Source organism: Setaria italica, chromosome III (genome assembly GCF_000263155.2).
Source record: "Setaria italica strain Yugu1 chromosome III, Setaria_italica_v2.0, whole genome shotgun sequence".
NCBI classification, from domain to species: domain Eukaryota; kingdom Viridiplantae; phylum Streptophyta; class Magnoliopsida; order Poales; family Poaceae; genus Setaria; species Setaria italica.
The window spans coordinates 39,867,202-39,939,290 of record NC_028452.1 but is presented as its reverse complement, the minus strand read 5'-3'; the positions used below and the strand labels follow the sequence as shown (position 1 = coordinate 39,939,290).

Sequence of the window (72,089 nt, the reverse complement as noted above, 5' to 3'; positions counted from 1 at the left end):
TAGACACATTGAACCTTTCAGTCCTGGCCTGTGTTTGGAACATGTCTCTAAGCGCCACGATCATATCGTGCGCCTCATGGTTTGTTTCGAACTGCATCTGCAGCTCGGGTTCCATGCAAGCAAGCATAAGGCAGCTTACTTCGAGGTTAGCATCACATGCTTTCTTGTAAGCATTCTTAGCAGCAGCGGGTGCATCATCAGCAGGTTCTTCTGGTAGTGGGTTGTCTAGAACATCTTCCTTTTTCTCAGCCCTGAGAACAATTCTCAGGTTACGGATCCAATCCGAGTAATTTGTTCCATTCAACTTGTCCTTCTCAAGGACCGAACGCAAAGCAAACGGTGTAGTGCTGCTAGGTGCCATTTAATCTACAACAAAGTAATGCAAAATACACTAAGACAAACGTATCCATGATAGAGTAAATCATATTAAACTATTTTAACAGAATCTACTCCCACTAAAATCAATATCCCTCTATTGAAACTTAGTGATTCAAGATCCACAACTAACAAGTCTACTAGTGAGCTTTAGCATCACCGCTAGCAAACGAGGTAGATCGGTAAGCAACTTTTGCTAATCATATCACATATGACTCCTGTTGTTGGGTGACATCTCTATGTCTCGGCGCCCAACCTTTATGCCCCAAGGTCCTTAATCGTTAAGATAACCTTGTTAAGCAAACCAACCCTTATGCGCGTAAGTGTCCGACACAAACCCGTCTAGTCAAGGAAAACTAGTGGCACCCTAATTTCATAGACCCACCACTAATTGTACAAGACATGGGATGGTGCAAGTTTTAGTTGGGAGGGCATACTAACTTAAACTTTGTGAGGGATCGTTCTACTTCTAACATCACAGCATGCAGAAAGTAAAACATAAACAGAATAGCATTCACATAGTTGTGACACAGTATGACCCGTTTTCATATGGCGATCTCCATCTCCATAGAATCTGTTCACCATGGTGATCTCCATCTCCATGTTCCATGTGCGCCATCCTTCTGGTGATGAGTCCTCCAAGAACTAGAACATGCTATTATGCCTAATAGCTAGTAAGGAAGCTAGTAATGAAGATTACATAGTTGCTTGGATCATCACAGATTGGTACGCAGACCATTAAATACATTAATGTGACAACACTTATGGCTCCTGCCGTGTTGCCGTACGCGCGACACGCAGGTCCCGAATGAGTTACACACATGCATCACATACACAGAGGGGCCATACTGATCACAAGATACATACATCTTGCAAAACAGAGTTAGGCGTTCTAACGTTCCAAACTTCAGAGGCCCGAAACTCCATCTTAGAGGCCGAATTTGGGAAATCTAATTTCGCCGAAACCGAGATCGTACCGAAAAGTTACGGCTGTTTTACCGAAGCATACGCATACGGCAAAAATCCTGACCCCGGCAGTAGATCTCATCTACTATTGCACATCTAATGCGTCTGGCATATGACCCTGGATTTCGATTCGACCAATCATATTGATCTTCGCTCACTGCAACTGGATTTACGTGTATCACTTAACTCCGATGGCGGAAACCGATAGGTAGGAGTATGTCGTTACACTACCATTGCATCAAGGGCACGAAACCAGGACATAGATCAAACAGAAAACTCGCATATCTCCATATGCACACATCCCGAATCCAAAACTAAGCAGCTACGGCTCTGATACCACTGTGGGGTTACGAGGTAGGCTACGCTAGCGCAAATCAAAATTTCTACCGCGTAAAACCAGGAATAACTGCCGTATAAGGATCACGGGATTACCACTCGACGCACTACTGGTGCGGAAGATGTAGATATGCGTCGATGCAGTGAAGACGATCACGTAGTCGCACGTAGTCGATCAACGTAGTCGTACGTAGTCGATCACGTCAACGTCCAGCAGCTCCTCAGCAGCTCGTCCACGTGCAGCAAGATCGCCCCCGGTGCCGCGGCTCGTCGTTGGCTCGTCGTGGCTCGTCGGCGGCTCGTCCAAGTGCTGCAGGTGCAACACCTCCAAGATATCCACACGTGCAGGGAGGAAGCGTCGCAAGCCGGACTGCTAGATCCGCGAGTTGCAACAGGCGAGGGCGTCGGAGGCGCGGCAGGTGTGTTTCGCCAAAAAGGTGTAAACCCTAGGGCGCCCCCACCCCTCTATTTATAGAGGTTCCTAACGGGCCTCTGGGTCCGAGGCCCATTAGTACTTCTAAACCTAATCCAACTCGGATCAGATCCGAATTGGGCTTCCAGCCCCTTAAGTGTGTGACCCTATGGGTTCGGATACGTATAGACATGGCCCGAGTACTCCTACTCAGCCCAATAGTCGGTAGCGGCCTCTAGCAAGACGTGCCAACTCCTATACGCACACGAAGATCATATCAGACGAACCATCACAACATAATATACATGCTATTCCCTTTGTCTCACGATATTTGGTCTAGCTTCAAGCCGACCGCTCTTTCTCGATCCTGTGATTCGGAATCCCTTTGTAGGTTAACTCTTAACCGTACGTAGCATGGCCATGCTTTTTCGGATCCGATCACTCGAGGGGCCCAGAGATATCACTCTCAATCAGAGAGGGGCAAATCCCATCTTGATTGACCATGTCTCATAGCATGCTTCTTGACAAACTCGAAAGCTACCTTTATAACTACCCTGTTACGGCGTAGCGTTTGATAGCCCCTAAGTAGGTCGATCCACATCTAGAATACATGCGACAATCTCAGGTCTAAGGACAAAGCGTATATGTTGTTTAAAGAGAGAACTACTTCTCGTGTTGGGTCAGTCCTAGCACATGTCTCCACATGTGTCCACATTATTAGTTCAACATCTCCATGTCCATGACTTGTGAAACATAGTCATCAACTAATACATGTGCTAGTCTAATATTCATGTGTGTCCTCACATGAACTCCGACTAGGGACAACTTTAGAATAACCATACAAGTAAAGAGTTTCACATACAATTCACATAATTGCAAATCAATTCAAGTAGCCTTCAATGGATATTCAATGAACACAACATACAAATCATGGATACAAATGGAATATCGTCATCTCTATGATTGCCTCTAGGGCATACCTCCAACACTTGTTGGGGATAGATGGGTACCCGCAAGGAAGGAATAAGACGGACTCTTACTAGGATTCCCATGTAATCCTACTAGGACTCATACCATGTAATCCTACTAGGACTCCTCCTTGTATCCGACTAGTTATCCCGCCCCCTGGAGTATATAAAGAGGGTGAGGGTACCTAGATCGGCAGAACCCTCACAACCACAAGAGGTTCAACAACAAACAACACCCAAGCACAAGGCGCAATATACAACACCCCAAACAGGACGTAGGGTATTACGCTACTCTGGCAGCCCAAACCTGTATAAATCTATGTCTTGTGTCCGCGCTTTTACCTTCAAGTTCAAGGTCCGGCGATTCCCTACCAACCAATCTACTACCTTGGGTAGCCCCTTGGTAGGTTCCTGGGTACAAAACACCGACACCTCCCAAGGCGAGTTTAACTTGTGCAGCCCCTTGGTGTCTTGAATACGCTTTAGGACCATGTCACCTGTGTTGAATGAACATTCTTTGACATTGCGATCATGATAGCGGTGGATTCCTTCAAGGTATCTTCAGACTGGATGAGTGCTGCGAGCTTCTTTGAGGCTGTCTAAATCTAAACACCTTGTTTCTTCAGCCGCACCCTCCTCGAAGTGCTCGACTAGTAGATATTTCCACATGACGTCGGCGGGGAGGACGTCTTCTGATCCGTAGACACGGAAGTAGGGTGAATACCTTGTAGGCTTGCACGGCTGTGTGTGAAGCCTCCAGAGGACATTAGGTAGCTCCTTGAGCCACTTGCCTCCTTTGGTGTTGCCAATGTTGTGTAGTCTCTTCTTGAGAGCTTTCAATACCATCTCGTTGGCGCGCTCAACTTGGCATTGGCCCTCGGATGAGCGACAGAGATGTACTGAACGTCGATCCCGCTATTCTCGTAATACTCCCAGAACTCATGATTGTTGAAATTTGAGCCTAGGTCCATGATGATGTGATTAGGGAAGCCTTAGCGATAGACGATCTCGTCGAGGAAGTCGAGTACCCTGTCTGCCTTAGGACAGGTCACTGGTTTCACCTCGATCCACTTGGTGAACTTGTTGATCGCCACAAGTACTAGGTTGAAACACCCGGGCACTGTAGGCAGAGGGCCAATCATGTCTAGCCCCAAGCATGCAAAGGCCCAGGAGGGTGGTATGGTGATCAACTTATAGGTAGGGACATGCTGCTACTTGGTGAAGAATTGACAACCTTTGCACCAGCAGACTAGTTCTTCGGCGTCCTTGAGAGTTGTAGGCCAGTAGAAGCCTACTCGGAAAGCTTTGCCCACGATTGTTCTGGATGAAGCGTGGCTGCCACACATGCCCTTGTGAATCTCCTCCAGTATGAATCTCCTCTAATATGTCTTTGCCATCTTCATGTGAGACGCACTTCATGAGTACTCCTAATGATGCGCCTCATCTGTAGAGCTTATCCCCGACTAGAACATAATTCTTGCCACGCCGTGAGACTTGCTTTGCTTCTATTTTGTCAGGAGGCAACTTGTGCTCCTTGATGTAGTCGATGAAGGGGGTTCTCCAATCTATGTCGATCATCATAACCTCCCGTTCTAGCGCATCATTACCGCGATCGGTGGTTTTAGATGGTGTCGGCTCCAGTATGGATGGCTTGTGTAGTTGATGGATGAAGACCCCAGCTTGAACTCGAGAATGAGTAGATCTGAGCTTGGACAGGATGTCTATGACTACATTGTTGTTACGAGCCACGTGATGGAACTCCAGACCAGAGAACTTGTGGTGATCCTACTCATTGTTGACTTGGTTGATGACCACCAGTGAGTCACCGTAGACCAACAACCATTTGATTCCTAGCGAGATTGCCAGGTGGAGCCCGTGTAGCAACGCTTCGTATTCTGCTTCGTTGTTGGAGACCTCCTAGAAGATTTGTAGGGCATACTTGAGTTGTTCGCCTTTGGGAGAGATTAAGAGTACTCCTGCGCTGGTGCCCTTGAGCTTGAGTGATCCATCAACTTACATGACCTAATGCTCTAATCGTTCTGCCAGTGCGGGTACTTGATTTTCCCGCCACTCTGCCATGAAATCGACTAGTGCTTGCAACTTGATGGTAGCCCTTGGTTTGAATTCCAGGGATAAGGGCTCCAAGTTCTACTACCCACTTGGAGATTCTTCCTGTTGCATCCCTGTTGTGGAGTATGTCTCCTAAGAGGAAGTCTGTGACGACAGAGATGTTGTGTTCCTGGAAGTAGTGTCGTAGCTTCCGCGATGTGAGTAGTATTGTGTATAGCAACTTCTGTAATTGCGGGAACCTTGTTTTGGAGTCTGACAACACCTCGCTGATGAAGTAGATGGGCCTCTGTACTTTGTATACATGGCTTGGTTCTGGTCTTTTGACCACGATCGATGTGCTGACGATGTTAGTAGTCACGGCGATGTAGAGTAGCAAGTCTTCATTGGGAGTAGGCGCTATGAGGACCAGTGGCTTTGATAAGAAGTCCTTCAACTGTTGAAGGGCTTGTTCCACCTCCTCGGTCCACTGGAACTTGTCTTGCCACTTGAGTAGTTTGAAGGATAGTCCCTGTTCCCCAAGTCTTGAGATAAATCTGTTGAGGGCCGCCATGCATCCAGTCAGCTTCTGGACGTCCTTGATGCATGATGGAACGTGCAGGCTAGTTATGGCAGCTATCTTCTCGAGATTGGCCTTGATTCCTTGATGGCTGATAATGAACCTGAGTAGTTTTTTGGAGGGTACACCGCACATGCACTTTGTTGGGTTCAGTTTCCACCAGTATGCCGCAGGCTTGCGAAGGTTTCTTCTAGATCCGCAATGAAGTCATCGGGATTTCTGGTCTTTATGACCACGTTGTCCACATACGCCTCCACATTGTGGTCTAGCTGGTTCTTGAAGCACTCCTGGATGGCTCATTGATACGTGGTGACTACGTTCTTCAACCTGGAGGGCATCGTAGTGTAGTAGAAAGCTCTATACGGGGTGGTGAAAGCGGTCTTGATCTAGTCTTCTTCCTTGAGTGCTATCTGGTAATACCTCGAGTAGCAGTCGATGAAATAAAGTAGAACACATCCAGCCATCGAGTCGATGACTTGATCAATCCTAGGGAGCCCGAAGGGATCCTTTGGACAGTGCTTGTTGAGGTCTGTGTAGTCGACACACATCCTCCACTCATTGTTGTTCTTCTTCCGCACCAAGATGGGGTTAGCCAACCACTCTGGATGAAGAACTTCCTTTATGAAGCTAGCCGCAAGTAGTTTGGCCAACTCTTTTTTGATGGCCTCTCTTCTGTCTTGGGCGAACCGGCGTAGTCGTTGTCGCTTGAGCGTAGCTTTGGGATCCACATTGAGTGAGTGTTCCATCAACTCCCTGGGCACCCCCGGCATATCAGATGGCTTCCGTGCGAAGATGTATCGGTTGGCCCAAAGGAAGATGACAAGCGCGTCTTCCTATTATGGATCCAGCCCTAAGCGAATAGGGCTGTCTTGGAGCTGTACCGATCTCGAGGTCAATGGCTTTGAGGTCAACCTCTCCTACTGGCATGACCTTGGCTGCCCCCGACTTCTCTCTGGGATTTTGAGTTCTGTCGGTGACAATTTCTTGGAGGCGGCGACGACCTGCATCATGGAGTTTGGCACCTAAGTAGTCGCTGCTAGCTCCACAGCTCCTATATAGCAGTCGTATGATCTCTTCTAGTCTCCACGTAGGGAAAGTACTCCCTTAGGTCCCAGCATCTTGAGTACTAGGTACACGTAATGTGAGATAGCCATGAACTTGGCTAGTGATGGTCTTTTGAGGATTGTGTGGTATGAAATTTCGAAGTCAGCCACCTCGAACCAGATGTACTCGGTCCGGTAATGATCCTTGGTCCTGAAAGTAACTGACAAAACCACCTGACCAAGGGGTACAACCATGTTACCCGGGACAATCCTAGTCCACTGATCTTTTCTTGAAAAGGTGATTGGCACCTCGGACCATTTAAGGAAAGTAGGCGCTGCTGGCTTAGTGGACATGATTTCCCGGAGGGTTATCTTCTAGGACCGCTTGGTAGTAGTACTCGGAATGCCGCCGAATATGACATTGACGGTGTTGGATGGTTTATGGAATTTCCCATTGTCGTCCTTGTCTCCATCTTCTTTGGCCTTTCCCTTGTCTTTAGCTCCAGAAGATTCTGGTATATCTTTCATGACTCTATGAAGGCTTATGCAGTCCATCGCAGAGTGTTTGGAGTTTAGGTTCCATGGGCACTGCTTTTTCAGGAGCTCCTTGAAAGGAGTCCTCTCTTGGTTTCCACCGCTCTTCTTGAAGGACTGGGATATTTCCATGATAGTATTGTCTGGCTTCCTCTTGTGGTTTTGACCATCCGAGTAGTTGCCTCGGTTGTTGTTGGGGTGATCATTGCGATTCTTGCCGTTACCTTGGCCGTTATTCTGGTTGTTATTATTCTAGCTTCTGTTATGACTAGATTTGAACCACTCGATCTCCTTGTCTTCTTCGTCTGCCCAGGATTGGATCATGGTCTTGAGAGACTTGATATCCTCCGGACGTCTTCTGCCAAAGTCTTGGAACATCTGGCGGTCATAGAAATCGTTCTGGAAGCACTCTATGGTGTCCTTCTCCATGATGTCCACGACAGTAGCCTTCTTGTTAAAAAAACAACGTAGGTAACTACATAGGGTTTCGCTTTGTTGCTGTTTGACTTGTGACAAATCGATCCTATTGCCAGGATGTTGCATCGCCCCCGTGAAGTTGTTTGTGAATGCCGCCTTCAGTTGACTCCATGTATCAATGGAGTTCTTCTTCAGGGACTCGAGCCAAGTGAGTGGCCCTGCCTCCATACAGATGGGGAAGTAGATGACCTTGGTGTCATCATTTCCTCCTGCTGCTTGGACCACTAGCGAGTAGCACCTCAGGCATTGGACTGGGTCGTTCATGTCGTCATATTTGTTGATACCCAGAAGTTTAAACTTGTCGGGTAGAACTGTCTTGCGTACTCGGCTTGAAAAGGCGAGGAACCCATCAGTATCTTCTCCCGAGTAGTCGACTTCTTGATCACGTTCATGGTAGCGCTCTTCAATGATGTCACGTGCATCATGATTCTAGTTGAACTGTTGGTAGAGGTCGCGGGGTTGCTCAAGTTCCGGGTAGCGCCAATGGTGGCTGAGGCCTCCCGAGGGTTCTGCTTGACTTCCTTCTACTCTATGTTGACTTGCCATGGGTTGCTCAATCCTGGGAACCTCATTTCTAGCAACTTCATGGCAACTTGGATGCCTACCACTGCTGCCATGGTGGGAAGAGGTGCATCAGACCGAGTTGATCGGGCTCTGTCGATCGAGTAGTTCGTACACGTGCTCCGCCAAGAAAGCTAGTTGCCTAGTGTACTTTGATCTGGGTACCCTATGTAGTTACCTGGATCGCCCAAGTGAGCAGGTCAATGGAGGCGACGGTGGCGAGAGGAATGTTATGTTGACATGCTGAAACTGCTTCGAACACTTGATCCAGGTTCATGATGGGTAGGTAATTTGCAAGGTGGCATCGACGTTCTGCTCGCTTTGCATTTCTTGCTCACCGGCGTGCCCTTTGATCTTCCATCTCTTCTCCTTGAACATTGGTAGAGAGTTCATCTGCCGACACATCATCTGGATGGCGCTCGCATCATGGAGTTCTTTTTGGTTGCTCTCTGTCGTCATCATTGGCTCTTTGAGGAGGGATAATGGCGAGTAGTTCATGTTCTGGGGAGAAACTACTCGAGCTTGACGTGATGATCTCCGTAGGGCCGTCTTCTTTGTAGATAGGAGACAGAGGTGTTCCATCCTAGTATGGGAGGTTGTCGAGGTACGGGATGAGGTGTGAGTCATCATCCCTGGTGATGGCAGATGGTTTTATGCCGGGCCTGTAGACAAATCTGCCTTCTGGAGTAGATGTGATTACCAGGCCCTGTTGTGGACCTAATAAGGGAATCTCCTCATCCGGATCCAAGTAGTAGTCGAAGTCCTTGATCGAATATGAGTTGGACTTGGATCTGGACAAGGAAGCTTGGTAGACGGTGCCCGCGTTGCGTAGTCTGAATGGGAACCGACTTGTGTTGTAGACCGATTCGCACGATGGCTCGAGTGCTAGCTCGTGGGATCCAATCCAACTAGTGGGAGAAGTTGAGTTGTACTTGGACTCGCCCCTGGGACCTCGGAAGAGGTCAAAAATTTTGTTTAATTTCTCAATGAAGTCCTCCAGAGCTTGGCGATGGAGGTTGATGTCGTAGTGCTTCTCCTCCGGGGCTAGTGCAATGTGGCGGTGGAAGTTCCCAGCGCCATCCACGACGCAGATCCAGGAGCTGAAGATGAATGTCGTGCCTTCTTCAAACGCGACGATGGGTTTGATGATGACTGGAGCCATCAAGTTTGCCAGTGGATCTTTAGCGAGATTCCCTACCTAGCGTGCCAGCTGTCGGTGTTTAGACCCAACAACCTACTGAGGGGGTACCCGAGGTAGTGTTTTGTGCATGGGGCTCGCCGAAGACCAGGAACTTGAAGATGAACTCGAACACATGATTTAGACAGGTTCAGGCCACTTATGTCATGTAATACCCTATATCCCGTGTGTTGGTTGATTGTATTGATTGATCAGATGTTTGGCAGGGGTCCCTGCCTCACCTTATATTGCCGGGGGCAGGGTTACAAGTTGAGTACTAGTCAGATTCGACCAAAGAGTCCTACTCTAGTTGCTACGAGTAGTTTCCTAATCCTTGACTAGTCCTTATCCGCCATGTAGACCACGCCGTCCTGCACCGTAGTCTCCATGTCTGATTCATCTTCATGTACAACCCAGTATTGTAGGACTATCCAAGCCTCCCTGTGGGCCCATAGGTGTATGGCCGACACTACTCGCGGCTAGCTTCATAAAAGAAGTCTATCACCCAGAGTGGCTGGCCAACCCTATCTTGGTAGGAAAGAAGAACAATAACGAGTGGAGGATGTGTGTCGATTACACGGATCTCAGCAAGCACTATCCAAAGGATCCCCTTAGGCTCTGTAGGATTGATCAAGGCATCGGCTCAGTGGTTGGTTGTGCTCTACTTTGTTTTCTTTATTGCTACTTGGGTATCACCAGATAGCTCTCAACGAAGAAGACCAAATCAAGACTGCATTCATCACCTCGTATGGAGCTTTCTGCTATACTACAATGTCCTACGGGTTGAAGAATGCAGGCGCCACATACCACGAGCCATCTAGGAGTGCTTCAAGAACAACTACACCACAACATAGAGGCGTACATGGATGACGTGGTCCTAAAGACCATAAATCTTAACGACTTGATTGTGGATCTGGAAGAAACCTTTTCAAGCTTGTGAAGCTTCCGGTGGAAACTGAACCCAACAAAATTGACAAGTACAACAATTAGTACTTGGGGCTGTAGGCCAAAAGTACTTACTTGGTTCGGTGGGTTGGTGGTGCAGTGTTCTCGCACGATCGTCGGGATCCCCCTGATGTGCTTGAAGAAGCGCTTGAGCTGTGCCACTACCTCATCCGCGGATAAGTCTTATGACATCATCCGCGACGGGTCATTGGGAACTGAGTAGTCATACCCCCATGTGCAACACAGCTGCAAGGGTTGGACTCGGCTCCTCATGAAGCTGAAGGCCACGCCGATGCTGGTGAGACCCTCCCTCTTGAGCGCAGCGATTTTCTCTATCAGCTCTGGCAACTGGAAGCTATCTGCAGTACTCAGCTCGTCCAACCATCGGTTGTTCCAGACTGGACGGTGGCCGGTCACTTTGGAAAGATGGGGCTCGTGATTTCCAATGTAGAACCACCGTGGCTAGAGTAGGAGTCTATAAGTTCATAATCCAAGTATTGGCCTTTGATTTGCTCCCACAGCTGGATTCTTGCCCCCCCCCCTCCCCAACTATCTGAGTACGGTCCATTCTAGGCTGGGGCTTAACTCTGTAAAACTGCCTAAATAACTAGAAGTGTGGCTAAATGCCAAGGAAAGCTTCATAGAGATGCATGAAAATGGTGACATGTAAGATCGAATTGGGATTGAGGTGGACTAATTCCAGATTGTAATATCTCAAGAGCCCACGGAAGAAGTCGGACGAGGGGAGAGCCAGACCTTGCTCGACGAAATGCGTGAAGATGACTATCTCATTGGAGAAGCTCTCCATTGGCCACAGGTTGCTGTAGACCTCCCTCTAGTAGATGAAGTCCTGCTCTTGGAGAAGATCGGCATCCACCAATGCCTGGATGTCTGCCTCCTTCATCACAAATTTCTTCCAAGCGCAGGCCTGATTCAGCGGTGCCGCCTGATCGGTTTTGCCATACTTCAGCGCTGGCAACTGGATCTCTTTTTCCTTATTGACCGCCTTCCACTTCTTGGTCTCCGCTGCCTTGTTGGATGACGCTTTCTTCCCCATTCTCACAAGGGTCTTCTTGCACATGAGCTCGGGGGCTACGCAGTGGGAGAGGATGGCATTCACGCTCAAGAATTGCAAGCGGCGGTGCTAGGGCTATAGTGTGGAAGACGAATAGACAGAATGGTCGGTGAAACGGAAGGAATGAATTCCTCTGTTATTTATAACCGCGGCACAGTTAACCAAGAAGCGAGAATAATGGGGAATATTCTATTTTTAAAAGCCCTCAGTTATCGCTAGACGGTTTCCAATTTTTTCGAAAGGGATAAGATTACTGTTGGCGAATGGTTACGTTAACCAATGGTTGACCCTTATACCCAAACTAGTCATGTAACAGCTCAGGGGCTATGTGCCACGTGCCCGTCCTTACAGAGATTCTTTCACAGCCTCGAAAGGCTAAAAAGTTTTTTCTTTGGGTTTAAAGGTAAAAGAGATGTGAAATTACAAGGTTGACCCTCAGTCTGATTCTTCGATTCAACCTAAGGCTCGAGGGCTACTCTATATGGAGTGCAATTTTCATCGCACTTCCATATAAGATTCAAGATTGAAAATTCAAGACCAAAGTTAAATGAGGCTTGAGCACATTCTAGCCGCATGGCAATACTCGAGTATGTTTGAAGATTGAGATCCGATGGAGTACTCTAAGAGTACCATGAACTAGTCGGAGAAGCCTACAAAACTATTTGGAACTACTACATTTGACTAAATAGTACTCGAGGACTTGTCGGCCATACATCTATGGGCCTACCGGGAGGTTTGGGTAGTCCTAAATATGGGGTTGTACACCGAGACGTGTTAGACATGGAGACTACGGTGCAGGATGGCGTGGTCTACATGGAGGAAAAGAACTAGTCAAGGATTAGGAAACTACTCGTAGCAATTAGAGTAGGACTCTCTAGTCGAATCCGACTAGTATTCTTGTAAACAACCAACCTATAACCCTGCCCATGGCAATATAATGCGAGGCAGGGACCCCCTCCAAATAAGTTCATTCAATACAACACAACCAACACACAGGACGTAGGGTATTACGCGACAACAGTGGCTCAAACCTGTCTAAATCGTGTGTTCGAGTTCACCTTCAAGTTCCTGATCTTAGTGAGCCCCATGCATAAAAACAGTACCTCGTGTACCCCCTCGGTAGGTTGCCGGGTCTAAACACGGATATTATTAGTGTCTACAAACCCCATCGCTTCTGCGGCTGCCCTAAAAGTGTCATATGTAATAGCACGCCATGTTTTCAAGCTATCGTATGAGGTTGCACCCCTAACATGGGTCAGCAGAACTTGAAGGTAGTATCTATCACCTTCATTTGGATTTAGGTACACCAATCTACCAATTTGTAGCCTTTTTTTTTGCAACTCTAGGTTTCTAGTATTTCCCAGAATTGTTCCATGTGAAGTACTCTGGAAACTCTTTGTATAGGTATTTGTGGGCTATAGCACTTCGTTCGTCCATCTTGAAGTACTCAGTTAGTATCGTCCTTTGGAACTTAGCATGGTCCACAACATCTTGAAGATTATCTATTGCCTTGTAGGTGACCATGTGCATACCGGGAAGGTGTACCTGCATCCGCAGGACAGCTGGCCTAATTGAATACAACTTGAAACCAAACATCCTATAAACCGCTTCTATAGCTGTAATCATTCTTGCATCATGGTACTGCTTGATCTCATTTATTACCCTGTGCTCATTTCCTTTTGCATCAACAGAGAATGAAGTTCGATCATGGCCTTTATATATGTATTTGTAAAGATATTTAACTGACTTGATGTTACTGCAAATCTCAACATTGATATGGCAGTTATACCTCATAAGAAGCACTAGAGTATAAGGTACCACCCACCTGTTATCCAATTCCTCTCCTCTAACCTTGACTTTCTGCCCATCTTCCCTTCTTCTATATATTGGGTACGTGTCCTTGCCTTGTTGGGTCGTTTCACTAAACTGCCTAGGATAGTGGAAATGACACTGACCATCAACCATGCAAGGGTAATCTTTATTGAGGGTACCACAAGGACCATGCATCATGTGCTTAACAACAAGCTCATGCAACCACGGGTATTTGTTCGGATCAGGAATCTCCACTTATATATACTTATCATAATCATAAAGGCTCTTTAAGTTGCTTCCAGACTCCATAACCAAAAGAAAGTGCCCGTGTGGAAGACCCCTCTTTTGGAACTCTGTCACGTGTGCCCATGCAGCAACAGTACCAAGATGACCCTTCTTTATCAAGAAATCATGGAGATCCAGGAGCTTGGCATGGTAAACCTGCGCAACAACATCAGGACGGTCCTGTGGCGTCTGTCCAGGCAACAACTCTACCACAATTTCATCCCAATATGGATTGCATGTCATAGTCACAAAATAATCAGGCTTGCCATAGCGTGTTACCAATGTCATAGCATCCATGAACTGGGACTGAACATCACGATCACTCCCCGAAAACTGTTTACTAAGGACAATTCTATGCCCTGCCTTGGAAGCATCAGCCTCCCCAGTGGCGAGAGTGTCAACAAGTACAAGTCCCTGTCCATCATGAATGAGAATATGTTATCTATATGTATATATACAACACAAATCATCATAATGGTGATATTTTATTTGTGGACATTCACATAGCAATTCAAACAAAACAATCAATTCTCATTCTCACCTGATAGAGATCAGCACGAATCAAAGCCTGATGCGCGGGCTTTGAGTACCAGTCTAGACGCATTGACTCCACCTTAACATACCAATCAACCAATAATTGCTGAAAAACAGACGACCTGCATGAAAGAATACGTTGAATTGGCCTTCACGGATCTGAAGCTTGTAACACTTGTATTCCCTCGCACTGACCCAACGGCGTGATCCTCCAGATTCTAAAGCCAGTATACATATTAGACCAACTTAGAAAAAAAATGGACATCACTAATGTAATTAGAAAATAAAATTAAAAGATGGCAATAAAACTGTGTGGAAAGTTCGTACGTAGCCCTTCCATGTCACCATAAATGTTTTCCTCATGATCACTTTCATTACCAGCACCTTCATTAGCCCCATCCTCAGCTCTTGGAAATTCAATGGAAATTCAATATAAATTAAACTGACATGATAACCTTCATCTGATCCGAACAGTCCATATCCACCCTCATGTGCTTCATGGGCTGGCGATTTTATGAATGGGATACATGTAAAAAGTAGATAATTCAATTAATAATTATAATTAATTATTATTTAAGCATGAAAGAACTGTGAAAATAACTTAATACCATGAGTGCTCCGTTTTTACGTCCCTTCATGCCATTGTGATTAAAATTTGCATGCTCACCCAAATCGCCATCAGCTCCATCTATGTTACCATGCATATTATCAAATTAACTCCGTATATTAGCATAATGTGGAAATAAATTTGTATATGATAGAGTTATATATTTTCAGACGCATGTAAAGAAACAAACTTGTCATTTTACTCTTTGTAAACTTCCGCTTTGGTTTTGATGGTGGGGGTATGTGAAACTCTATCTTCTTATCCTCTCAACCAGTCTCACCACTCGAAAAAAACAGTGGATATGCTAATGGGTCGTAGCAGCCGTGGTAGACCCTAATATAGTGTGGGTCATTTTCTTTGCCATGTATGACTATGCTCCTTGAGAATCTATGTTGTGCATCATTTCCATCTACCCAGATAGCTGCAACCTGCTCCATTGCAGGTGCATTGTACCTCTTCTGATCAACTGAAATACTGGTGTTCAGCTCAATTGTGTACTCTTGAATATTAGTTATAATACCCAATCTTATGAACAATTGGACGTACGGGTTATACCTCCGTAGAGCACCTCGATCAAGTGAATCAGATTTTTATCAAGATTAGGTGACCTCTTAACATGATGATCAATACTATCATCCGTGTCGTAAAAGTAGAGCTGCATATGACGTGGCCCTTTACCACTTGGAGTTAGTGGATCTAGCTTATGGTAAATCTGGCCATGCGCCTTAAAACAGTACACACCACTACCTTTTGCGGTTGCTAAACACTGATCAATAGAAACCCCAAAGCTAGTGAAAGATAAATGTGAGTTGAAGTACCAAATGTGCTTTCTGAAGTACTTTGCATCTCTATCCGTTTGACTTGCAAACAAACGACGAAGTTCATATGGCACTTCTAGGATATGTATGTGCACCTTACCACTTTTGCAGCAGAACACAAGACCTTCACCGGTGAACCTCTTAGCATTGCAGAAATAACAATTTTGTACCTTCCTCAACACATGATGGTTCTTAGGTTGGTTACGGTACACTACATCAAAAGGGTCAGTGTGGCGGAACCGCCCAGATTAGCTTATTTAAAGCACAATAAGTCGCCTGACACGCGGATTCGACAGTCCGTCGGATTTCATCCGATGGAACCACTTTACAGGACCGGATTAGCAGAGCTCACACGGAGGTGAGTGGTTCCAGAGAATACAACAGATCATTCAACTTTAAGCAAGTTCCTCAATTTATTACAACACTGGTTCGAAAATCAGAGTTTTTACAGAGTTCTCAAGCAGCGGAAAGATAAACCACGGCAGCTAGCGCCGAGGGTCGGATGTCACTGAGGAGGCCGATCAGGACATCACTGGTCCCTATCCTCGCTGTTCGAGGAGGGATCCCACTCGACCATCCATCCAGGCGGGAGCTGGGGAGGCCAAGTGCCACAAGCAGTAGACTCAGAAGCTTCAACTTCACCTGAAAGATGTGCCACAAGCAAGGCTGAGCTTGTAAGGTCAACAAGACTTAACCGACCGGTGGGATCTACTCCACTAACTTCTAGATGTGCAAGGCTCTTTGGCTGAGGGGTTTGTTTTGCCAAAAGCGACTACAGTAGGTCCTTACTTTCAACATTTTAGCTCAGTTTCTAAGTTCATTAACCAATCTACATAAGCAACTTATGCTAAACAAACATAGTTTCCAAACAATTTAAAGAACAAGCAATCAAAGTTCACATCATCATCATGTTCCATCTTTACTTAGTATAGCATAGTGATCAAGCAGTCTCAATCTGTGAGAGGCAGATGAATCGATTCGAAATTTCTTAACCATGCATGGCGAACCTAATCTCACGACATCTGCACAACACAGAGGGTCACTTAGTGTGTCGGCCGTCCCCATCAATTCCCAGGCGCGTGTCAGGTCCAAACTTCCCTTGGCATGCAATGCTCCACAGTCCTGACCTCTTGCCGTACTGTGACCGCACTTGCACCCACATGATGCACCATGGTAACCTCGTTCCAGGGACAGCAGGGGTATAAGCCACACCCTAGTTCAATCAGGTACTAGGCTTCCCCATCCCATACTAGGTATGAGATTAGTACTTTCAAACACTTGATCACGAACACCAACACTTTCTGACCTTAATCAATTTCATGTAGACAGACGGGGCAATCCACCGACCACCAAAATAGTTCACAAGGCCCTGCCCCGTCCATCGTCCTTATAGTGGTGCCAAAGGACAACAAGCAACTCCTATAACTCGCGAGTGATAGGGAATCACTCAACTTTTACCGAGTCCTGTTAAGCACTGCAACTACTCGGCCTATCATTCTAGTGTTTGGATCAAAGGGAACTGAGTCATGCATCTATGGTTTCAAACAACTCCTGTAACATAAATGCACATACATACAAATGAGGGCGTGCGCAAGATTAGAAAGACTGGGTTATGCTCCGAGACTTGCCTTCAAGCGGGGTGGAAGCGAGTGGGTCTTCAGCGTTCTCGGCTTCAGCTCCTGCAGGCGGCAGCTCGGTTACAACTCCGTCTTCTGGCACCGGGTGTAGCTCGTATGTGCCGTCAGTGAGGTTTAGCTCTACACGAAATGCAGATGCAAGGGTCAAACACTTAGGTGGTTATTTCAACAACACTTGCAAGATTTAGCCCAGAAACTGTAGCAAAACTACAGGAAAAGTGTGAAACCCATTTTATTGGATCCTACTCAAAAAGAGGATTCCAACCCAAGTGATTTCATATTTTTCTGATTTTTCCTCGATTTAAGATAAATTTTCCAAGCTTTTATTGATTTTGAACAAGATAAAAGAGTCGGATCGGGAAAAACTTACGATCTGACCCCTAGACCTAAGGAATAATTGTACTGGGGTCCTCAGACTTAACACTGCGAAGTCCTCAAAATTTACACAGATACCATTGGTCAAAAGAACAGGATACAGCCGAGCCCTCGGGCGAGGCAGACAAGGGTCGGGCGAACTGGAAGGGGTCAGGCTAAACGGAAAGGGGTCGGGCGAAACGGACAGGGGTCGGCAGCTTACCTTTGGGCCTACTGACGAAGACCTGGGGTCGGGAACAAGCAAGGTCAGGTGGAACGACTAAAGGCACTAAGGCTTGGGCGGTGGCGAGGTCCGGCGGTGCTCCGGCGGCGGCGGTGCTTCTTGTGGACAACAAGCCCGCTCTAGCACAGCGCGAAGGAAGGCAAACGGCTGGCGGGGTGTTGGGCAGAAGGGGAGCTCCACAGAGAGCTCAGGCGGCAGCACTTGCACGTGAAGCAAAGGAGTGTGCGGCGGTGAGTGCGAAGAAGAAGAACTAGCAAGCAAGGGCGGCAAGGGCGGTGGTGGCAAAGGGAACTCCGGTAAGAGGCTTCAGTACCCTTTTTATAGCTGCGCGGAAGTGAAGGAGTTCGAGCGGCGCGAGGATAAGATCAAGAGAGAATGGAGTGCTCTGCCATGGCGGCGATTGGTCAGCGTCTCCATTGGCCGGCGAAGCGGAGCTCCGGGGACAGGATATTACGGCATTGGGCACTGAAGACAGCGCTAGGCAGGCAAGGTTTTGCCGGACGGAAGGATTGGCAAGGTCGAGCGCGCGTCTGGTCGCGTCAAGCACCGGATTGGTTGCGGCGGCTTGGTATTTGCGGACAGGAGGGAGAGAGAGGCACTGCAGGCGAGGGTGCTGCAGGCGAGGCGACAGGGCGAGCGGCAACGCTAGCAAACGTGGGACTAGCGGCTTTGCCGTGGCACGCTACTGGCGAGGCGGAGGAAAGGAGTTGTCACTGCCGGCGCAGTGGTTGGCGAAGGCGGTATCGTCGCGGGGCGCGCGCGTGGGCAGCGACTGAGGTACGACGGAAAAGCCGGAAGGCATTGGAGCGCGGCCGGGGATCCGGGTGAGGAGATGCGCGCGGGAGGCGAGGCGGACTGGCGCGGCAGCGGCCAATCTTCGGTCACAGCGGCGGCAAGGCGCCTGGCACGGCTGGCAAGATCTCGGGCGAGACGAGACGGGGCGGAAAAGGTCTGCATGGCGCTTCTACGCGCGATTGGGAAGGAGGCGCGCTGATCCATCTTGTCGTGGCCGACGACTGGGCGAGGCGGCACTCGTCGGCGAGGTTACGCCACGTGGCGGCGGCGTTCTGAAACAGGGCGCACGCACTCTCTGGCGCTTTTGGCCCGAGAGATCCGCGGGATCCTTTTTCTGGGTCCACCTTCCAGTCTCTTGCTCTCCCAATTTCCGAACTACCCCACTTTGCCTCCCTTAACAGGAGTTGTAAAACACCAGCCAGTGTCCCACTGAACAAAGTTGTAGCAAGGACTTCGTTCTCCAACTTCCATAAAGGAATTTCTGGATGTTCAGCTCAACCTACCAAGGATAAGTCCACCCTATGGCGTGAGATTAGACTGATTTTCCAGACTTAGCCATAATGGCTAAAGGAGTTTGAGTTGACCAGATCAGGGAACTTGTCTTAAGATTAAACTCGGCTAATTTAAATCTAGGTCGTTACAGTCAGGTCCCTGCAACATACTCTGGATCTTTGGAATACTCGTACACAAAATCTGTATATGATAAAAAACATAAAAAACCAGTAGTAAGATAACATAAAGCCCAAATATGTATGATGCATTACAGAAACTCACCCTTCTCGTGAAACACCCTTGCTTCGTTATCTAGCAGCATATCAGGTACATTATCGTCTAGAGCCATTTGATCCAGATCATTCTCTGTTGCATGGGAAAATATAATCATTGTATATAGCTAGAAATATTCAACAAAACCATAATGTCTTGAAGACATATAATAAAAATACCTTCTACTCCATGTATTGATCCTCTGGTTCCCATATGTCGCTGTTATACTATTCTCCTCCAACTGTTTTATTAGTAGAACCTCTTGTTCTTGGACCAGTGTCCAGTTGTGTTATTTCAGAATGCAGAGTTCCATTCGGAGGTGTATATAACACTTCCGCTGCAACAATCAAATAGATTGTTGTACATATTGATCAGTATATACGAAAACATATACTCCATGTGGCAAACTACACATTCAATACCTTGGCTAGGAATGTTCACGTGCCTCTGACCCTCCATGACTTTCAATTTCTTCTCTTGTTTAGCCAAACATGGCATTTGAGCATATCTTTTCCTGTCTTTCTCCCTCCTCACTTCTTCTGGAGACCTCTCATCATTCTCTCCCTCTTTATATACATATGTAATACATATATTATTATAAAGAAAAAATGGACTGATCGGGTATCCACAATAGAAAATACCTTTTTCAAGAGGTGTGTTTATATAAGCGACGAAAGACGATCCGCATTCCCCGGGTAGACTGTTCCATGTAGTGACCGTAGAAAGTGACTGGGGCTCACCTGCAAGCATAATGTGTCATAGTAAACAATTATTTTGTTCTAGTCTTCGTAGTTAGGATACAGAAGATTGCATGTAATAATTCATACCAGTTAACGTAATATCAGTAGTGTTCAAACAAAAGGTACTTGGTTCCCCATCACATCTCGGACGATGGTAATTTTCTCTTTTTCTTGCATTTAGTTCAGCCTTCTTATCAACTGACATTGTTGCAAATCTATGCCTTTCCCTTTCATTATTTTTCAGCCTATTAATTTCTTTTGTAGACACCACGTCAACAACAACTGTGTTGAATATTTATTTGATAGATAATCATTACAATAAATCATCAACGAATCATCTAATTATTCCTCAAAGAACCTGATAGAGATATAATTAGTGCGGATCATAAAATTACTAACCTGGCCCGGACATGGGAATTTCCCCATTGAGAGTTTCATTGAGGGAGGAATTATGCACGCTCATTTGGATAATTTTATATGTATCATTCCGGAAAAGCCGATCATCACCATCATCGTCTGGTTCAATCGGTTTGGATATATAATGTCAAAAATATTATTATTATTGGTAAAATAAGACATGGAATAATATACTTACCTTGTACGGTGGTGGTTGCTTATCTTTCAGCTTTTTTAGAGCAACTCCAAAAAGCTACTAATCTTACCCCCAATATCCTTTAAGGAAGAAAAAAATAAAAAACGAACTCCAACAGTCCACCCAAACCTTTCCCAATTTTTTAGCGATGTAAAAAACAGCCTGCCACCGCGTATATTTTAGCGTTGACGTTCCTCCCCAATCCTGATTCTCGCACGCCCGCGCGTCCCTTTTGATGGGCCCAATACGATGACATGGCCTGTTTTGAAACATTGGGGGCAATTTAATAGCGATCTGTTGTGGATTGATATGTTTTTGGGGGAAAATTTTTTTGGAAGAACCCCCAATACATAATTTTGAGGAAGAATTTTTTAGGGTCCTCTTGGAGTTGCTCTTACGATGGTAATATTCTCTTCTTTTTGCATTGCGCTCAGCCTTCTTGTCAGCTGACATGTTTGCATACCTATCTCTTGCTTTTTGCCTCTTACATTCTGCGTCATCAACATTTCCATCTGCAGGAACACCTTCATTGGAGACATGGATATTCACATATTAGACATCTGCACATGCAACAGGCACATAAAAGAACAATAAGTAATTTACTTGTATACCCTTGTTTACGCCACCAGCACCTTATCCTTCAAGAGAGGAAATGGTATGTAACCCGGCCCTTGCTCTCTTACGATAACGACCAGCACCCTGGTTGATTGTGTTTGTAATATTTCCAAGTGGAACTCGATTGTCCATCTTAACCCAGGAAGCAGAATACAACAATCTAATTGAATATGTCACACGTGAGGCATATGGAATCATGGAGCGCATAAACACAACATGAATTCGAATAACTAAGCAACATCGCATATAGACTGCCATACCTCGCACAGAACAATGCAAATGATATTTTCTCAAGCCATCATCCGCAGAGAGCGATTTCTTATAGAGATCCTGCAAAAAGCAACGCAAAGCCAAAACGAAAGAAAGCAGTCAGTCTTGCTGAGGTTTCATCGTCAATAACACAATATTATTTAGATCAGATGTGAATGTGCGCTTCTAATTAATGAGATTCTAATGAGATGTGAATGTGCGCTTCTACAAGAACTCTCAAACTAATATTATTTAGATCAGATTGCATCCAAGATGCGAGTTTCAACATCAACACAAATCGGTACCTATCACTGCGAATAATAACACGGCTACGCGTGAATTCCAATTAAATGTGAATGGACCATCCTACAAGAAACCTCGGTATAAGATAGAAGATCACCATGAAGAAGTCTTGATCGAGATAGGAGGTCACCATCATCATCCAAAGCAAAAAGAGTTACGTACCTATCTTTGCGCACATGGCAACGATCTGTTGATGACGGGCCCGTTGTCGATGGCCACGGGTTGACGACGGACACAAGAAGCTCAAGGCCGGGCAGATCCTGTTGATCACGGACACCAGCAGCTACATGCGTTGTTGATGGCCACCGATAGGTCGGTCTCCAATTTCATGACCATGGAGTCGTAGCTGCCAACCGTGTGTGAGGATACAAATAAGGAGATTAACAACGGGAGATCACACGACGGCCGCTAATCACGATTGGCTGCCCACCATGTGCGAGGTATACATGGAACTAAATAATCACTGATTGGCCGGCGTGCGGGAGAAGTTGAGGCGGTGTGACGATAGAGAAGGGCTGGGTGCGGCAGAGAAGGTACGCGCGCGTGATTAACGGAAAAGAGTACACACGGGAGCGTGGGCGCACGGTGAAAAAAAAATAAGCACGATTTGGCGGAAATATTTTAGAATCGTGAAAAATTTCGATCTGCTGGCTCTTTCGTCACACCTTCGGCCTGACAGATGGACCCTCCGTGAGGGGTAAGGAGGTCTAACATTAGGTGGGAATTGTTATGTTTTGGTTCCCCCAACGGAATCATACTGCTTCCTATCCATGAAATCCATTTCATGAATAATATAAAAATCTAGTCTCTTTTTTAAAAGATATGATAGATAAAAATATTAGTTTATTTTTAAACTAATTAGCTTGTTCTAGATATCATACATTTATACATTTAAAGATGGAGGTAATAGTCGTAACGGTTTATTTTAAGTACATACCAGATGTTGTCGTGTCAACATTGCACATTGCGAAAATCCTTAGTAAGCCCCTTTGGTCGGGCTCCGGGGTGCTCCGCCTCCAATATTGCAGCAGTACTGGAGCTAGAACCACTGGAACCACAATTTGTGGCTCCACCAGCTCCTTGTGGGTTTGTGAGAGGGAGGAAGAGGTGAGATAAAAATAGCATGAACAGTGCTGCTCCAGTATTGCTACAGTGTCGATAATGGGTTGGAATTCAATTTTACACAACCGACAAATCAAGAGGAGCATGACAAGATATCTCATTGGGAACCCGGTCACTGGCATGTCCTCAAGGACTCCATCTAGGTCAATGTTGGAGCATCTGATCGGCACCACACTCATTTTTTGCAGGTTTGTACAGAGGCCTGCTGCCTTCCCGAAAAGCAACAAGAGCCTAGCCGTGTTTTGAGGCATCCATCCTTGTGGGCTTGATGAAGATAGCTCCATCATTCGCGTACATGGAGACCCTGAACCGTGCAGCCCGCCCTCCTAGTCGACTTAGGAAGCCCAATTCAGTTGCCCGGTTGAGAAGGTGGTGAAGGGGTCAATCACCAGGATGAATAGCATGGGGGAGAGAGGGTCACCCTGCCACAAGCCACGGCCATGGATTATTGGCTCGAGCAGAGTTCCGTTAAGCAGCACCCTAGATGATAATGTGGTGAGGGATGTCGCAATCCAGTTTCGCCATCACTGTGGGAAGCCTCTGTGCTGCATTAAGGACATTAAGTAGTCCCATCGAACGGAGTTGAAAGCTTTAGATATGTCGACTTTCATGAGCAGTGCTGGTGTCCTGTTTCTGTGGAATCTGCAAGCTATGTTCCGGACGTAGAGGAAGTTGTCGTGGATGCTTCTCGTTTTTATGAATGCACTTTGGCACGGTGAGATAAGGGAGTGTAGAAAGGGGGCCAGTCAAAGAGTAAGGATCTTAATAATAATCTTGGCGAAGGCATGAATAAGACTGATTGGCAAAAAGTCTTGGATACCCTCTGTGCCTTCCTTTTTGGGGATGAGCATTATGTTGTCTGAATTGAGGAGGTTAAGGTCATCGTATATTGTAGAAGGAGTTTACCGCAGCCACTATATCCCCCTTGATTTTGACCCAGCATTTTTTTAAGAAGAGGTTTGTGAAACTGTTGGGGCCTGGAGCCTTGTCTTGCGGCAGTTGGGAGGTGGCTTGTTGAATTTCCTCTCCCATGATCAGAAGGTCCAGGGCGGATAGGTCTATAGCCGGGAAGGGCAGGCCGCCCCAATCGATGTCATGTGTCCTCGCATCCAGGCAACTCATTGTTTCGGCGAAGTGCTCGGTGACTACCTCTTCCTTATCCTCGTGGTTTACAGCCCAGCCGTTTGCTTTTCCAAGGTGTTGGATGAAGTTTTTTCGTCGGCATGCATTTGCTTTTAGATGGAAAAATGTTTGTGTTTCCGTCTCCTTCCTTTAGGTTAGTGATGTGGGAGCACTGTTTCTTCCTAGCTCTTTCAATGACAGCACACCCTAGGAGCTTCTTCTTCAGTTTGGCGCGGAGGGTGAATTCAGCATCGGATGGTTCTTTGAATTCTTGTGCAGAGTCGAGGCGTAGGATGACCTCCCGGGCCATGTAGAATTCCTCCTTGGCGTCGGAAATGAGAGATCGACTCCAGGAGCGAAGCGCCAATGTAGAGTCGTGCCTACTAATAGTCTTCCGTCGTCGCAGAGTCGCACCGCCGCCGTTGTCACCATGGAGGCGGCAGCGTAAGTGACGGCGGGAGGGGTCAGCCGCCAGCAATGGGCGCGCAGGTTTCAGGAATACTATTCAGCCTGTTCGGCTATGAATTCTTGCTGCTACGCTACAGCTGCGGCTGCGGCCCCAGCAACTCTAATTCCTGTAGTTTTAGAAGGCTAGCTATTGCAGCCACAATTGCAGCAATCTCAACCGAACAGGCTAATTGGCAGCCGTTGTCACCATGGAGGCGGCGTAAGTGACGCTGTACTGGACTTCATAGATTGGGCCAAATGTTGGGCCTCAACTCAGGAATTTGGAACCAACGGATTAGCCAATATAGTGATTTTTTTTCATTTCTATATTTAATAATTTGTATAACCGCTCAAACGGCTGTAACCAAATATACAGCCAAATAAAACGGCTATAAGGTCTCTAGAATGTTTTTTATTTCCGCCAACTGAACGGTGATTTTTAATTAATGTAGAAAATAAAAATAGTATAAGTTATATTAGCACATTTGATTGTGGTTTTACAAAAAGAAAATATTTTTTTTTGAAAGCTACAAAAAGAAAATATTAGTTACGTGTGTTACTCTTGTTTCACATTTGGCTGTAACCGTTTGAAACGGTGGCAAGCATGCCAGAAAAATACACTGTTTTGTTTGGCTATAGCAGTTTAAAATGGCTAGCGTGGTTACCATGTTATTACCATTGTTTCAAATCGTTACAGCTGTATGAAATGACTATATATGTATGAAATATAAAAATACAGAAACTATTAAATATAGCTGTATTTATAAAAATACAGAACCTATTAGATATAAAGTGGAAAACATTCCAAGAATTAATCTGAGCTAACACCGGTGCACTTGGGGTCTTAAAAATTTATTCCTTGGCCACTAAATTATTTTGAAATTAAGAATACACAACATAAAATACTTCCCTTCATCTCACAGACGAAGTAAAATGACTAACTAAAATTCTACTTGGCATAAAACGTGCATAATAGCAAGGAGATCAAATGATGAAGACGGCCCCTTTATATGTTCAAAATGAATTACATAGTAGCGCTAAAGCAAATGATGAAGACGGCCCCTTTGACTAGCTAGTGAGAGGTAGGGTTTAAATTTCTTTTCCGGGGTTCATGTCGCGAGTTCACAAAATTTCATCCGAAACTTAACTTTAAAAGGTGGTTCTTTTTCCGCGAACTGTGCAATATTTCGGATGAATAGTTATTTCGATCATGATCGAATCTAACAAGAGAATCAGAGGGCCTTGGGCAGCAAAGAGGAAGGCAAAGCCATTAGGGAGCGTGGGAATAACAACGAACTGAGTGCGGAAGGAGGGATATTTACCATCTTGACACTCGAAGAATCAGTTGGCATTTCTCCGGCTTCATTGTCGCCTAAGGTTGCCATGACCCTCCTAACTTTCCTTTACAAAACAGTAATTTTCCCAGAGATTAACTAATGAAAGCATCAATTTGCTAAGTACTTAGGTTAATTTCTTAGGCGGCCCCCTCTGATATATTCCTCGAGCTACGCCGCTAAATTTCTCCATTAGTCCCACATGTCATTGACTTTGACTCGATTCGGATTTTTTTTTATTTAAAGCACGCCTGACACCCCATCCGTACACTGCAACATGACCAAAATCATTACTCAGTTTAGGATCACGATCGTACCACTGTTTCTTCCTCCGGCCCACCGGCGGAGCACGTCAACTTAACCAACACATAGGGCGAGTTTGCAGGGCTCCTCGCGAGGGGCTCCTCGTGCGGAGCCGGAGCCGTGAAGCCACTTTTTTGGGCTCCTCCATGCAGGCCTAAAACGGCTCCGGCTCCTTCCAAATGTGCCAAAAAATGGCTCCGCGGTCAATGCCGTTTGGTGCGACTCCGGCTCCTCCGTGCTTCGGTAACCGTACGGAGCCGGAGCCGAAGCCCTGCCAAACTGGCCCATAACTAGCAGAAGCTCCCAAACACCACTCTAAAACCAACATCTAGCAGCCTATTACACTCTCCATCCTAAATTGTAAATTATTTTAGTATTTCTAGTTTTATAATTTTTGCTATATAACTATATATAGATATAGATATAGTTATAAATTTAAGAATGCTAAAATAATCTACAATTTGGAACGAACGGAATCCATCAGGTCCGACTATCCGAGAACCCTGCAGGGGCATCGGTCACTGGAGACTGCGAGCCCTGCCCACTGATGTGTACTACAGCTCGGAGCCAGGTGTTGGATGCCAAGAGGGGCTGGCCCAATCTAAACTGCTGGCCCATTAAGCAAGTATTATAAATGCTAATCACTGACCACAAGTTTTTTAAACCCTAGTCACTTTTCCCACCTGCCGCCGCATACACCAGGAGCTGGTGCGCCGCCGCACGCACCAGGAGCTGGTGCACCGCCGCTGCTGCAGTCACACGCACCTGTCCAGTGGTGCGCTGTTGCAATCCTCCCTCCTGGTTGATCGCGGGGATCTCTGAGTATGTGCCGTGGAGTGCTAGCACGCTCCGGTTCGTCGTCCCATCCTGTACGTGTGGACTGCTGTAGAGATGTCGCTTGGTTGTGCACTTCGTCAGATTGTACGACTACTTCCTCGACGTTGATCAGATCGACCACTCGCGCTTCATTAGGACTTCCGCTGCGACGCGCAATGAGTGAAGGTATAATCTATGATCATCTACTCGCAAGTGATCCTGTTTACGCGGTTATATTTTTGTGTCCTAGCGAGTAGCATACCGCGTTTACTAACAGTGGTACCAGGGTTGTGCTTGTGTTGCTTTCAATCTAGATTAAAAATTTTGCATGGTTGGTTGTAGATCAGATCGTTTTGGCAAATAGCGTTACACGCGAATTGGACTATTTTACTCCGTTCTTACTTCCTCATTATGTGACCAGCTAACTGGCCGTCTCTACGATGGCACGCGAGCGTCGCGCGGCTGACCACGAGGTTGTGAGTTCATGTAGCGAAGCAGTCGATACGCGGCATGAACGGCTATGTCGGCTAGAATGCCATGTCTGTTAGCTTGCTGGCAGCATAAGAAAAATTTGTTCTATCCGTTATCGATTGACGAGACCAGATCGTATTTTCTTTTTTTAAAAAAAAAGGGGGTATGCGTTGCATCATTTGTAGAAACACCTAAATCGTTTTTGCAGAGAATGATGTGATGGTATGGCTCAAAATCATGTGATGATCTGTATGTAATAATTTCGTGTGGCCTGCGTATCATAAATTATTACAGCTAGGTTGAGGCTGTTCCTATTCGGCTTGCGTGCCACTCTTGTGATATAATTTATTATTTTATTTTAGCTACTAGCATGTATTAGCTGAATTAGATTATGTAATTCTTCAACACGAGCGAAGCGACTCGGCGATCGTCGTACCTTAGAGAAGGCACCCAAGATGTGATGTCTCAGCGTAGGCGTGCACACTGGCAATTGTCGACATATGCTAATTTTTGTTGGATGAAGAAAAGCCATACTATCACAATAATTTGATTATCTGTGATGATTATTATTATGCACTGCCAGTGATGAGCATGATAAATTCCTCATGAAAAATTAAGATTTTATGCCCTTCCAACAGCTGCACCGTTGGGGTCTTGTTAGTAGGTGATGGGTCTGCCAAAGCATGGTGTCATCTTCTACCTTGATCCATTGGGTGGTGTGGGACACCATGGCATAGTGTTGGTTTGCTTGACAGAGCTATCAAGTCGGACTTGGGCTTTGGGGCATAAGTGTTACGAGCCGAGACATATGATGTCGCCCAACAAATGAGAGTCGCATTGGATGTGATTGGCAAGTGTTGCCTACCTTGTTCACTATGATGTTAGCAGTGATGTCAAAGCTCACTAGTATCACAGGGAACATTGGATGTCATCCTGCTATGCAACACCGGGGGACGTTCGCACAACATAGCAGGAATTCTTTCATTAAAAGTGTTAATAAAAGAAGTGCTACATGTTGCATATCTTAGTGTTGTAGAAAATGTCGAGTGCATCAAACTTCAATCTGCGATCGATCCTAGATAGAGATAAGCTGAACAGAACAAACTTTGTTGATTGGAATCGGAACCTGAGAATTGTTCTCAGACAAGAAAGAAAAGAGAACGTTCTTGATACGCCTTACCCAGAAGAGCCTTAGAATGTCGCGCACACCACTAGTGCATATCGTGCTTATGTGAAGCATACTGATGATGCGGTGGATGTGTAGTGCATGTGGATGTTTAGTGCCTGATGCTTGCTTGCATGAACTCTAAGCTACAGAAGCAATTTGAGAGCACTAACCCATACAATATGATCGTGGGGTTACGTGGCATGTTCGAAAACCAGGCGAGGGTTGACATGTTTAATACCTCAAAGGCCCTGTTTGGTTGCAAGCTTGCTGAAGGTGCTCCAGTCAACCCTCATGTTATTAAGATGATTGGGTACATTGAGAGCTTGCAGAGACTGGATTTTCCCCTCGATGATGATCTCGCCACCGATGTGATACTGCAGTCCCTGCCTGCTAGCTTTGAGCCGTTCATCCTGAACTATCACATGAATGGTTTGAAGAAATCGCTGACTGAGTTGCATGGGATGCTTAAGACGGCAGAGGCGGGTCTTAGGAAGACTTCTGGTCATGTGATGACAGTCCGGAAGGGTAAAAAGCGTAAGCGCCCAGCGAAGGCTAAGAAACCTGCCGAAAGCGGGACTTCCGGGCTGGCGTCCAAAGCTAAAGAAAAAACAAAAGAAAGCTGGTGCATCCCTTGACGATGCTTGCTTTCATTGTGGTGCTAAGGGGCATTGGTCGAGGAATTGCAAGAAGTACTTGGAAGATAAAAGGAAGAAAGGAGGTGCGACCTCCGCGGAAGGTATTAATGTTATTGAAATTAATCTTGCTACGCATTCTAATAATGCATGGGTATTTGATACTAGTGCAATGATTCACACTTGCAAATCGTTGCAGGGGCTGAAAATAATTAGATGCTTTGCGAGAGACAAAGTGGATTTGCGCGTCGGGAATGGAGCAAAGATTGCAGCGTTGGCCGTCGGCACTTATCCATTATCATTGCCTTCTGGATTAGTGGTAGAACTTAATAATTGTTATTTTGTTCCTGCATTGAATAAGAACATTAATTCCTCCTTATGTTTAGAGGATGATGGTTATGAATTCATAATAAAGAACAAGTGTTGTTCCATTTTTATGAATGGCATGTACTATGGGAGATGTCCCATTGTGAATGGGCTTTACGTTCTTGATCTAGAAGATGCAGAAATTAATAGCATTAGTACTAAGAGAACTCACGTAGATAACTCAAATCCTACTTACTTGTAGCATTGTCGTTTAGGCCATATAGGTGAGAAATGCATAGAGAGGCTCCATAAAGATGGTCTTCTCGATCCTTTCGATTTTGAATCGATTGAGACATGCGAGTCGTGCCTACTTGGAAAAATGACTAAAACTCCCTTTGTTGGACAAAGCAAGAGAGCAAGCGAGTTAATAGGCCTAGTACATACAGATGTATGCGGTCCAATGAACTCGGTCGCAAGAGGTGATTTTAGTACTTTATTACCTTTACTGATGACTTGAGTAGATATGGCTATATCTATTTGATGAGGAATAAGGGAAAATCCTTTGAAAAGTTCAAAGAATTCCAAAATGAAGTAATCATACCGGCAAGATAATTAAATTCCTACGATCGGAATGTGGTGGCGAATATTTGAGCCATGAGTTTAGCGATCATCTAAAGAGTTGCGGGATTGTTCCACAATTGACTCCACCAGGAACACCGCAGTGGAACGGCATGTCCGAGCGGAGGAACCGAACCTTGTTGGACATGGTGAGGTCTATGATGAGTCAAGATGATCTTCCATTGTATTTTTGGGACTATGCACTAGAGACTGCTGCGTTCACACTAAACCGTGTACCATCTAAATCTGTAGAGAAGACGCCATATGAGATATGGACTGGGAAGCATCCCAGTTTGTCGTTCTGGAAGATTTGGGGCTGCGAAGCCTACATGAAGCGTTTGATGCCCACTAAACTCAAGCCCATATCTGATAAATGTGTCTTTGTGGGGTATCCAAGGGAAACCAAAGGATACTATTTTTATAACCATCAAGAGAACAAAGTGTTTGTTGCTCGAAACACTGTATTTCTTGAGAAAGAGTTTCTCTTGAAAGAAATTAGTGGGAGCACGGTGCAACTTGAAGAAGTTCAAGGAACATAAGAAAATATTTCAGTTCCCATTGATGAGGTGCAACATGATGAATCAGCGATGGTCGCTGACCAACATGATGAACCTCAACCACGAAGATCAACACGGGCACATCGCGCACCTGATAAGTAGACGCTACTGATTACAGGGCAGCTGGACATCCTATTGTTGGACAATGAGGAGCCTTAAACATACACAGAAGCATTGATGGGACCGGAATCTGAGAGATGGCTTGATGCCATGTGATCCGAGATGGAGTTCATGAGGAAAAATCAGGTTTGTAACCTGGTTGATCCACCCGATGGTGTGAGAGCCGTTGAGTGTAAATGGATTTTCAAGAAAAATATAGATGCTAATGGAAAGGTTCACATCTATAAGGCACGACTGGTAGTGAAAGGTTTTCGTCAAATTCAAGGTGTTGACTATGACGAGACATTTTCATCCATCACCATGCTGAAGTCTATTCGGATCCTTCTAGCAATTGCCGCATATTATGACTATGAGATTTGGCAAATGGACGTCAAAACGGCTTTCTTTAATGGAAACCTAAGTGAGGATGTGTACATGACACAGCCTGAAGGTTTTGTCGACAAGCAAAATGCTAGAAAAGTGTGTAGACTTAGGAAGTCTATATACGGGCTAAAGCAATCATCTCAGAGCTGGAATCTTCATTTTGACGAGGTAGTCAAATCATTTGGATTCTCTAAGAATAAAGAAGAGGTATGTGTTTACAAGAAAGCTAGTGGGAGCGCACTCGTATTTCTAATCTTGTATGTAGATGACATACTATTAATTGGGAATGACATTCCGCTTATGGAGGATGTCAAGACCTCATTGAGAAAGAGTTTCTCTATGAAGGACCTTGGAGAAGCAGCCTACATACTGGGTATAAAGATCTATAGAGATATGTCTAAACGCTTAAATGGATTGAGCTAGAGCATGTACCTTGACAAGGTGTTGAATAGGTTTAACATGAATGATTCCAAGAAAGGATTCATACCTATGTCATATTTTGAGCAAGACTCAGTGTGCGTCATCGCCTGATGAGCAAGAAAGGATGAGTCGGATGCCATACGCTTCGGCTATTAGCTCGATCATGTATGCCATGTTGTGCACACGTCCAGACATTTCGTATGCTCTAAGTGTTACGAGCAGGTACCAATCCAACCCGGGTGATGGTCACTGGGTTGCAGTAAAAAATATCATTAAGTATTTCCGAAGAACTAAGGTTATGTTCCTAGTCTATGGAGGTTCGGAGGAGCTCGTTGTAAATGGTTACACCGATGCTACCTTCCAAACTGACCAGCATGATAGCAAATCTCAATCGGGATATGTCTTCTGCCTCAATGGTGGGGCAGTAAGCTGGAAAAGTTCCAAGCAAGAGACAGTTGCAGATTCGACAACAGAAGCCGAGTATATTGCAGCTTTGAAAGCTATAAAGGAAGCTGTATGGATCAAAAAATTTATTTCTGAGTTGGGCGTGGTCCCTAGTTGCTCCAGTCCGATAGACCTCTATTGTGATAATAGTGGTGCTATCGCACAATCAAAGGAGCCTAGGTCACACCAGAAGTCCAAACACATACTACGACAATATCACCTAATTCGAGAAATCATCGATCGAGGAGATGTGAAGATATGCAAGGTGCACACCGACCTGAACATTGCAGATCCGTTGACTAAGCCACTCCCGCAAGCAAAGCATGAAATGCATACAAAATCAATGGGCATGAGATGCTGGCATAACTGACTAGCACTAATGGGAGGCTTATGATGATGTATTCCATAAAGGTAGTCATAAGATGATGATATCATGTCAACATCTGTAATCTGCATTTTTCAGCAATATGTTCCATGACTTTGTCATTATATGTGATTAGCGAATACGTGATTCGTTAGTGAAACTTCATGATACAATATTGACATTGTACTAAAAATGATCCCTAGCTTTCATCCGTCATGCGGGACTGTGATGTAGAGATAAGCTGGTACATGTGTTGGGTGGATGATCTTGTTTCACATGTCATGGCAATATGGGATATTGTACCAACAATGTAGGCACATGTTAGGAACACAGTGCCGGATAGAACCACTACGAGACACCGCGAGTACACTCCTATCGGTGAGTCTCATAACGACATGCATATTATGTCCTCTGACTTGAGATCGATGCAGAGTCCCGGATTGTGGAGCATCGTATTTTTAGGTTGCTAAACGCTATTCCATATCTGGGTAGTTATAAAAGCAGCTTTCGGATGTGCTTGAAGCAAGTCGCAGGGTATACCGAGTCAAAAAGGAATCTGCCCCTCCCGTTTTAGGAAGAGACTTCTCTGGGCCCTCTCAATGTGATGAACTGGAAGCGCATGGCCATGCCTCGACTAAACGTTAGTCGATCAAAAAAAAGTTATTCACTGAGTGAGAGATGGCTAAGAATAAGGATAGCACTTCACTCGCCTTATACTTGGCTAGGTGTCGTGTGGCGGAAGGGCATAATTTTGACGAGTGTCAAGGTTATGCAAGATACGATCTTCATGGACCTTTGGGAGTCAGTACGCCATGCTAGAGGCCAATGATAACTATTGATCAGAAATGGTTTCCAAGTCATGTTCATTGGTTGCATGAATCTACGGGGTCACACACTTAAGGGATTGGAATATATGGATACTTGCATAATTAACTTTTGTGCAAGTGGGAGACTGTTGGATGCCCAAGAGGGTCTGGCCCAATCTGAAATGCTAGCCCATTAAGCAAGTATTATAAATGCTAATCACCGGCCACAAGTTATTTTAACCCTAATCACATTTCGTATCTACCGCCGCATACACCAGGAGCTGGTGCGCCACCGCACGCACCAGGAACTGGTGCGGCCGCCGCTGCTGTCACACGCACATGTCCGGTGGTGCGCTATTGCAGTCCTCCCTCCCAGATCAAAGGTTGATCGCGGGGATCTCCGAGTACATGCCGTGGAGTGCTAGCACGCTCCGGTTCGTTGTCCCATCCTGTACGTGTGGACTGCCGTAGAGGTGTCGCTCAGTTGCGCACTTCGTCAGATTGTACGACTACTTCCTCGACGTCGATCGGATCGACCACTCGCGCTTCAAGACTTCTGCTGCGACGCACGACGAGTGAAAGTATAATTTATGATCATCTACTCGTAAGTAATCCTGTTTACGCGGTTGTATTTTTTAGCATACCGCGTTTACTAACACCTTTTTGGGCAGGGACAAATCTTAGAGCTAGGGGGCTCTCTGGCCCAGAACTTCGTTAGAAGTAAAAGGAAGGGGAGGAGGAGAAAGGAAAAAGATGAAAGAAAGGGTGAAGATGGAGGAGAAAGATGAAGAAAAACCCCTTAAATTTTGATATTTCCAAATCAGATGTCTTCAAGCAGTGCTGAGTACGATAGTAACACATTTTCGGATTTTGTATTCACGAGAGACTAATCAAAAGCTAACATTTTCGGGTTGGAAATCCGATATTTCCAACCCGTTAATAGTCGTTACAAAAATAAAGTAACATTCTGACGCGTTGTCTCCACGGCTAAGTGAAGCCTCCCTTGTCCACGTACCCCAGCCGCGTCCGCGTGTCCACATGTGCCGCGCCTCGAAGCTTCTTGTTCCCTTAGCACAGCGTCTGGAACGAACGAACCAGCCCGCCCGCGCCGCCCTTCCGTGCCGGAATTCTGCTCCCTCGCCGACACGCCACCGCCCAACCCAGCCAGCTACTAGTATAAAAACTAGCCTCCCTCGCCGCCACCTCGCCGTCATCAAGCCGATCGAATCCGGTAGTCGTCTTCGTCTCGCGCTTTCCATCCATTTCCACCGAGCTCTATCCACACCGTCCCACTCCCACCACCTGCTCCTCTTGCTTTGCTAGCTCCTCCCGTGTCACCATCGTCGACCATGGAGGGCAAGGACGGCAAGCACGACACTGCCGCCACGGCGCCCGCAGCACCGGCCGGCGCGCCGCCCGCAGCACCGGCTGGCGCGCCGCAGCCCACGGCACCTTCCGCGGCGGGGCAGCCGCAGCCGCCTGAGGCGGTGCGGTGGGGCACGCGTCAGATGGGCCCGCCTGCGGCCCCCGGTGCGCACCCGGAGAACCAGGAGGCGGCGCGGTGGACGGCGGCGCGCGGGGACCAGGAGCTGCCGCCGTACGTCATCATGGGGGAGCCCGTGGCGGCGCCGGCGCAGCAGCAGAGGGGGAAGGGGGACAGCCCCATGGAGCACATCCTCGACTTCTTCAACACCTGGAGCCGCAAGGCTGAGGAGCTCGCATCCAACATCTGGTTCAACCGTAAGGCCCCTGCTCCTCGATCCTCTGCAGCTACTCTGCGTGACTGCTTTAGATCACTGTTTTCACTCGACCAGTCATGAGAAGCAGAGGATCCTCTGCTTTTCCTCGTTACCCGAGCAGAGTTGGTGCTCTGTTCTCGGGGACAGAGGGCTCTCTGCTCTTATTGATTCTTTTTACTATGATTATATCTGATTCTGTCAAGAAAAAGAGACTTTTTTTACGCGATATTAGTGACACTTGGATAAATTTTGGAACTTTACTATTGAAAGGACGCTCAGCCGATCAGTTTGCTAGAGCAGAGCATCCTCTGTTTTTCATCATCACCTGAGCAGAGGGGGTGCTCTGCTTTTGGGGGCAGAGGATCCTCTGCTTTTACTGATTCTGTTTCTACACTTCTAACTGATTGTAACCAAAAACAAGCAAGACACATGAATCGCCTTCACGTACCTGCAGTAGTGTTAGCTACCCTCTGTTCCAAATTACTATTCGTTTCTATCTCTAGATGCATAGCAAAAGTTATGCATTTAGAATAGAAAAAAAAAGTTAAACGAGTTGTAATTTGGGACGGAGTATAATCTTAGAAGCAATTTGACAGTACCAAACTCATCCTATACCTAGAATGAAATCTTTCCAGCAAGCCCGAATTACAAGACTTAATTTTTTTTCGCAAGTCAACCTGAAAATTTTTTTGGATTTATACTGGGGGTTGTTTGGATTTGGTTTTCTTACCCTGAACCCTAGGAATTCAGTTGTGGTGAGCTCATTGTTGACTCAACCAAGTTCATATCTGATATAAAACCAACCATCTCGCGTTCCATGTTGACAGCTGAAACTTGACTTGTCAGCTATGTAATTTTAAGCTTGAATAAAAAAGGTATTTGACATCTATCTGTTTATGCATTCTCCAGTGAAGACCGCGCCGTCGATGTCCGACGCGGCGATGGGGAAGCTGAGCCTGGGCGCGAAGGCCCTGTCGGAGGGCGGCTTCGACAAGCTGTACAAGCAGACCTTCTCCTCGGGTCCCGAGGAGCACCTCAAGAAGACCTTCGCGTGCTACCTGTCGACGGCGACGGGCCCCGTCGCCGGCACGCTCTACCTGACCAACATGAACGTGGCCTTCTGCAGCGACCGCCCGCTCTCCTTCGCCGCGCCGTCCGGCCAGACCGCCTGGAGCTACTACAAGGTCATGATCCCGCTGGCCAAGGTCGCGGCGGTGGAGCCGGTGACCATGAAGCAGAACCCGCCGGAGAAGTACGTGCACGTCGTCACCGTGGACTCCCACGACTTCTGGTTCATGGGATTCGTCAGCTACGACAAGGCCGTGCATCACCTCACCGAGGCCGTGTCCCACCGCTCCCAGCACGGCGTCGCCGGCGCCACAGCCGCTGCCGGCACCAAGTGACGAGGGTCCGTTCGTCGGAGACGCATATGTACTCGGTACTTCAGTAGTGTGGCTTGCTTGTTGATTAGGACGGTGGCCGACTTTTGTGTTGTGGATGTTTTTGCTTGTGAATTGTTTTTGTATCCACTTGTGAATAGTACACGTTTTCCCTAATTCACCGAATTGATTATGTCGTGTGTCGCTGAATATTTGTCAATTTACCTGGAAGAACGCGCCCGTATCCCTGTTTCATGGGTCGGTTTATATTTGGTTTCTGTCCAATGGAAATGTATGGGTCGGGTTGGCTGTACACGGGCTGCTGTGGGTTGAGCAATACGTGGTTGGGCTAGTTTGACCGGCTTTCCATGGATGGGTTCTGGTATGTTTAGGGTCTGTTAGGCTTAGATTTTTTTAGGGTCTGTTAGGCTTAGATTTTTCTTTTCTACCGGCTGGCGTCATGATTTGCTACGGGTATTTGGATGGAATAAAACTAGTTAAAATTATTTGGATGGAATAAAACTAGCTAAAATTAGCTTGTTTGGAGACAGACCATTACCTCTCTTTATTGCTAATTTTTAGCTCTATTTATTGGTAATAGCTCCATTTATTGGTAAGGGTGTCAGAGCTAATTTTTAGCCCCGCTATTTGCTAAAAGTTCATTTGATCGTTAGGAGAGCTAATTTTTAGCCCCATTTATTGGTAAAAGCCACTCTATCCAAAAAAAAAGTAAGATAAGATTTTTGTAGGAGGGTATTTTGGTCTTTTTCCATTTATGTCTAAAATTAGTCCCCCTTTAACTGGATTTGGAGGGCTAATGAGCTAAAGTTTAGTTGGAGAATTGACTAATTTTTAGTCCACTTTTAACCCCACTGTTGGGATCATCAATAGCTAATTTTTAGATGACTCGCCCTGGATCTAAAATAAATATCATATTGTCATGGAGTAAATTATAACAATACTTAACGTTTCGTACAAGTCAATTAGTTTAAACGTCCTAGCTTGTCATAATATCATATCTTTAAAATGAATAGGCAATTCCTATGAACATGATTGCTAAGAATATATTATTTCAAATATCATGTATTTAAAAACAGATCAGGTAGTTTGATTACCACACGTTCATGCACTATACTATGTGAGTGCTCATGCATGTAAATGGACTTATATCAAACAAATTTCTTAGCTTCATTGCTACAGTGACATTTGATTCTCTAAAATCGTAGACGAGGTAAGTACTCCCATTCTTTTTTATCAAGCTTTCAAAGGTGTCGTCTTGGCAAATAAGTCCACTTTGTCGCCTAGGCGGCACTAGGCGTATACAAACACTGCTTTTGATATACTATTTCACTTTGGCAAAATGACTCAGAAGAATCATACTTATTATCCAATTAATCACGTCATTCCGTACTCCTCATTAGTGGATTCCACGAGAAGTTCTCCTTATTTGCACCTATTATTTTTCTCTAGAAGAGTAACTATGCACGAGAACCATGTCCGAGACAACTCAAATAAGACTATAAAAGATCAAAAGATCAAAAGATCAAAAGAGAATAGAGTACTTTGAAACAATCCAATTAATCTGGATCTATCTGTCTATGGTTTTGGTTGATGATATGAGTCACTGAACTCTAATATCTTACATGCCCACAAACTATTTTAATTATTATAAGATCTAATTCTAAAATTATCTACAAGATCTCCAGTTCATTAGTGCATGTAATATGTTAAATGTCCAAATATGCCCCTAGTGGATCTGCATTTTCTCTCAATTTGTAATATGATTTCATATAAAATAAATAGGATTAATATTACCAATAGTTTTAGATTAGACTAGTATTTTCGTTTTCTTTTCCTGCCTTCTTATTCTCTTTTTTTCCTTACTTTTTTTTCGTTTTCCTCCCTTTCTCTTTCTTACTTTATCCGCTCATCTTTCAGTCAAACAAACAGGGCGTTCCTTATCTTCTCCACCGCCCAAGCCACAACCACAAGCTATGCATTGCTGCAGTGCTACTGCTACCTGACTCCGCCGCCCCCGCCGCAAGCTGCCTGCACGCTGCTGCTTCTTTTCCGCTGCCCGCTGAAGCACCAGGTCGCCGGCCAACGCGCCTTCCCCAACAAGCTGGGCCCGCTCGTCGACGACACCGGCCTCTTGGACAAGCCGCTCCACTGCTCCAGGCAGAGGACCACGCGGGGAGCACGAGCTCGCCCTCTACGAGGCGTTCGCCTCCTCCACACCGAGGTCCGGCATGGCGAGCGGCACCCGCACCGGTACCAAGTCCTCGACGATCTCCTCGCGGGGCTCGAGGCACCCTCCGTCGCCGACATCAAGATTTGCTCCAGCCCCGACGGGCCGCTCCGCCGACACCGCGCCACCTCCGCCGCTGTCCGCTGCATCTGCTGCTCCGCATTCCGGCCGGCGACCGGCTGCTACTGCTCCCCCTCGCCGACGCTGCTGCTACTGAGGGCATTCCGATACACATCTCGAGGGGACATGGAGGAGCCGGGAGGGCATTCCTCTCTCCATCTCCTACTCCGGCTCCCTGCGCGGGTGTGCCGGCGACCGCGCGCCACAGCGCCTCCGCCTGCGCTGATCTTCCCGCGTGACCTCGGCCTCCTTCCCGCCACCCGTCTCCTCGCGACTCCGGGCCGCCCCGGCCTCCTCCGCGCCGCGTCGCCTCAGCCACGCGTGCCGTCAGATGAAGCCCTCACGCTGCGCGGGGGCTTGAACCGGGGACGATTCCGGGCGCGAGCGGAGGGGCTCGGCACCAGCGCTGCTTGGCCCCGGCGGGCGGCGCGGCCGCGCGGCCTTCTCCACGCGGGTTTTGGGATGGGTGGAGCAGAGCAGATGGGATGGGAGGGGGCTGCGGCGCGTGGGTAGGTGCGGAGCGGATAGGAGGGGAGGGTGCGGCGCGTGCAGGGTGGGGTGGGCCCGATGGGGTGGCGAGGCCGCGAGAGTCGCCAGTGGCTCTGCCCGGCAGAGACCTGGTTTCGCGACGCGGACGCTGCTGTCTTTTTAGGTCTGTTTGGTCCGGAGATAAGGAGTGATGAAAGGACGGTCCGTCCTAATTTGTTGGATGAGATTGTTGGATATTTGGTTGAGAGGGATGGATTCATCCTAGTTTTTTGTTTAGTACGATGGATTGAAAATGAGGGACGGATGGTTTGGCTAACACCGTTAGTTGTAGGTTTTAGTGAGGCTCACATGTCATTCATGGATCCACGTGTCATTCTCTTTTTTTTTCTCCTCAACCTTATCCCCTCTAACTGGCCCCCTCTTCCCCCATCTGCCATCGCCAAGCTAGCTCCTGCGCCCGCTAGCCTAGGGTCCCGGCCACGCCGCCGGAGCAGCTCCTGCGCCCGCTAGCCCTAGCTGTCCCGCCCCCTAAGGACGGGCTTTGTCGGAGGCGGGTCGGGCAGTGCCACCCCCGCCAGCCATTGGGGGCGCGAAGCTCGCCCCCGCCGGCCATGGAGGAGGCTACGGCGCTCGCCCCTACCGGCCCTTCATGCTCGCCCGCCGTCGGCCCTTCACGCTCGCCCGTTAGACGGGAGGCAACGGCGTTGAAGTGGGATGAACCCGTCCGCTCGTTTTTGCCGGACGGGGGCGTCCTGGATCTTTGAGGTATATTCCCTTATATGGATGTCCCCGTCTTACCTATCTCCAAACTAAACGCGCGATGAAGTGGGATCGTCCCATCCCATCCCACTTCGTCCTTGGAACCAAACACACCCTTAGAGTGGTATAGATTTGGCTAAACATAAAAAGTGGTGGTAAATATATATGGAATATTTTCCAAATAGACAAACTCGATATTAATTTTTTTAACATCATTTCTGAAACATTGTCGAGCCCTAGGTTAAACACTGTGATTTAGTCCAAAAAAGTAATGATTTAACTTAAATAAAATATAAGAAACACAATATAGAAAGAGAATTCACGTAGCATACAATAGATTTGAAAATTTTAGTTCCAAAAAAATTCTTAAATCTAACTATAATTTAACTCGGCATAAACAAACTCCTAATGAATTTACACAAGACTCGCGAAGCAATTCAAGACAAGTTGATGTACAATACCAAGAATATTTTTATACTTGCATCAAAAGTCTATGCTTCCATACCAATGCAATCTACATCATAACAAAGAAAACAATACCAAGAAAACTCCAGGAACCCTTTTTCCAGTGAAGGTGTAGCCGTTGTTGTGATGGTGCAGTTTCGGGCTCTGAAACGATAGACAATGTCAAGCATGAATGCCACCGCCTACTCCAATTTGAGTGACGTTATTGGCATGGCCTCGATCCATTTAGTGAACTTGTCAACCGTGACCCAGGAGGTGGTCGTAGCCCCCGGATGCTTTCTTGAGAAGCCCTACCATGTCCTCGCCTATGGCCCTGCGCTTCTCCTCGTAGAAGTGTTGTAGGCATAGCTTTGCAAGCTTTGCATCCGGCTTTATGCAGAGTCGGTGCTCGACGACTTCCCTCGGGATTCCCAGCATGTCAGATGGCTACCATGCAAAGACGTTCTGATTCTAGTGCCAGAAGTCAACAAGTGCGCTTTCCTATTTGCCAGAGAGGGTCACCATGATGCGCGCCTTCTTGGATGGGTTGTTCTCATCAATCTCGACTTCCTTGGTCTCCTCAGCCGGCTGGAATGTCGAGGCGGCGATGCCTTTGTTGGAGTCGGGGGCACTCGGGGTGAGGTTCTTCTCGATCTCCGCCAAATCAACTTTTGCGACGATCTCGGAGGCGAGCTGGCAGCTGTCCTTGTCACACTATTGTGCGTGCAGGAAGTTCGAACCAACTATGATGATGCCCTTTGGTTCAGGCATATTTAGCTTGAGGTAGGCGTAGTTAGGCACGCCATGAACTTCGCATAGCAAGGTCTTCTAAGGATGACGTGGTACGACCTGCCAAAGTCCACCACTTTGAATGTGAGGGTCTCCGTATGGAAGCTTGAGCAGTCCTCAAACATCACGGGTAGGTCGATCTGCTCTGAGTGGGATGGCTTGCTTCCCTGGATCACCCCGTGGAAGGGTGCCCCAGTCAGTTGGATGCGCATCTGACTGATCTTCAGAGCATCGAGGGTCTCAACATAAAGGATGTTGAGACCGCTTCCTCCGTCCATCAACAACTTGGAGAGGCGCTTCTCTCCGATAATCGAGTTGACCACTAGTGGGAACCTTCCTGGCTGTCAGACAAGGTTGGGGTAATCCGAACTGTCAAATGTAATCACCGACTCCGACCACTTTAGGTAAGTCAGGACTGCTGGCTCGACCACATTCACCTCCTGACTAGTCAGTTTCTGGCATCACTTTGACTTGTAGGCGTCGCCACATGGGCCCATCGAAGATCATGAGACACCCATCCGGTTCAGGGAACTCATCATCATTTCCACCATCTTCCTGGATGGGAGCGTCAATCTTCTTTTTCTTGGGGTCCCGCAGCCTTGAGGTTCCCCTACATGTATTTCTTCATGAGGGAGCAGTCCTTGTAGAGGTGTTTGGTCAAAAAGGCGTGGTTGGGGCAGGGCCCTTTGAGCATCTTCTCGAAGTAATCAGTTGGGGGTTTTCCCCCTTTCTTCTCCGGTCGTTCCGCCACAGCCACCAACTCGCCGTCCCCTCACAATTTGTTCTTCTTGTTCTTCTTCTTCTTCTTCATGTGTCCTCCCACAGAGGACGTAGCCTGTCATCTTCCCATTTTGCTTTGCTTTGCCGCACTCGAACACTGCGTCCATGGCTTCCTATCTGGAGGTGTGATTTGTCCAGATATCTAAGAGCTCTTTGGTTGTCCGAGGCTTCGAGCAACCGAGCTTGTGGACCAGGGACCGGCATATTGTGCTGGAGATGATGGCTCCGACCACGTCCACATTGATGATGTTAGGGAGTTCGTTGCACTGCTTCGAGAAGCGCTGGACTTCCTGGAGGGTTTCCCTCGACTTCTGCCGGTAGCTTTTTAGGTCCCAGAAGTTCCCGGGCTGCGTGCATCTTCCTTGGAAGTTGCTAACAAAGACGTCCTTTAGGTCTGCCTAGACCTGGATCCGCTCGCGGAATAGGTACTCCAACTAGGCCCTAGGGGAGTCAACTAGGCATAGTGGTAGGTATTGGATGATGAAGTACTCTTCGTCAGCCCCTCCTGCCCGGCTGTTGACGCTTTTTATTGATACACTTTTACCCCTGTTTATCTTTAATATTGACATGAATTTAATACCTAAACTATTGATCACACATAATAAACCGGTCATTGTCACATGTGCCACATATTTTGGAGGATATACTATTTTTGTAGGAAATTGGACCTAAATGTATACTTTTGGATAAAGCCTGAAACAAGCAATGAACCAGACGAAGACAAAGGCCAACAGGCCCAGGGAGGGCCTAGGCCGATCAGCCTATAAGGGCCCAGGCCGATCGGCCTAGGGTCCCTTGGCCCCCTCTCAAGCTCGTTGTTGGCAACCAATCCTCCAATATGACTTATGGGCTAAGTTTGTGAAGATATGATAAGAATCAATTCAGGATCAAAGAGGATCAAGCAGATATTTAGAAAGTTATCAAAGGTTAATCTCATCCCGAAGCTATGGACGTGCCAGGTCCACATGCAAGTGAAAAGAAGACTCCAGAGCACCTAAGGAGACTTGGGGACGAAGCAGGGCGCGAGGGGCCAAAGGAAAAGGTCAGGTTGATTGGCCTGGACCCACCCAGGCCAATCGGCCCAGGGGTTTCCTTCGCCCCCTCGCCTTCCAATTTTTGCCACACGTTCTCTACACTATAAATACCCTAAAAATCCACCAAGCCCCGTATCCAAGACGACGTACTCAATGTGAAGCAGCAGAGAAGTAGAAGGAGCTTGAGGGACGCTACTTCAGAGAGCCGAGGGTCATGAAGTTGTCGGGGGTTAGCGTAGTTGAGCCCCTGCTGGCGTGATCACCCTGCGAGGAAGATCACGCTGAAGTTCTGGAGCTAGGAGTTATCAAGATCAAGGTAGGATCCCGGTAGTGATCTTGCGATGTACAATCATTCATGATGAAGTAATAGATGTGTTCATGTTCTTAGCGATCTAAGTATCTCTTTCTATAGTTTTATGCTCTTTCGGGTTTGTTTGCTTTTGAATCTATGAATCGATGATAAATTGCTTCGGGTGTTCTTGTGGTCGTGGTGATCAGATTTGCATGTATGATTTACCAATGAGTATAACATGTTCTTTTGATTGTGCCCTTAACCTACTTGCGCTGATAGAGGTGATCATGACAGGATCTTTCTTGTGTAAGGTGGAGGGTTTCGGGAGCCGGACTGGAGGTGCAGATTTAAAGATGCTTTTTTACTAAGATCATATCTGTGTTGCTTTGCTATCCATGCTTAGAATTACAATATATGCATAGTCTAGGCTGCTCTAGATTGGTTACCTCTGCTCTATCTGTTATCTGTCTATATATGCTTAGTAAATTGGATCTGAATCACTCATCAACACCAAGTTCATACTAACAATACTACTTGAAATAGATCTTGTGCTATGAGTTCAACAGATTGATAAATCTTGGGGGAATACTCTGAGGAAAGAGCTACAACTGATCCATGCGCTTGTGATTCACAAATTGGCGTGCTAATAGCTATCAACAAGCTTTTCTGGCACCGTTTCCGGGGAACTAATTGCCAAGTTCTAATTTAACTATGAATTTGTTGATATAACTTTTTGTTCATGATTTTTCTATCTTTTCTTTTTAATCTTTTTGTTTTGTTCAATCTCAATCAAAAGTTCAATCTAGCTCTTGTAAACATTTGTTTGCTTCCACTAAAACTACAAGAGATGGATGGCTACCTCTCCAACAAACCAAAAAAAATTTATGGATGATCCAAAAAACTTTACAGCCAGGGAAGATGTTTAGCATAAGCAGGAAAGCTGGAGATCAAAACTTCAGCTGTCAAGAACTACAAGAGATGGATGGCTACCTCTCCAACAAACCAAAAAAATTTTATGGATGATCCAAAAAACTTTACAGCCAAGGAAGACGTTTAGCATAAGCAAGAAAGCTGGAGATCAAAACTTCAGCTGTCAAGAACTACAAGAGATGGATGGCTACCTCTCCAACAAACCAAAAAAAATTTATGGATGATCCAAAAAACTTTACAGCTAAGGAAGACGTTTAGCATAAGCAGGAAAGCTGGAGATCAAAACTTCAGCTGTCAAGAAAGAATTGGAAGTGTCGGAAACATCATCATCATCATCATCATCATCATCATCATCATCATCATTATCATAATCATCATCATCATCATCTACTTCAAAGTTGACACCACTAGCAAGTCCAAGAGGAGTGCCAGTCGCGCTAGTAGTACCGGAAGCACATGCAATGGGAGATCAACCTAAAGTAGAGCATACCATCGAGGAGCTGTGCATCCCGAACATCACTGATTTACCTATCCATGAGTTGGACGGCATTGGGCAACCATTTACAATCCAGACTTCAACACTGAGGATGGTGCAGAGTCCACCTTTCACTGGCAAGGAGGATGCTAATCTTCATCTGCAAGCGTTTACATGGCTATACAACACCTTCGATATGGCTGGGGTTAACAAGGATCAACTTAGAGCAAGGTTGTTTTCCTACTCTCTATTTGGAGGGGCGCTTCAATGGTTTTACTCTCTACTTACACCTACAACTCAGAATTGGGAGTTGATGAAAGCCTTCATAGCAGAACATTATTCACCAGCCAAGACTCAGAACCTGAGGAGCAGGATAGCTACCTTTGCTCAGTATGCTACTGAGAATATTGCTGAAGCCTATGAGCGCTTCAATGACTATGCTCACGCAATTCCACATCATCAGTTCCCGTGGGAGGATCTAGTCCAGAAGTTTTATCAAAGGTTGACACCAGCATCAAGGGTAATCATCGATGCATCGACTGGAGGATCGATCATCGACCTCACCCTGACTCAAGCTTTCAAGTTATTCAAGAGGGTTGCAAACAACGATGCGTGGGCATCATCTAGGCGCCTGTTCCTAGTTCAATGAACTGGAAATTATCAAGGTATGCTGCATGGGGAAAGATCAAATACTCAAAGGAAAGATCGACTCGCTGATGAGGAGGCTGGAGAAGATGGAGATAAAGGAAGCTCAAGCTATAGACCTAAAGGTTGCAGAATCAAGATCAACATGTGAAGAGTGTGACGACTTCGGCCATGTCGGGAAGAACTGTCTAGAGGAAGCAAAGTTGCTAGATTACATGAAGAACGGAGAGTGGTTTCCACCATCCAACTATCGGTATGGACAGAATAGATCTGAATTCAATGCAAGCTCATCCATCCAAAACATAGTGCCTCTACACATTCAACTAAAGGAGTTCATGTAAGAATAAGGTAAGATTAATAAAGATATTATCACTAAGTTCAAGGCTATGGATAAGGTTCTGAAAAATATTGATAGCAAGGTGACAGAGGTCAGAAGTTCGAACCACCAAGTGATGAACATGATGAAGATGCTAGAGACTCAAGTTACACAGTTAGCTGGGCATTTTACAAGCAATGAAGGGAAGTTGCCAAGACAACCAAGGAATCTAGAGACAGCTAAAGCTATTAAAACTCGCTCAGGCAAAGAAACAGAAGATCCAAAACATCTGACGGGAGCTAGGAAGCCTCAACAAGAGATGACTTCAAAGGAGAAGACACCTAACCCAGCTCCGGAGATTGAAATAGAAGAGCTAGAGTTTGAGATGGTTAATCAAGATGACACAAAGATTCTGCCAGCAAAACCACGCCATCGTATAGGTAAAACTGACGAACAGTTTGAAAAATTTGTTGAAGTTGTGCGTAGATTGAACATCAATATGACACTCCTGGACGCTCTACAAGTTCCAACCTACGCTCGCTACTTCGAGGATATACTGACAAACAAGCGAGAGATCCCGCAGTTCACTACAAACCACATCAAGATGATAGAAGAGTGCAGTGTTGCGATCACTAATGAAGCTCCAGAGAAGAAAAGAGACCCGGGATGTCCAACCATACCATGTTCAATTTGAACGCTGATGTTTGAAAGATCATTATGTGATCTTGGCGCAAGTGTGAGCGTCATGCCTAAAGCTGTTTTCGAGAAGCTACACCTGCCAGAACTGGATCCAACTGCTATGTGCCTGGAGTTGGCGAACAACACCGTTCGCTATCCTGAAGGCATCGCTGAAGACATTCCTGTGAAGATTGGGAATCACTTTGGCCCTGTTGGCTTTGTGATACTCAAGATAGGAGGAGCCAAACCCTACTCATACTGGGAAGGCAATTCCTAAAGATCGCAAGAGCAAACATAGACGTTGGGAAGGACGAGATCAAGTTCGATATTAATGGCACGCTAAGTGCATTCAAGTTTTGTCCACGCTTTTAAGGTATACAACATGATTCCTAGCAAGTATATACTGCAAAATCACCGTGTCAAGTAAGAGGAGAAGAACAAGAAGGCAGAAGAAAAGAAGCCAGCGCAAGTTGTTGCTATCATCTAGAAGAAGGAAGAACGCCAGCCTTTGAAGACCAAAAAGATAGCGAAGCCTATGCCTGCACTGAAGCCCAAGATGGTGCAGAAGTGGGTGCCAAAGACTGTAGTGTCAACACTGAGTGCTGGTCCAAAATGAAGAACTGAAGAGTCTAGCTATAGACTATAAACAAAGCGCTTTGCGGGAGGCAACCTGATCATCGAGTCAAGAATAAGCTACTTGGAGGATAACCTTGAAGTCATTTGAGTTTTCAAGTAAGGGAGTCATAAATTTTGCTACATCATACCTGGCAAACATTAAATAAGTGGAACCTTCGGTCAAGACAATTTTTTTGGAGTTTTATTTGCTCAGTTGTTTTCTATTAATTCATCTCTTTTTCATAAACCAATGATATGAGCCATCCCAAGTTTATTTGATTTTTCTTGGAAAACCAAAACCAAATATCCAGATCCTATTAGACTTTTAATCTTGAACATGTGATTAGCTTGACTTTTTTCTCATGATAAACACAAGAGTAGAGCCCGCGTTGTTCTTACTTTGTAAATCTTGACGCATGCTAGGACTCGTGTAACCCCAGGATTTTGGTCTGCTTAAACTTAAAACAAAAAATGATCAGTTTTCCTAGAATTAGAAATTTTCTCGACCACATTTGATTTATTTCATTAAAAATCTCTCTCACTGTTAGCCAAAATTAGAACCTAAACCCACTACCTCGCGGTTGAAATCGAAATTGCTTCATCTCAATTCATGAGAATTGTTGATATCGGTGCATCCAAAATTGATCTAGTCGGAAATCTTTTCGACTTACATTTGTTTTTGATGCTTCAAAACTCCTCTAAAATATATTTGAACTCATTGCTAGCTCTGAGTTAGTTTTTAATTTTTAAAATTAGAGGAGGATTAAGCATCTAAACTTAATTTGGAGGGTTTGTGAGCTTCATTTACACTAATGGTTTGATTTGAGATCACAGGAATCATTATGGAGACACTCCTACCTACCACCACATGCAAAAGAATACAATGGAGTGGGCAGACATGCCTCTTTGTGCAGGTTACAAGACAAGATGATGGGCATAATTGAAGAAAGGACACACCTATGACACATAGGTACCAAATAATGAGCAGAGTGACAACATTTTCGATCCAAAGGAGTGGAGGAGATTGCTTGGATATTGCGTTCACATGAAAGAGCTGAAAATTCAGTGCAATTATTGACAAGCAAGCATGGGAAGAAAGGACAAAGAGAGGAGAGGCGAAAAGACGCTAGGCTGATCGGCCTGAGCTCATTTTAAGCCTCCCAGCATCCCCCCTGGGTAGGTACCGCCTTCTCACACTTGTTCATCATGTTTTTCATCCCAAACACTAAACACACCAGCACATAGGCTCTGAAAAATTCAAGAACCAAAATTTCATCAAAAATTCCAGCCACCAAAAATTTCAACAAGCACCTCTTGTTAGTCCTTGCTCTTGTGCATATTTTTTGTCAGCAAGAAACTCCGGCGGAGTGTTTTTATTGAAGTGTGCAGCAATGAAGAACATTAGAGGCTTTTCCGAAGGTTGAGCAAGTCATGATCATTAGCTGAGGCTTCATCCGCATCAAGCGCTTCGTGGTGACACTCAGTCTCTGAGTCGCCGTAGGGCAACGATGTTGACATGGCGGCACCACGGAGTGACCGAATGCTTCTTAGTGGAATGCAGGAAACTAGAAGCTCTTCCATGCGATTTGATGAACCGTGTGGAATACCCAAAGCCACACCACAAACTTCAAGGAGAGCAACTCGCTCTCAAAGTGGCTTAACCAAGAAGAAGTCGGAGTACGACTTCACAATGAAAAGCAAGGATGAAGAGGAGAGGCTGAAAAAAAATTGAAGGAAGAATTGTTTCCAACCACGACTTCGATGATGATTTTCTTTAGAAGATTGGGTTTCACAATGATATGTACAAGCTTCTAAGCAACATTTGCTCTCATTGGCCCAGTCAACATGCAGTTGGATGTGGCAGGTGAGATGTTCATGACCATGAAAAAGGTCATGAGGTGGAATGAAGAAGGGGATGCACAAATTCCATGCCTATCCTTTAGAATAAAGGATGAAGAGAAGATTATCATATTTGAAGGCACTACGAGAATGCTGGGTTTCAATCCATAGGCCCTAGAATTTGGAGAAGTAGAAGAACAAGACTTGAAGGAGTTTTGGAAGAATATTTCCAAGGAAGATAATAGGTAAAGGAAAAATATTTGCAACCCCATCCTGCATATATTTCATTTCTGGATGTGCTACCGTATCTCAGGGAGGATGAAGGAAACCAATATTACCAATTATGAGATTAACTGGCTTTATTGTGCAGTAGTGGGGAAGCAAGTAATTGACCCTTCTTACTTGATGAACAACAAATAGTTTGCTGAAGCTACATCTGGAACCGGAACTGTTGGTTCGAGATGCTACCGCACCATTATAGCATCAAGTTTGAAGCTGGATATTGAAAGGGCCTCCAAGTGGTTAATAAAAGCGGGAAGCATCAACGCTAGGACCATGAAAAATGCACACTTGATTGGTGGCGATGAAGAAAAGGGCTATACAGTTGGGGTCATGAATGTTAAATTGCCCGACAGAATACTGGGAATATATCATGTGGGCAAAACCAACTGGAAAGAAGAGGGAATATTAATTCCCGCAAAGAAGGATAAAAGAGGACAAAGAATCCAAGAAGGCTCATCATCCCAAGCAGCTCCAAAACTACCATACCTACACCCAGCTCAAGCTACTGGCAGACTAAGTTTCAAAGTGCACCTAGTTACAAGGGAGTTCCGAAAGGATGGCACTAGCAGTAGTGGCTAGAGGCACCAGTAGAGGCATGGGCGCAAGGCCCATTTGCACAACATGGTTTTCAGCAGCCGGCGTATCCACCACGATGGCATATCCGCAACCGGCACATCCATCACCGCCACCGCCACATGCTTATCATGGCTACCTGCCACCACCTTTTCAGGGACGTCCACCATATGTTTCACTGTCTTCTTAGTTTAGCCACCTGCCACAGCCATAGAGAGGTGCGCGCACCATAACCGCGTATGTGCAAAGAAATTTACAAGATGCAGATACTATCAGGCAAGTCGCCAACAGGATCGAAGATGGAAACATAAGCATCACTTATTAGTTCGGCATGATGGGAATTGTGCCTCCAGATCAGTATCAAGGTGGAGCGCAGGAGCACTACGAGCAGGGATTCTACGAGCATCAGCAGCAAGGGGAGCCACATTATGAGCCGCCGCAGGATGATTGGGATTAAAGACCGAAGGAACCGAATAAATACACACATATGTGGTTTGAGTTTTCCTTTCCTTTCTTTATTTATTTCAGCATGTGTGTCGGGTGTGTGTAGTATTTTCTATTTTATTTTCTCTTTATTTTTAGTTTGGTTGATATCACAACCCCGCAACCATGAAATTTTAGGAGGTTACAGGCCCTCGAGGCCCTCAAACTAATTGCCATGCTATACACCAACAAACAACGGATGGAACATCTCTAGCTGTTTGCCTGTTTGGTCACGCATGGTTACTGGACGAAATCCCCGCCTATCATATGGATACAACCTAGGCAGGAAAGGACAGCACCCAACTGTGATAATTGTGTTGACGAGGTCCCTCTGGATTGCTTCAGCTTCAACTGTCCAGGACCGAGTCCTTCTCTCGCCATACGCGTCTCGCATGCCACAGCGCCCACGTCTGGCGCTCGCCCGTTCTGCTCGCTGCATAGGCATAGGAGAGTAGTTAGAGGACATGCAAATCTACATGTATCAATACAAGAGTCGTTGGATCCCATTCTGTTTCAAATTGAAATGCAAGTAGGTTTACCCACCTTAAAAAATGGCCCATATCGCAGATCATGTCCTTGAGACGGAAAGAAATACCCACCTCCAAAGGGTTTTTGGGCCCAACTGCATTGGGAAATTCTGCAGAGTGCGTTTGACAAAGTTATTTCTCGACCATTGCAGGTTATTGCTTGGCCAGGACGTCTTCGCTCTTGGGCATTTTTGCATAGGCTGGACCGCTGGAGGAAAAGTAACCACTCATCCTGGAGGGGGGCGTTCGTGCAGGAACACTTTTGATGGAGATCAAAGCATAGGCTTTGGGAGGCCTAATCCATGTTTTCTACAATCACTCTGTATGTAGAAAATGTGGTGCCATTTCATTTCCTATTCTCTTCATACGCATCGGGTGTGATGCTGAGCTTTAATTTATAGTCTTTTTTTCGATGGCACGATGCACGCCAAAACTATGGTAGCATAACCTTTTTGCTGTCTGCACTTTATTTTGCAGAGATAAAAATATTTCGACTATTCACGAAAAGGTGAAAAGTAAGTTCCACCTGGTTTTTAGATATTTGACTTTACGAGTCGTTGTTGATCGAGAGGATAAATATACTAGTACCAATTAGCATGAGATCATACTATGACCTGCATCTTTCTCATTGATATAAGGGTATCCAAATATCACTTTCAGCCCAGTTTAATAGGCTGCCAGTGGATCGAGTATAAGACTAACAAGTAACAACCGGCTGGTGGAACTACAACCACATATTAACGGGGTCGCACAAATAGAAAATTACCAGAATTTTTCAATATGTATTGATTCGCTTGACTCCGTATAGCTGACCCGGACTCATTTTCATCTATATTGTGTGGAGAGTATTCTGTAATTCAACTATTTAGAGACCCAACTAACCCCATTTAGATGGATCGGTTCCTGTAGCGAACATGACCACCATTAGGCTAGCAAATGAAATTTCTAATTCAGATTAGAAAAAAAAAGAATATATGTTGCATTCTTAATTTAAAACAATGCTTGTGGAGATTCCTTGCTTGTGATGGTGGAACATAAATAACATTCGGGTAGGAAAATATAAATCATCCTGAGTCATAGAGTGCTAATAAGTTCACAATATAGTAGCGCTCAACCATTCAAGCAGTTGATATCACTAACAATCTACAAGTGCAAAAGCAATGAAAAGTAATCCCTACCAATCAAGTTCTCGTGATGTATATCTAAATGAACACTAGGCATACATAGCAGTTCAGATACAATGTTCCCAAGCCAAATCAAAGGCATAGATATCAAAATCCATGTCTAAATTACAAAAAAGAACCAATAACAAATCATTCATATGGATTCAATCCTGCACCCATCCATTTCTCTGCAAACTAATACTCATCTCAATCTGAGCCAGGTTTCAAGGCTGAATCAATCTGCGAAAGAAGGAGCAGACTGGAAAGATAGAATGGAAATCAAGGAAATAAGATGGGATAGAAGGAGATCTTGTTCAGCATGGATGGATCGGGAGAGGAGATCGATCCATCACCACCGAACACCGTGGAAATTACACCCAGTCCACGTCCATATCGAAGGATCCAGCCATTGAGGCAGCAGCCTCCCGCAACCCCTATGCCACCTTGGCCGCCAGCATGGCCTCCAGCTTGAGGCCTCGAGCGATGCCAGTGCGCAACATCTATGCCGCCTAGTGGCGAAGGCTGGATTAAATCATGGGGGCGGCGACGGGGGGGCTTGCTTTTTCTTCGTCCTCCATCTCCACCTCTTCTTCCCTTCGTTTTCTGGTCTTCTCATCTTCCTCCTTTAGCTCTAATGGAGCCCTTGGGCAGGGGGGGTGAGAGATATGGGTATCCCATGGGTTCCCACCGATCAGGATACAGACGAGATTTGTCAAGTGGGCCCGTCCGACCAGAGCGTACAGGCCAAGGACATGAAGATACTTGGAGTACACACCAAGGAGACTGGGCGATTCAAATCAGCCCGGATATTGCAGGATACGTATTGTTACTCATATCGCCTTCCATGTAACAACCGAGTAGATTAGATTCAAACCGACTTGTAACCCTAGGTCGTCAGCCTATATAAGGCGGCCAAGGGCGCCTCCCGAGGGCATCCGATCCCATATCAATTCTCAAGCAATACTAACCACCAAGCATATAAAATGTAAGGTATTACTCTTCGGAGGCCCGAACCTGTCTAAAACCCTCGTGTCCCTTGTGTTCTCACGATCACCTTCGAATTCTTGGTTTCGCAATTCCCTCCACCTATAAATCAACCACTTAGGTAACTCCCCGGTGGACTGCCAAGCTTATAAATCCAACAGGGGGGCTAAAGCCCCCTAACCCCCTTTAGATCCGCCCCTGATGATGCCATTGCCTTGCTCCTCCTTTTTTGTATGGGTTCAATGGGTTAGATGGGCTGAGCTTGTAGATCGACTTACCTACACTTGTTTCATCCAAGTTTTGAGCGGTCCCAACCCAACCTGCATTAGGCACCTAGAATGACGGTTTCAGTTGGGTTGGGTGAGGTCCCGTAGCCGGTTCTATTGAACCGATGAACTGGGCTATCCTTAGTTGAGTCTGTTGTGCTGTAGCTACATATGTATAGGATGAACGAATTGTTCAAGACTTAGCTTTGTTCACAAAGTGTCATTCTTATTGGTTGGGTATTGGGTTGGATTGGATGCCCTAGATGTGGGGCTTTTTATCAATCTTTTACAAGATGGTTAAGTCATATAACTTTCAGTCTACTAATCAATCTAAATTAATCTTTATTGCTCAGCAACCTGCCATCACAAACGGCTTTCAACATTTTTAAACTTGATTTAACAATCTATATACATTGTGCCAGCATTTCGGATAGATTAATTCAATATTTCTTTGGGAACCGGATGTGTTGCAATGCTTCCCCTCCCTCCCACCCCCAACCTCACCTAGGTTGCCACCCGCCTGATACATATTTGAATAGTTTATACAACTGATTAAAAATTAACGAATCTTGACTCGATATTTCGAATAGGCTTATTCAACATTTTACGAGATGACATGGTAATCATGGTTGGTTTGCTATGTGCCATATCTTAGCCATCCATCTACTATAGCATGGATTTCAAACAGTGGATGGTGTGTAAGGTGTGAAAACTGGATATCAATTTCACCTAGAAGTAACACAAAGAAGGGACAAAAGAATCTGGGCAGGCTTTGTGCGCTCCAGGGGCACTAATGCAGCGTGGGCATGAGAATTGTTTATGACTCAAAAATAACCTTACGACACTACTCATGATAAGTTGTTATGCTTGAGCTACTCGGACCATATCCCATTGGCCCCGTCTTGATGGGCAAAACAATGTCCTCGGGAGTTTGGGTAGAGTTCATTTTTTGAAAAGCTAGCTTGCCCCTAGTAATCTCTGAATAAGTTCAATCGACTCGCTCTACCTATTAAGAACGGAATGTCCCTAGCTTGCCCGAGATAGTGTGCTCATAACTACACTTAATTACACGAAGACGTGAGTATGAGGGGGAGTTGATAAATGTTGATCCCAGCTATGAAGGCTAAATGTAGAGTAAATGTATGTAGCCTTGTGAACACAACTGCACTATACGCTAGGTATTCTGAAACCATCTTGTGTCTTTGCGATGATTGTTGAAATCTGAACATGTTCCCAGTGATGATTGTTGAAATATGGAGATAACAGAATCTGTACTGACCGACAGAATTGCGGGATAAACATAATTCCAAGCTCTCTGTTATACGCCGAACACCACTGAAATTGGTTTGCACAGGTGGATACTTAATTGCACCGCCTGTGAAGAAAAGAGGATTTTCGAGGTAGTTGCTTAAGAAAATCATATATGGAGACCTATATATCACTACCGGAAACCTTAAATTTGTCGAGTGTTTTATTTTTGCCGAGTATTTTTTTCGGACACTCGACAAACAAGCTCTTTGCCGAGTGCCGGGTTAAGAACACTCGGCAAAAAAAAAAACACTCGGCAAACGTTGGACTTGGGTTAACGTTGGACTTGGGTTTGTCGAGTGTTTTATTTGACACTCGGCAAAACAATAATTTTTTTTTCTCTTTCCACCTTAAAATTTTTTCTACTCCCCACATACAACATGTGGTACTCCATGTTAAAGTTTGGTATATTTTTGAATTTGTTTGCTATATTTATTTAATTAATTGCATTTAAGAAAATTTATGGTATAAGTTAAATTTGAACCGCAAGTGATTAAAATTATAGAATAAAATGAATAGAAAAATGATATTCATATTTGGCCCAATTTGAGACCTGACCCGTGAAATGAAAAGAAATTTTGAACATCTTGTTCAGGAAACATGACCACGAACGTGTGGCAGTGGTATTTTTAAATTGTAAAAAAACAAGCAAAGTCTGAAAATCATGAGATTTGTCATGATGTGATAATATCATACGTGGAGGCTGTGGAAAAAAATTGAGAATATTTTGCACATTTCGTCACGTACGATGTTTACAAACCGAAGCATTTCAGAAGAACAATAGTAACGTTGAGAAGGATTGAATAAGATTTGGAGCCAAAATGACAGTCGAGTTTTGATTTGACTACAAAACTTTTTGTATAGTCAATAGAGAATATATATTATTTCATGTGAATTTTTGACAATTTTTTGAAACTGTTGGATAATTTTTAATTTTTTTTAAAATAGCTTTGCCGAGTGTCCTAGGTTAGACACTCGGAAAAGAAATCCTTCACCGAGTGTCACACCTAGGACACTCGGCGATTTCTTTTTTTCCATAGCTCAGGACTTATAGTCCGACCAGCACCGCACCCGGCCCCCTCTTCATTCCTCCGCCACCCCGACCCGCCCCCACCTCCCTCTCTCCCTGTCGCCGCCGCCCGCCGCCCAGCGCCGGCCCCCGCAGCGTCCGGCGCCGGCCCCCGCCGCCGCCCTCCCTCTCCTTCCCCGGCTCCTTCCCCTCCGGCCAGATCCGCGCCGTCCTTCCCCGGCTCTCTCCCCTCCGGCCGGATTCGGCCTCTCCTTCCTCGGCTCCCTCTCCTCTGGCCGGATCCGCGCCCCTTCTTCCCCTCCGGCGCGGATCCGGCGGCCCCCAGCTCTCTCCCCTCCGGATCTGGGGCGGGCCAGGGGCGGCACGGGCCATGGAGCTGTCCAGGAGCTCCGGGAGATGTCGACGGCGGCTCCGGGTGGTGTCGGTGGCGGGCTTCCAGTAGCGGCGGGAGCTGGTGGCGTGGCGGCGGCGCTGTTGGTGGATGGCGGCAGGCTTCGTGGCGTGGCGGCGGGAGGCAAGGGTGGCAGCCTGGTGGTAGCGGGGTTCGTGGCCTGGCGGCGGGAGGCAAGGGTGGCGGCGGCCGACGGCAGTGGTGGCGGCCGACGGCAGTGGTGGCGGCCGGCGGTGGTGCTAGCTTGTTTTTTTTTTTTCCAAAAAATCATTGCCGAGTGTTTTTTGCCACTCGGCAAAGCCTTTGCCGAGTGCCCGACGTTCGACACTCGGCAAACCCACTGTTTGCCGAGGGAAACTTCGCCGAGTCTTGGTCGCCGAGTGTTACACTCGGCAAACTGTTTGCCGAGTGTTTTTGGGTCTTCGCCGAGTGATTCGGGCACTCGGCAAACTTACCGTTTCCGGTAGTGTATGTCCATAGACGGTTGTCACAAGCCACTAGATTTTGAAATCCTTTTACATACGTGGCTCCCTTTTGCACTTGTGGAAATATATAATCCATTTCCACACAGGACATCGACCAGAGGTTGGTTCCTAATCGTCTCCCAGAACGGGTTACCAGTCTTCAAAATATCATTTGTTAGCAGTCTCTCGCAGCGAGCAAGTGGGGATTCTCGCTGGTTACCAGCGGAGCGAGTCAGTCGGTTTGGATGGTTTTTTGAGGGAATGCTTGGCTCCAGGCGAAGCCAGGCTGTCACCATATTGTCTTTTGTATAGAAGACTTGAGCAGCCTCATTTTATAAAATTCGCGCATCATTATTTGTACACACTAGGTACACGTACACAGCCTGTGTCCTTGAGTTCTTTAGTCTTGTTATTATCTGATGAGTAGTTGATTGATTGTTCCTGCGAGATAATTAAACATGCAATTATCTTCTCTCGCTATATATCTGTCTGTATTGCATAGCTCATTTTGGCACACAAGCTTCCTACCAAGCGAATAGAAGACCATTCATAGCTCGATAGGAGGGTGGATGAAGCAAGAGCCTGGGAGGCAAGAAAAGTAAGGTTTGTGTCAAGTCCATATCGCTTGCTTAACTACGGTGACTGTTCTGAGATAATTCTGGGTGTTTTTCTATTTTGCTCATCATGCCAGCAAATTTGAAGCGTATCCATACTAGACTGGATGGATATTGCCACGCTAAGGCTCATTATAGATGCTGTGCTAGCAATTGAAAAGGCATCGGATAATGTTGAGCAGAACGGAAAGGATTGTGAGAGCATCAAAGGCCGCGCTGAGAAGGTCTTGAAGAACCTATCACGGGTCGAGAGCAACAAGCAGTTGATGGAGGACTCTGTGGTGAGCTCCGCAGTTGTGGAGCTCGGTAAGATCCTCGATGAAGCTCAGGAGCTCGTTAAGAAGTGCCAGGTGAAGAGGAATATCATATGTGTTTACTGGACAGCGGGCAAGCTGTCTAGGAAACTGAGCCGGATGAACCAGAGTATATCGGATAGAAACTCGGACTTAATGCATGCTATAATGTGTGCTATAATGTGCTCACCAACTCAACGCGGTCACCATCCTCCGGTCCCTGAGGTATATATACTACACGTATGGATATGTAATTATCATTATCTAGTTGTGATAGATTTGAGTTAGTAATTAGTCTATACACTCTTTTATCGTTATTTATATTTTTTTACTCTGCATAAGGCACCTCCACGTGTATTTGATATGTGTTTAGATGAACACTTAATTTGAAATCAGTATGTATCATTATAGCATTATAGTAGAAGCTTTTACTGATTATGTGCATTATATTTTTTCAGTTTAGAGTAGTAGGCCCAGCATTTTCAATTAATGATGACGAATCTCATCATATATGTAGCTCTAGATAGCTACCACTTCTATTTTTAGAGTTCTTTTACGGTACACAATACTAGACTATTCCGAAAAGTACTAGCATAAAAATATCCGACGGTCAAAATTAATTGTATACTACTGAAACCTTCACCTGTGGTATAGGTAGCATACATAGTATAAGGGTATCATGGTAAAAAATATAAAATGATATCACTACAATTTTATTTTTGACACTAACATCAAGTTTAGAAAACCATTCCATTTCAAATATCACTTTTTTAATGTAATAATTACTAAATTATTTATAATAATGAATGGTTGAATCTTATATATACTTATATACCACTAGTGTAATGTATGGAGTTGACGAGCTGTAGCTATTTTTATTTTTTGTGAGGGGAGCTCTCTAGCGGTTTGCTGCCCTGGTTGTTGTTAAATAATGAACATGAATCTCATTGTGTAGCCCGTTCGTGTACCATCATCTGCCCCTGATGGTGAGATGAACAATCATCACAAGCAGATTGCCGACATTGCGGACCAGATCAAGGCGAGGATGAAGATGGTTCGCAAAAACAGGGAGGAGTGTTTTGAGATTGATAAGCGAGCGGGCAAAGTCACTGCCCTCCTGCCGCGGCTTGAGAATACAGACATGATGAAGGACCCGGAAATGAGCGCCGACCTGGAGAAGCTCGTCGAGACTTTCCAGCACGCCTACGAGCTTGTCACGGCTTGTCAGGGAAGGAACTTTTTGATGATCCGGCCAGCACAAGGATGTCAAGGAGGAAACGGCCGTACGGACGGAGAACTATCCAAAGAGCTCCATCAGGTGTTGGATCAAATGGTGCTTGACCTGGATGACATGACTGAGATCAGTATCCGTTACGCAAAAGGTACTATAGGACTAACCATGCAAAATTTAACGATCTGAATAACGTACTTGAAGGACCTGAATGGCATTCGTAACAAACCTTATATATGTCACCTACGCCATTTTAACTATTTTGTATGTATTATTTGCAAGCCCGTAAGTTTCTTATGAAAATGTTGAAGGAATACCAATTAATTTCATTATTAAAAAACAAGTTATGAGTATTGCATCACTTGATGATGGTGAGTACCTAGATGTTCTTGTCAGCATAATATACGAACAGCAAGGAAAATAAAATTATGATTGCAAAATTAAAAATTCAGTAATACATGAACTTTCTATTTCTTGTGAAGAGATACATCCACTTGTGTGACATAGAAAACACAAAAATATGGAGAGATCACCATATTCATCCTTCATCCCTCATCATTTCTGTTTGGTACACAAATATATGGACATCATTCATTTTTTCTTAAATAGAACACTAAAACATTTGCCCCAGCAGAAAAAAAACACAATTAGTAAAAAACTAACTGTCTCATGGTAATTTTCCTAATCTCGGTGGAACACATGCCGGCCCCCATGTATTGCAGGAAACCGTGAAGCTACTACTCCAGCAGTACGGTTTACCGCAACTCTAATGGTTGGCCACTTCGTTGTGAAACTAAAGCTTGCCAGGCAGAGAAGTAAAGGGATGATTGTACAGTTACGTAACTGAGTATTCCCTATATACCTCATGCAAATATTTTGTGTTCTTTAACGATCTGAGATGTCGCTGCCAATTTCAGGTCAATGGGCCATTTAAAGGAAATATCGCACTTGGACGCAAGCTTCAAGGTTAAATGATTTTATGATGTGTGTGGCTTTCTATGGATTTCGAAAGAACTTGTATCAAATGTTCTAGGACCAAGTTCCCATCCAACAGCACTGTTTCTAAAATGGATAATTTCAGTGCGTGCTATATTAATTTGACACTTAAATTCCTAAAGTTGGCTGAAAATATCATACAATGTCGGTATTTGTGATATGCTCTACTGGTGCATTAGTTTTCAGATTTGGAATCTGTTCTTTCCAATTCTACAATACTATGTAGGTGAACGAGTTTCCTTTTACATAACAGGCTGAACCTGAGGAGATCGAAGCAGTAGCCAGTGAATCAATCTCTCTCACTAGTTCGTCGAACCTGCTGCCTGATGAACCAAGCCTATTACAGGGTGGTACAACAACCGAGGGACCGGGACCTTCCTCATAAGTCTAAATAATCCTTTCATGCTGCCTCTAGGTAAAGTTTATATGCCTTTTACCACCCTTCAGTAAAGGTGCATGTATCATACAAACTTTACCTGCGAGCAGCTTCAAAGGACGACGTTCATGGCGTCCCGGCTAGGGTCGCACCTGCTGTTGGTTTTCCTTTGTATCGGTTTATGCTGCTGGTGGATATAATTCCTTTTCCTTGTATCAGTTTTTCTATTTATGAACAATTGTGATGTGCCAGAAGTTTTTAAGCTGTTGTCCTTAATTGGGATGTATGCTACTGTACCCGAAATTCCTAATTCACGCTTTAATAAAATAAATGGTCAGCCTTTCAGGTACCAATTTGTTTTGTCTCAACTCCCAACATATTTTTAAGATATAATTCAGGAACCCAATGAACTATTGGGGTTTATTTTCCTCTTGAGACAAATAATTGTATCCAGATATCTAGTGACCTTACATGATTGAGAAAAAAAAAAGGTAGTTTTGGACAATGAACCGGGTTCTTTTCAAACGAAGGGACTGGCCAGCGTACGTCGTCTTGATTTGAAGAAGTAAAAGAATGAAATCAAAAGAACAGGTGCTCCACTGCATTCTTAATCTATCTGAGGCAGGTTTTGTCCCTTTCTGATTGCATTATGCATCTATTCTAGGGGGCATTAATTATAGATATTTGACCTCTTCTATCCATTCATAAAAACTAAGAGAAGTCATTTTACGAAATATTTTCCTTGGAAGATGAGCTAGATCAAGAAAAACTGAGCAAGAGTCAAAACCACTTTATTTTGCATGAATTAGAGGCATGCTAAACAGGCCCTCAAACTAATTGCCATGCTATACACCAACAAACAACCGATGGAACAACAAACAACGGATGGAACATCTCTAGCTGTTTGCCTGTTTGGTCACGCATGGTTACTGGACGAAATCCCCGCCTATCATATGGATACAACCTAGCTAAGCAGGAAAGGACAGCACCCAACTGTGATAATTGTGTTGACGAGGTCCCTCTGGATTGCTTCAGCTTCAACTGTCCAGGACCGAGTCCTTCTCTCGGCATACGCGTCTCGCATGCCACAGCGCCCACGTCTGGCGCTCGCCCGTTCTGCTCGCTGCATAGGCATAGGAGAGTAGTTAGAGGACATGCAAATGTGTACATGTATCAATACAAGAGTCGTTGGATCCCATTCTGTTTCAAATTGAAATGCAAGTAGGTTTACCCACCTTAAAAAATGGCCCATATATCGCAGATCATGTCCTTGAGACGGAAAGAAATACCCACCTCCAAAGGGTTTTTGGGCCCAACTGCATTGGGAAATTCTGCAGAGTGCGTTTGACAAAGTTATTTCTCGACCATTGCAGGTTACTATTTGCTTGGCCAGGACGTCTTCGCTCTTGGGCATTTTTGCATAGGCTGGACCGCTGGAGGAAAAGTAACCACTCATCCTGGAGGAGGGCGTTCGTGCAGGAACACTTTTGATGGAGATCAAAGCATAGGCTTTGGGAGGCCTAATCCATGTTTTCTACAATCACTCTGTATGTAGCAAATGTGGTGCCATTTCATTTCCTATTCTCTTCATACGCATCGGTTGTGATGCTCAACTTTAATTTATAGTGTTTTTTTCGATGGCACGATGCACGCCAAAATTATGGTAGCATAACCTTTTTGCTGTCTGCACTTTATTTTGCAGAGATAAAAATATTTCGACTATTCACGAAAAGGTGAAATAGTAAGCTCCACCTGGTTTTTAGATATTTGACTTTACGAGTCGTTGTTGATCGAGAGGATAAATATACTAGTACCAATTAGCATGAGATCATACTATGACCTGCATCTTTGTCATTGATATAAAGGTATCCAAATATCAATTTCAGCCCAGTTTAATAGGTTGCCAGTGGATCGAGTATAAGACTAACAAGTAACAACCGGCTGGTGGAACTACAACCACATATTAATGGGGTCACACAAATAGAAAATTACCAGAATTTTTCAATATGTATTGATTCGTTTGACTCCATATAGCTGACCCAGACTCATTTTCATCTATACTGTGTGGAGAGTATTCTGTAATTCAACTATTTAGAGACTCAACTAACCCCAATTTAGATCGATCGGGTTCCTCTGGCAAACATGACCACTGTTAGGCTATCGTCTGCCTCTCACAGTTTGAGGCTACTTGACTGCGTTTCTGCACTGAGTAAAAGAGGAACCAATGGTGATGAATAATACTAATACTTGAATTAAATTGCTTGATCACATGATTGCTTAGAATAGGTGCTTACCTAGAATGGTTGAACCAACTAGAACCTGCTGCTAAAACTTGAAAGTAAGGACCTACTTTAGATGCTTTTGGCAAAACAAACCCCTCAACCAAAAAGTCTTGCATGTCTAGGAGTTGGTGGAGTAGTTACCACTAACGGTTAAGTCTTGAGTACTAGTATACTCAGCCTTGCTTGTGGTCATGTTTTCAGGTAGTGCTGATTTGAGGAAATGGTTGCCAGTTTGACTTGGCCGACCCGACTCCCTCCGGGTTGGACGGTCGAGTGGAAACCATCCTCAGACAGCGAGGATCGTGGGGATTGATATCAAGCATCCAAGTGACAGTATTTTTGTGCTTGCATTGGACAAGTTGAAGAGAAAAAGGAACCATCGGATGTTCCGATGGTCCACCTGAGAAGCGTCAGAGCAACCATCGGATGAATTGGTACAACTGCAAGCGGCTGTCTAAGTCAAGACCACTAGATATTCTAATGCCCTATTCTCTAGTAGTGTCGGATGAATTTTGAGGAGAAGGCTTGGAAGACAAAGGAAACCTTATAGCACCGGATGATCTGATGGTAGGCCAAGAGGAGCGTCGGACGAAGTATATTTACTTTGCGAAGTTCTAGAGAGGTTTTGGCTAGAAGCTCTTTCGCACTGGATGATCCGACGGTACCATCGGATGAAGCGTCGGATGAATTTTTGATGTGTCAGTGAAGAACTTGGGAGTGGGAAGGCCAACGGCTAGTAGCACTGGATGTTCCGATGCTACCCAAATGCATACCATTGGAACATCCGATGGTACAATTTAACTAGCCGTTGGAGTAACAGCTCTTTGATGCCTTGTGCTATTTATACCCCCTCCACTCGCCCATTTGGAGTTGCTGGAGTGTGCAGGAATTCATTCGAGATCAAGACTCATCAAGAACCCATCCAAGCCACCAAAAGTGCATAAGTGATTCATCAAAGGCTTAGCACAAGCTTAGGAGAGTGAATAGTGCTAGGATAGGCCTAGAGAAAAGAGAGTGCAAGGTGTTGCTGCTTTGTGATTGGTTCAAGAAGTGAACTACAAGTTGTACAAGGTGTGCCGGCGCCTTGTAGCCTTGGTGGCTAGCTGGCAAGTCTTCAACCCTCCAACTTGGTGTGGAGCGGCGTCGACGACCACATGGGAGGGACGTGGAGAGCCCTTTCCTTAGTGGAGAAGCTCCTTAGTGAAACGACATTAAGGTGACTAGGGAACTTGGTGTGAGCCTTAGTGGCCAAGTCTTTGTGGCAAACCAAGGAATGTCCTGGAAGAGACTTGGTGACCGGGAAACAATACTCTTGTTCGAGTGCTTCAACAACGTGGACTAGTAGTGGCCTAGTGCCTACCGACAACACGGGATAAATCATCGTATTAAGAGTTTGCTTCCCCTCATCCTTACCTCTTACGTTTCCGCATTTCATACTTGTAACTTGTGTGCCTTTACTTTCTTAGTGTAGTATCTTGTTAGGATTGGCTCTAGATTGCAAAACTTTTTTTTGGATGAGGGTTTCGTACTAGATCAACCATAAAATGCACATCTGATAAGATGATCTAGTTTATGTTCTTGCAAAGTAGTGGAAGCTATGACTAAAGTTTTAGATTGCCTAATTCACCCTCTCCCCTTTTAAACCACGATCACCGATCTCTTATGAATCAAATATGTGCCAACACATATTGTTGGTAATAGCACCCCTTGCATTATAAAATAGAGATAGCAGAACGGGAGGTGCTTGTCCTTAAGAATCAAAGAGTCAAAACTGAGGGCACGCGGATTACCTGAAAGACGCACCTTTTTTTTTTCCTTTCCTATCCACGACCCAGTGTTGTGTGACGCACTAAGGAGAGATCCAATTGAGCATTGTTATAAGTGATCACTGTATTGAAGGTCTTGGCTCTGCATATCACGGTTGGCCGTTTTATTTCGGCGAGATGTCATGCAGCCTGTTTCGTTGAATTTTCCTGTGAGGTCTTTGTCCCTGGAGAAACAAAGCGCGTTCTTTGTCTCCATAGTAGATTAGCTTATTAAATCAAGGAGGCTTGCTGCCGAACCAAGACGTGAATCCTTAATTTGGAGGAAGGTGTCTGCAGGGAAAGAAAAAGGAGAATCCAGGATGCTAGGTCAGACAGAGCACTGACTGTTAATCAGGTTATTACGATTTTTCGTGAATTGTCATCTAGTTCTACTTGTACTAAACTTGATCTGCAGATTGTAGTCTGTCACTGTGCCTACTGCCTAGGATGGTCGATGCAGTGGGCGCCATTACAAAGATTGTCGAAGTTGCGCTCAGGATCAAGAGTGCGGCGGACACGGTGAAGCAGAATGAGGATGTATGCAAGCAGATAAAATACCGCGTTGAGATACTCAGCAGTACGTTGTCGCTGCACCAGAATAACACGGCGCTGATGAACAACTTGGCGGTGAAAGCCGCACTTGAGGCCCTCGACACTACCTTTGGTGAGGCCTTGAAGCTCTTCAGGGAATGCCAGCAGGATACCAACTTCGTGCTCCTTTTCTGCAAGGCCGGGAATTTGTCCCAGCAGTAAATCAAGGTGGAGCAGCGTATATCCAATGCAAATATGGACGCCATGTTATCCATCATGGGCTTCCTTTTGCCTAAAGGATTTAATCAGTACGGTTCTCATCCTCCATTCCTGCAGGTATGGCTCATTGAGAACTTATATAATTCTTGCATCATACTGTACTAGTCTTTTCAGAGTGCTCATACGGATGGAAAGAAAAAATTTCATGTCACCCAAGTAACCTTCCTGACTAGTGCAGACCAACCCATCGGGATTAGTACTTTTTTCATGTCAGGCTTCCAGCGCCCACTAAAGAAATAGGTGAGTAACATTACAGTTGGTCGTTATAGTCAGGAATACCCATTCGAACAAGTACTGTGTGTTAGGAACATTTGGTGACAGCAATACATCGGAGATATTCTCATGTAGTCATGTGAAACCACGCTCTTTGGTCTGAATTGCCGCAAGTAATTCTTCTAGAAGCATTATGCTTTGACTCTATTCGGTAGAACAATCTATCGACCCTTTTTCTACTGGCCATTCAAGTAGTAGCATGCAAAAAAGGCTTGATGGGAGCTGCAGTCAATCATGCACTACGGGAAAGCTAAAAATTGCCGAGTGTTTTTTTCAAGCACTCGGTAAACAAGCTCTTTGCCGAGTGCCAAGCTAAAAACACTTGGTAAAAAATCGGGGTTTTGCCGAGTGTCAAAAAAAATACTCGGCAAAAAGGGGGCTTTGCCGAGTGTCAAAAAAAATACTCGGCAAAGAGGGGGCTTTGCCGAGTGTCAAAAAAGACACTCGGCAAAGAGGAGGGTTAGCCGAGTGTTTTTTTCTGACACTCGGCAAAAAAATAAGTTTTTTCCTCTTTTCACCTTAAAATTTTTTCTACTCCCCACATACAAAATGTGGTACTCCATGTTAAAATTTAGTATATTTTTTGATTTATTTGCTATATTTATTTAATTAATTGCATTTCAAGGAAAATTTTGGTATAAGTCAAATTTGAACTGCAAGTGATTCAAATTATAGAATAAAATGAGTATAAAAATGATATTCATGTTATTTAGCCAAATTTGAGACATGACCCATGAAATGAAAAGAAATTTCGAACATTTTGTTCAAGAAACACGACCACGAACGTGTGGCCAAATGATTTTTAAATTGTAAAAAAAAGCAAGCGAAGTCTGAAAATCATGAGATTTGTCATGATGTGATGATATCATACGTGGAGGCTGTGGAAAAAAATTGAGAAGGTTTCGCACATTTCGTCACGTACGATGTTTACAAACCGAAGCATCTCAGAAGAAGAATAGTAGCGTTGAGAAGGATTCGATAAGAATTGGAGTTAGGGTGATGATCGAGTTTTGTTTTGACTACAAAACTTTTTGTAATCTTTTGGAACCGTTAGATAATTTTAATGTATTAAGTGCAATTATAGAATTTTAATTGATATAAATTGAATTTGAACTATAACCGCATAAAATAATGAAATAATATGAGTAGAACAATCAAATATATATTGTTGAGTGAATTTGACCTATAACCGCATAATATAATCAAATAATATGAGTAGAAACTGCTATCGAAAAGAAGGAAAAATGAAAAGAAATGAAAAAAATCTTTGCCGAGTGCCGACACTCGGCAAACAAATTTGTTGCCGAGTGCTACACTCGAGGCACTCGGCAAAGAAAAAAAAATGCCGCGCCACACCCCTAAAATCCCACGACCGGCCGCCCCTCCACTCCTCCGCTCTTCCCCTTCTCCCGGCCTGCACCCCATCTCATCCCGCACCCCTCCTCTCCCACACCCACCCACCGGCGCCCTCCTCCCCAGGCCCCCGCCGGCCCCTCCCTCCCTCCTCCCTTACCGGCGACCCTCCCCCTTCTCTCCCCTCTTCCCTCTCTCTGCCCCGCCCCTCTCTCGCGCGGTGACCCCTCTCCGGCGGCGTCTCTGGCCGCCGCCCCGCCCCTCTCCCTAGATCCAGCCGGATCCGGCTGCCGCCCGCCCCTCCTCGCCGGATCCGGGGAAGACTCCGCCCCTCTGCCCCAGATCCAGCTCCCCGACCGCTGATGACCTTCAAGCAGTCGTGCGGTGGTGAGCTGTGCTGCTGCAGCCCGCGATGGAGCAAGGAGTGGGGCGAGCTTGCTCGTGCGGCGGTTGACGTCGAGGCAAGGGTGTGGTGGAGGTGGTGGCCGGCGGGTGTGGTGGTGGAGGTGGTGGTGGTGGTCGGCGGGTGGTGGTGGCGGCAGCGGGCATGGCGGCGGGGAAGCAAGGCACGACGGCCGGTGGGAGGTACGGGTGCAAGGCATGGCGGCAGCATCGACGGTAGGAGGCAAGGCACGACAGCATGGGAGGTGGTGCTATGGTGGTGGTGCTGGCGGAGGTGGCGGTGGTGGCAGCTGGCGGTGGTGGCGGCGGCGGAGCAGGATGTGGTGGTGGCGAACCAAGATGTTTTTTTTATTTTTTTTTCAAAAATTCGTTGCCGAGTGTTTTCTTGGCACTCGGCAAAGACTTTGCCGAGTGCCCGACACAAACACTCGGCAAATTAGTATTTGCCGAGTGAATTTTTGCCGTGTGCCGTTTGCCGAGTATTACACTCGGCAAACGGTTCGCCGAGTGTTACACTCAGCAAACGGTTCGCCGAGTGTCTTTTTGCCCTTCACCGAGTGTCCTTGGTACTTGGCAATTTTTCTGTGTCCCGTAGTGATGTTAGAGTGTTTGGTGTTTTTTTTTAGTTTCTGAAGATTTCAATGGCTCGGTAATTGCAGGTGGCGAGCATCCCTGACATCATTGGACGCAGGAGAGTGGCATCCAACGTAATCACGACTCACAGTGAAAAATATTTTCCTCATATTTGTTTTCACGTCCCACCAAACTCGACATGTTCCTTTAGAATTTTCAGCTTTATTCTTCTGGCGGACACTACAAGGATTCACCTTTAATGCCACGTCACACGATTGCAACACACTAATTTAGTTGCCATAAGAGAGTCATATTGCAACCTTTCCATAAAATGGTTGCAATATACACCTATAATGCAATGGACTAAATGTGTTGCAATATGTGCGGTTTGTCGTTGCAACAGGCATGTGCTACTACAACCATTTAAGAATTGTGTTGCAATTAGTTGGCATTATTGCCATGGTACTTTGGAGTTGCATTAGTATTGATTTCTGTTGCTATTACTTGGTGTTATTGTAACTATATTCGATTTGGTGGCTTTTGCTTGTAACTATTGCCATGGTTGTTCTAGGTTGAAATAATCTTCCATGGTGTTACAATTGGTAGGTGGTTATTGCAAAAAGAATTTTGAAAGGATGCAATAGCATGTTCTTATTGCCACGGTTTTTTAGGGTTGTTATAATCTTATATGGCGCTGCAATTGTTACGTACTTATTGCAACAACAATCCTAAATGGACGCAATATCATGTTACACTGGTAGAGAATTGGCCTTTAGTCCCGGTTGGTAGGGTGCATATCTCTCGGATATCCATCCGGGATAAACCAACTGGGACAAAAGGGGGGGGGGTCTTTAGTCCCGGGTCTTTTAACCGGGAGTAAAGGACCCCCTTTAGTCCCAGCTCGATTCCAACCGGGACTAAATGGCGCTTGCATAGCACTGCCGTGACGCCCGAATTTTTCATGCATGCATCACGTATACGTAGTACCGCGGCCCTTTTAATTTGTTAACCTTGTAGTTGAGATTTTTTTAGAACGAAATCAACTAGTATTTAAACGAATGGGATTTGTAATTATACAATTACTATATATATACACGATCCTTATACACAATTCATATACACAATTCAACTAGCTTAGTACAAATCGATCATAATTAGCGCGTATTATATATACAAATAAATCAAAGTATCTTCCTACAATCTTCCCGTCGTGGTGTTGCTGATCGGAGTGTCTAATTGTCGTCCATCGTAATAAAATTCTCCTCTTGGATTTACCACCTCGTCCATTATGAATCCAATGAGACCTTCACATATTGCCGCTACTCTTTCTTCCTTCAAGAGTCCTTGTTGAATATTTAACATCTATAATTTGAAAATTTGTGAATGTTACATGAACAAATACATATAAGGAGCTAGAAAATAATTAACTAGTAATATATTTATTTTACGTACTTTAAAGTTGTGCGGCGTCATCTTCGGTCCCTTGGGTCCCAAAAAACTGTGCATGTGCTCACAGATGTAGTAGCCACATAGATTATTCCCAGGTTCCTGTCTTAAGCACTTCAGTGCGGAAAAAAATAAGTTATGAAATATTCGTGTTATACAATGTAATAAATGTGCAGACTGCATACGTACCGGGAAGTCTGTGTTCCATGTAAGATTTTCTTTGAATGGACCTTTGTGTGTCCTTATGAATTGTTTCCATGCGCTGCGGATTAGAATAATGAATGACATAGTGTAACAGGGATAAAATTTAGGAAATAAATTTTTGCATAGAGATAAAGGTCCAGAATTATTACAAGCCTAGCATGTCTTGCAATTCTTGGTAGTCCACCGGATCTTTCCTTAACGAATCAAAGACAGTGACGTGGCTTCTTTCAGGCTCAATTATAATAAGGATCCAGTGGAAGCTGCGTGCGTAAAATGTTCATGCATATTAGAGCTAACTAACATGTAGAGATAAGGAAAAAGACATCGAAAGTAGACGGTATACACACACTTACTTGAAGTTGTATGGAAGTAGTATGAAATCCTTGAATGTTTGTTTGTGTAGGAAATTGTATATTTCCGCAAAGGTTTTTTCCGGCGCTAATTGTATCTGTTGTTGGTTAACTACAGATGGATCCATGAAGCCTACATGTAGGTACGCCTCTCGGCGGCATGTCTGAATTAGCATCCTACATGAAATGGAAGATGAAGTTAGTACGGTGACGCACGCCAAAATTTACATGTAGAGATAATAAACGGACACTTACAAAATCCAAGCGCTGATCAGAGAGACGTCCAGGGCATCATGATGGTACACTTCGTATATATCCTTGAAGTCTAGCCACAGCACTTTCTCCCCTTCACCGTGAAAATCTATCGGTTTTACCTTCATGCCGATCATCTCCCTCGAGTTGGCGGATGCCATCATGTACCATTGATGGAATTCGTACATCTTTGTTGATAGCTTCCGTACCATTGAAGGCTTTACTAGAGGTTTGCCTAGCTCATAAGTCCACTTCGGCTCAGGGGGCGGTGCAGTTGGCGTCTCAACTTGCCCTATGCATTCATCAAGTCCCAGACCTGTTTCTTCCATGAACTTCAATACATTTGCTTGTTGATCCAAGGGCATTGCTTTTACCCGTTGAGCATCTTTTTTTGATAAATGGCTGAGGTCAGGGACTGGACCGCTGGAGGATGATTTTCCTTTCCTTTTATCCTTTTCATCAGCCTTTACTAGATCCCGTTCATAGTTTGACAAGAGTGGTATCCGTTTCTTGGCTCCTTCTTCCATCCTGATAAAAAAGTTTAAATCTCGCCGACTTACTGGCGGTGGCTCCATCTCCCTTGCCTTTTTTAATTCGGCTTGTTTCTTGAACCACTCACTGGCCTCTCGTTGGATTTCTGCCCACTGTTCTTCATGAGACATTGCCTCCCAGCGTTCCTTACGAGCCACTTCAGGGTCCTTTGTTTTCTTCTTTCTCTGTCTTTGCTTGGGAGGCGGTGCTCGTGACTTCTTTAGTGGTGCTGCAGGTTCCTTCAAGGGGGCCGCTCTTGGTGCCGGCGACGGTGATCGGGGAGGGGTGTTGTTATTGTCGTCGTCGCTCCCAGCACCAGGATGTGGTGGAGATGGAGACCTTGATATAGATGGAAGGGACGGTCCTGGAGCAGGAGATGCCGGTCTCGAGGTATGAGGAGAAGGTCGCTGCTGGGGATCTACGGGGAGCGGTCTTGAGGTCTGAGGAGATGGCTCCGTGCCGGGAATAATGATGTAGCGTTTCTTCCATAGAATGATCCCATGAAGCGCATCTGCCAATGTCTTTTCCCCGTCGCCTCCCGGGAAGTCGAGCTCTAGACCTTCATACTAGGGATCAACTATTTGCTCAACGTAGACACTGGCGTAGCCTGTTGGAATGTCCATGCCATGACTGCTCTGCCCTGCCAGGGTTGCTAACGCACTCCCGTACGCTACCTGTACATATAGCAGAAGTAAACAAGTTGAACTCCGATCTCGAGGCCTGGATCAATTGACAAGATTGCATAAATATTATGTATAAGTATACCTTAATAGTGAGGTTGCCGACCGGTGCATGCAGCTCACATGAGGTCCGTTGCGTGATGGCATCCACGGGGAACCGTTGCTCCTCCACGGGTAACCTGGGCGTCTGCGCATCGGGGACCCCTGTAGAAGCACAACTGCTCCCGAGGCGTTGAGAAGGGCTGGCGGTGTTAGGATTCGGCATTGCTCCAGATTGGGCGAACTCCGCAACTGCGTCGGCCACCCGCCGATTGATTTCATCCATCATTCTTTGTTCTAGCATCTGCCGCCAGCTCTCCTCGATCTGTTCCTTTCTTCGCTTCCGGCTTCTGTAAGAGGCGCTATCGCCTCGGAAAGCGAACTTCCACGAAACCACCCCGAACCCCCGGCAACGTCCTGGGTGCTCTGGATTACCGAGGGCCAATGTGAGCTGATCATTTTCTCGGTCCACCCTCAACCTCCCAGCCTTGGAATCTTCAATGTTCTTCATGAGATGTTCGGCCTTCTCACGTATTCTGTCATTGAAAATCAGCGTCCCATCCTCTTGGCTTAGGGAGCCTCCATGAGCGTAGTACCAGTTCTTTGATCGTTCGGGCCATTCAATAGTTGCAGGTATGATTCCCCGTTCGATCAGATCTTGTTCCATCTTTCTCCACTTGGGAATTGCTGAGCCATATCCTTCGGGGAATGTGAAATGTCTCTTCACGTCTTCCCACAGCATATTCTTTTCTGTCTCTGGAAGGGCGTACGGATTATCGCTTCTGCCCTTCCATTCTCTGATGCTGATAAGCACGTTGTCCCGGACGATTGCCCCAATTTGACTCACGTACTTCTTTGCTACTTTCTCGGGAGCAACCGGCCTGCCCTCTTCTGTAACTTCGGTGATGACAAGCCTCCCTTCCATCACCTTTGTACAACCTCGGGTCTTCTGCCCTTGTGTCGATCCGGAGGGCTAACAGTTCAAGATTCGTTAATTAGTACGTAGTAGTAGCGGTGGCGTGAAACAATACAAGAATGGTTGTATATACCTCGCCGGAACCTTCCGCCACGGCAAGTTGTTGCTGCGGCTGTTGCTCTTCATTCCCATCGGCGGACATGTTGAGGAACATGTCCGCCTGGGTGCCCTCTTCATCCGTGTATGATAGTGGAACGTTGTCGCCACTACCATCACCAGCGATTATCTGCTCCATGATATACCTTGCGGTCTCATCGTCTGCCATTTCAACTATTGATGGAAACATACATGGAATCATACATG

General features: G+C 45.5%; 2 protein-coding genes across 3 annotated transcripts; both read left to right on the top strand.

The window, feature by feature from the left end:
• The first annotated feature begins 34,322 nt into the window (after positions 1-34,322).
• LOC101756330 (GEM-like protein 5) lies at positions 34,323-36,588 on the top strand. The gene is made up of 2 exons (XM_004962599.3): positions 34,323-34,998; positions 35,907-36,588. Exons 1-2 carry the CDS (start codon positions 34,608-34,610, stop codon positions 36,398-36,400), a joined length of 885 nt encoding a protein of 294 aa, XP_004962656.1. The 5' UTR covers positions 34,323-34,607; the 3' UTR covers positions 36,401-36,588.
• A 20,179-nt stretch (positions 36,589-56,767) lies between these two features.
• Positions 56,768-60,163, top strand: LOC111256839. 2 transcript variants are annotated; one of them, XM_022825572.1, is made up of 6 exons: positions 56,768-56,903; positions 56,992-57,432; positions 58,163-58,589; positions 59,161-59,272; positions 59,356-59,404; positions 59,688-60,163. In XM_022825572.1, the coding sequence occupies exons 2-6, from the start codon at positions 57,022-57,024 to the stop codon at positions 59,817-59,819; spliced, it is 1,131 nt and encodes a 376-aa protein (XP_022681307.1). In that variant the 5' UTR covers positions 56,768-56,903; positions 56,992-57,021; the 3' UTR covers positions 59,820-60,163. The 2 variants fall into 2 exon arrangements, with proteins under 2 accessions (XP_022681307.1, XP_022681308.1); XM_022825573.1 differs by having other exon boundaries at positions 56,800-56,898.
• Positions 60,164-72,089: the final 11,926 nt, after the last annotated feature.

Excerpts from the sequence above, each read along its gene's own strand:
- LOC101756330 (XM_004962599.3), top strand. The coding sequence starts at position 34,608 with ATGGAGGGCAAGGACGGCAAGCACGACACTGCCGCCACGGCGCCCGCA. Across the intron at positions 34,999-35,906 it reads ATCCAACATCTGGTTCAACC|TGAAGACCGCGCCGTCGATG; the intron begins GTAAGGCCCCTG and ends TGCATTCTCCAG.
- LOC111256839 (XM_022825572.1), top strand. The coding sequence starts at position 57,022 with ATGGATATTGCCACGCTAAGGCTCATTATAGATGCTGTGCTAGCAATT. Across the intron at positions 57,433-58,162 it reads ACCATCCTCCGGTCCCTGAG|CCCGTTCGTGTACCATCATC; the intron begins GTATATATACTA and ends CTCATTGTGTAG. Across the intron at positions 58,590-59,160 it reads CAGTATCCGTTACGCAAAAG|GAAACCGTGAAGCTACTACT; the intron begins GTACTATAGGAC and ends CATGTATTGCAG.